The sequence below is a fragment of the Prionailurus bengalensis genome, chromosome B1, assembly GCF_016509475.1.
Source record: "Prionailurus bengalensis isolate Pbe53 chromosome B1, Fcat_Pben_1.1_paternal_pri, whole genome shotgun sequence".
Lineage (NCBI taxonomy): Eukaryota > Metazoa > Chordata > Mammalia > Carnivora > Felidae > Prionailurus > Prionailurus bengalensis.
In genome coordinates, this window is record NC_057344.1 from 175,397,180 (window position 1) to 175,469,268 (window position 72,089).

The 72,089-nt window shown below is 39.4% G+C and overlaps 1 long non-coding RNA gene across 1 annotated transcript; it reads left to right on the plus strand.

The window, feature by feature from the left end:
• The first annotated feature begins 3,310 nt into the window (after positions 1-3,310).
• On the plus strand, positions 3,311-30,427 carry LOC122468389. Its single transcript, XR_006293230.1, has 3 exons — positions 3,311-3,574; positions 9,222-9,286; positions 30,269-30,427. It is a non-coding gene; the product is annotated as an uncharacterized LOC122468389 (long non-coding RNA).
• Positions 30,428-72,089: the final 41,662 nt, after the last annotated feature.

Below are 72,089 nucleotides of genomic sequence, written 5' to 3' on the forward strand. Positions count from 1 at the left end.
CCTCTGGTTCCCACGTACGTATATTCTACCGACAAGGAATATAGCACCAGCACCCATAATGGTCACCAATATCATGTATATGAGATGTCTTGGAGTGTACATAAGGTGGCCTCTTGTCTTTGCAAGGTATCATCTCAAGCCAGTGCCCCAGCAGTGCCTTCAAATGGCCATATCACTGCTAATCGGACCCCTGCTGCTAATTAGCAGCGGTATGTGCTAGGACCAGTGTGTCCCATTATTACGTGCCCACAGCATTGCCTGCTTGACTGTAAAATGGGTTCCTTGGACATATTGTATGGGATTCCATGTCAGCAAATCGAATACTTTGAGAGTCCTTGGCTAGTAATAGTGTTAGCTACGTCCACCTCACTTGAGGGGTTGCCTAAGAATGAAGCCAACACAGAGGAGAACAAAACAGAGAAATGGAGAAACGCTCCTTTAAAAAGTTTTTTTGTTTTGTTTTGTTTTGAGAACGAGAGAAAGTGTGAGTGGGGGAGGAGCAGAAAGAGAGAGGGAAGAGAGAGTATATCCCAAGCAGGCTCTGAACCATCGGCCTGGAGCCCCATAGGGGGCTCAAACTCACAAACTGTGAGATCACGACCTGAGCTGAAGTCAGATGCTTAACCAACTGAGCTACCCAGGCACCCTGAGAAATGGAGAAACACTTTTGATGACACTGTTTGAGCACTTGTCTTTTTTTTTTTTTTTTTTTTTAGCACTGGGAATAAGAGCTCTCCTGAATTTCCGGCTAAATGATGTGATAAATTACCATTATTATTATCATTCTTATTTGAATTGGGCTTCTGTCACTTGTATCCAAAGGAGTTCTGAGGAAGCCACCAATGTGCCTTTCACAGATACTCACACATTCATTCTTTTACAAAATTAATATCTAAATCAGGCCTTATTCTGCCTTGAGGGTCATTTTATAACTTTAGGCTAACTCCGTGATTGGATCCAACGTTGTGATGATTTTAGAGCTGAAATCTCAGAAACAGATATTTTCAAGTTCTCGTGAGTCTCACGATAGTTCCCATGGCTAATATCCAGGATCAGGGCCTGCGAGGCAGGAGGCAGCGACGTGGAGAGCCCAAGAAACACTACCATTTATTGAGCACTTACTCTGTGCCAAACACTGCTGAAACTGCCCTTGTAGTTGGCTAAGTTCATTCTCATTGCAACCTGTGAGACTGGGATTAGTTTTCTCATTTTGACATTGAGGAAACAGGATGAGAGAAGTTAGGAAGTTTACTTTAGGTCAGTCAGCGAATAAGTAGAAAAATCACAGACTCAAAACATGTTGCGCTGACTATATTGGCAGGAGGGGTCCAGGGATGTGCGAAATCAGTGCAGGCGGCAGGGATCAGAGAAGCTTCCTGGAGAACTGTGAACAAACCTCTTTTCTCCTTTTCACTATTTCACAGCCTGTAGAGAAACTGTGATCTGGTGTCCGGAAGGCATCCATCCTTCAAATTACTTGAACAATTATAGACATGTGTGGAAATTTATTTTTGATCTGTTTCTCAACCATGCTCATACAGGTACATGATTTTTATGTGAAAGGGATTATTTCAGACTTGCTTTTAAAATATTCTCCTGACTCACATTCCTGTAATAGTCATTAAAATCATGATAACACAGCTACACCTGCCTCAGACCCTTTCAGCCTGGTCTCTCTCCGTCTCTGACTGGCGGGGAGAGGAGGGTCTCGCTTGGCTCAGAGTCTCTGCCCTCGAGCTCACGTGAGCCCTGCTGTGGACAGTCATGTCGGACCCCTTGTGTGGGTTTTGAGAGTCTGAGGTATTTTCTTCAAAGCACCTCCCTTCAAGTAGTCCCTGAAAATCACAGACAATTTCATCTTATATTTAATTCCCCACATGCCAGTTTCTAATTGTATGTGCAAGGTTATTTTTAAAAATTTTTCTGAGCCCTTGATTGAAAGTATTTAGAGAACTTTCTAGGGACCATGTAAGCTCAGGGCAAAATAAACCCATGGAGCCTTGCATTCTAAGCTCTGCATTCATATCTAGTCTAGGTCAAGAATGAGTGACAGCAACAACTTTAGTACCCCTGGGGAGAGGGACTAATTCCATTTCTGGACCTAGTCAATTTGATTTTGTCTTTTGAGACTTTCAGGAAGAAGTCTCAGAGAGCCATTAAGCTTTGCTTGGGAGGTGCCATGGCCTTGTGGAATGAGACCATGTTTTAGAGTCAGAGTCATTTCGGGTTTTGTCCTGGCTCTGACTCATGCCATGTGACCTGAGAGAGAGAATGGCTTCACCTCAAGAGGACTTGATTTCCTCATCTATCAAATTGGTGTAATAGTATAAACCCTGCAGGGATTGCTGTGAGGAACTGTACACACACACACACACACACACACACACACACACCATTCCCAACGTGCCAAGCACATTGTAATGTTTGCACTTTGCAAATGTTACCTACTTTAATACTCGTTATAACTTATGGAGGGGGAAATATTACTACTATCCCCGTTTTACATATAGGAAAACAGGCTCAGGGTAGTTGAGTAATTTAGCCAATGTCACGCAGCTAATAAGTGGTAGACCTGAGTTACAAGTTTAAGCAGTCTGGTTTTGGAGTCTGTGTTCTTTGCTGTTAGTATGCTGCCTCAAATGGTAACAATTTTTCAATCTACTTTTAAAATGTTTAATACAATGACTATAAATTGCCAGATGTGTGTGTACATGTTTCTTCTGTAGGAAGTTATATTACTTGCAAATAGGAAATCAACTGAGCTTTCCTTATTAGGCCTTTAATGAAAATAAAATAGAGCTACCACATTTAAAATAGGCTACTTAGTATTATTTGAAAAGTTCTACATTTCTTCAGACTGCTGCCTAAATTCAATATATTTGTCTTTGAAATTGAGAATGGCTGAATACGTTGAGGAGTAAATTGAGGAAGCTCTTCTCCACTTAGTACCCTGCACTTATACTGACATTCTGAAAGACACAGCACCTCAGTACAAAGTTTTTTCCTGAAATTCACTAGAACTATCCCCCCTCCACCCAAACAGACATCACAGTAATAAGTAATCATTGAGTTTCTACAATGAGTTAATAATCTCCAAAAGCAGTGATTCTAAGTGTGGGAAATCCTAGATCAGAGTTAAGTATTTATTTTTAAACTTGAGGACTTGGCTGAGCCTTTAACACAGTAATGTGCTTGTGAGTCTTTCCGAGAGATAGGGCATGTTGTGGTTTTCAACGGTTGGCTATGGGATATATGGTAGCTTTGTAATGTGTCAGCTTGGCTAGGCTGAACTACATTTCCCAGAATTCCCTTCTCTCTGTGTTTCCAGTTAGGGTAGGCGCAAGTTACAAGGCGGAAATGGAGGAAATGGAGCACAGCGGTTTGTAGCTCTCACGTGGTTGCTTATCTGCTGACCCACCTTAATGATGTGGAGCCGCCTTACAGCTGCCCCGGCAACTTCTCTACCTTTCCAAGAATCCTCTCTCAGCTTCTCCAACCCTGAAGCCAGGCGTATGTTTAACTCCCACGTGCAGAGCACCAGCTTCCCCTACAGGAGGATGCCCATGCCAGTGTGGTAAGAGGCAGTGAGACCTGGGTGCTAGCTGTGCCGTTGGATTTTAGCGTACCTTTATCCCCCCCCCCCCCCCCCCCACTTTACATTCATCTTTCTTTCTTCATTGGACTTCAAGCTCCAACAACAGACAGAAAGACAACGGCTTTACTGAGATTTCTTTAAAAGTTCCCAAATTATATAATATAAAATTTGTGTATTTATATGATATTTTTAAATTAAAAAAAATTTTTTTAATGTTTATTTATTTTTGAGAAAGACAGAGACAGAATGCGAGTGGGTTAGGGGCAGAGACAGAGGGAGACACAGAATCTGAAGCAGGCTCCAGGCTCTGAGCTGACACGGGGCTGGAACTCACAAGCTGTGAGGGCATGACCTGAGCCCAAGTCGGTCGCTCAACGGACAGAGCCACCCAGGCGCCCCATATGATATGTGATACTTTTAAAAGCAGAAACAAATGGAGACTAATATTGAAAATTCCCTGAGCAGACAAAACCAGTTTATTCATACAAACAAAGCTTAATTTAGCTTATTTTGCAAGTCTAACTCAACCAGGGTCATTTCTTGTTTATGCCTCTGGAAATCATGAGGAAAACTTGAACTATTTCCCAAAGTTGATATGAAATAACCACTGACTGATTCCCTATCATTTAAGAAAATTTACTATTATAACCGATCACTGGGAAGAAAAAACAGTCACTACTTTCTCACTATAGTAGCTGCTCTGTAACAATGTACCCTTGAGCCTCACTCCATGTTTTGGTTTGAATGCTCCCAGTTTGCAAAGTGCCTTTTTGGTGTGTGCACAATAAACTGTTACTAATTGCACTTTACTTTAGCCATCTCTTAATTTTTGACAATATATATATGATATTATATATGCTATATATCATAGATACTTTGCCTATGATACATAACATATAATATCTATCATTTTTTGGTTTTGCTTCTGATTGGGGCCCTAATAGATACATAACCCTTGAGTTCTGGCACAGTTAATTACATCTTCAGATATGGTATTCTGCAAAACATTAATTAGGAAATTCTTTTTTTTTTTTAACGTTTATTTATTTTTGAGACAGAGAGAGACAGAGCATGAACAGGGGAGGGTCAGAGAGAGGGAGACACAGAATTTGAAACAGGCTCCAGGCTCTGAGCTGTCAGCACAGAGCCTGACGTGGGGCTCAAACTCTCGGACCGCGAGATCATGACCTGAGCCGAAGTCGGCCGCTTAACCGACTGAGCCACCCAGGCGCCCCCACTAATTAGGAAATTCTAATGTAGTTGGGTAATTTTTTGGATGTGATTTTCCCAATAGTTGAGTAAAAACATGTATAGAGCAAGTTATCACATAGCATCTAATTTGCCACTTCACTGAAGGCTGTGGTAAGAAATATCAAGATTCTGTTGTAGGTTGAATTATGTTCCCCCAAAGTTATAGTCTAGTCTGAACTCCTGGTACCTGTGAATGTGACCTTGGATATAGGGCTTTGCACGTGTAATTAAGATGCAAATTAAGCTGAGGTCATAATCGATTAGGATTGACCCTAAATCCAATCACTAGTATAGGGAGACACAGGCCAACACAGAGAGGGAAGGCACATGTAACAGGGAGGCTGAGATGGGAGTTATGTGGCCGCTACCATGAAACCCTAAAAATTGCCAGCAACGATAAAAAGCTCAAAGAGGCAAGGAAGCATTCTTCCTGGAGCCTCTAGAGCGTGGCCCTGCCGGCACCTTGGTTTCAGATTTCTACCCTCTGGAATGGTGAGATAGTAGATTTCATACCAGTTCTTACTGTTGTTTTAAGCCACCCAGTTTGTGGTAATTTGTTAGAGCAGCCCTAGGAAACTAACACAGGTTCCAAATGAACTTTCCGGATGCCCGTCCTGGTGGCCATAGGTCGGAACTCCCACTTTTCATAAAATCTGTTGCAGGAAATCACTAAAGGGGACCGTGGCGGCCCTTCAGACAGTCTCAGTAATCATGTTCCTGTTCATCGTGTCTTGAGTTCAACCCAGGAGGGACCATGTTGGATTGTTTCATACCACTCTCAGGCCACAAGCATCCATGTCTCTCATACAAGATCTCTGGGTTGTAGAAGTCCAGGGTTCTCATGGTGGGCAGAAGCTAGGGCAGCATCTCCAGTGCCCTGACCAGTTATCTCCAGAGGGATGCTCCCTGGGCAGGAGGTAGACTCCGGGCAATTAGTCCTCCTTGGATGGGAGGAAGCATGACAACTTAGAACTAAGTCTGTCTTGACGTAACTCCCAGGTGCTCTCAAAGGAAGGTCTTTCCTCACCCTCCCGGTCTAAATCTTAGTCCTACTGACCTTGAGATTATTCTGTGTCTTCCTCTCTGATCTGAGAGCTACTCCTTCTTTTCCCCTTCTTTCTCAGTCAGGGTCATCTAGCTAATACCTGCTAGCATAAAAACTCACTCTGTAGATGTGTGCCTGAGTTCTGACTCAAGCTGATTTTGTTTTTGCTTCAGTTTCTATAGTGGGTTACAAGTTCAAGGCAGAAGTGGGGGTGGAGGGATGGTGGAGGAAGTGAAAAGAGGCCTTTGGAGAGAACTATAATTAAGATTCAGAAGTATTATCCCATTATATGGATCAAGTTCCTTCCTTCCTTCCTTCCTTCCTTCCTTCCTTCCTTCCTTCCTTCCTTCTACCTCCCTCTCTCTATCCCTTCCTTCCTTACTATACCTATCATCCACATATTGATGACATAATGTGAGTTACTTAGCTAACCACTAGACCATAATGATGTTCCATGATTCCTGGTTTCTGGAGGCTCCCAATCTATCAGGGGTGCTGATACACAGAACTCACAATGTGTCAATTACTTACTACAAGGGCCTCTACTTCCAGGGGTTCAGTGATGGTGGGGAGCAGAGGATGCCAAACAGAAGAAATAGCATGGGCAAAACCCCTAAGGTAGAAGAGCATGTCTTCACCAAAGTAGATTTAGGGAACTGTGTGTAGTTGAGACATCTTATAGGAATCTTGAGAGATGAGACTAGAAAGGAGGGTGAGATCCTTGAAAGGACTTGAATGGCATACCAAGGAATTTGCAACTTAGTATCTTTACCAATAGGGTGGCGTAGGAATTTCCAAAGTTCCTGAACAAGGAAATAAATGATCATTACACTCTAGAGATGCCTTTCTACAGACCCTGTATGTAACATGTACTCCAGCCGGACTGTAATGCCACACAGTCGGGGAACATGAGGCTAGTACAGTGCTTGCTGCAGATACAGTGTTGTGTATCTCCCCAGTTGTGTGTTGAGTGAATGAATGAGGCTCAGAGAAGTAATCATCTGTGGCCAAAGCCTGACGTTTGAATCATGATTCTGGGAGATTTACAAAGGATAATAGAAGACAAATCAAAGGAACTGTCAGCTTTGTTGTTGCCATCATCTTTCTCACGTTTACTCTAAATCTCTCCTGCTGTGATTCGGCCCAGAGCTCCTTGTCTTTTGTGGCAATGGGAGGTAACCAAGTAGCACCTTTCCTTGGAGCATAAACATTGGTGTGCTTACGACCCACACTGAATTGTCCTCAATATCTCCAGAAGAAACAATTTCTATTTTTTAAAATCAATTTTTTCACGAATCCTTTTTCCAACTATTTGATCATCTTTGCAGCTGACCTGGATTTTCTGTCCCTTCCCCTCTGTTGGCTGCCAATATCTTGCCTGGAAGAGACACAGCTTGAGCTACATGGTCTCTAAGGGAGCAAAGTCTGGCCAAATCCTTTGGGCTGATAAGGAAGGGCTAGGAAATGGTCCATATCTAATATTCGGATAATGTTTGGGTTCCAGTCAATAAACTAATGAGAAATTACGGAAGTTCTATCTTGCTGACTTAAAAGGAATTAGAATTCAATAAAATATGCAAAGCTAAAATGATAATAAACCGTGTTTTGAGGTTGTTGAGAAACCAAGGTGCATTGGCTATGAAGTGGGAGGGAAAACAATAGATGTTGAGGGCTTGCTTTGTATGAGAACTTTGCATACTTTCTTTTAATTCTTTAAAGAACTAAGAAGCAGACCTCTTTTCCTGTGTAGGGAGTGAGAAGATGAACATTGGAGAGTTTAATTAACTTGCCCAGGGTCTCCCAGGGACTGACCAGGCCTGGACGTAGTCCACTTCTGTCCAATTAAAAGACCAAGGCTCTTTGCCCATTGTCCTGAAATTGGACACAAAATCGAAGGACCATCCCAGAGTGGCTATTTATAGAAATCACCACCACCATTTATTGAGGACCTCTTAGACATCAGGTCTTTAGACTAGATAAATCTTACATAAAGTATCGGGTAAAATTTAACCTACTCTTTGTTGCAAAGCTGTTTCCCGAGAGTTATTATTCCCATTTCACAGATGACAAAACAGGTCCAGAGAATTTAAGGAACTCTTCTGTTTTTACAGTTAGTAAGGGACACAGCTGGGAGTGGAGGCCAATGGACGCCTCTCCTACTTCATCTGAGTGCCATCAGTTATGGCAGTCAGGAAAGGCTGCTCCAGGCTCAAGAGCAGGGGTACCAGAGGGTGCCGACTGTGGGGAGCAGCCCCAACTTTTATTAGAGCAAGAGCCCTGAGGCAGATGGTAGCTAGATTTCACTTTACCAATCTGACAGTTTTACTACTGGGAGCATTCATACTCAAAAGATATCAAAAGCTAATGTTCCTCCCTTAGATCATTTTTCCCCCCTGGAAGGTTGGGACAGTTACTTTTATCAATTAAAGTCCTTCTGAATGGCGTAGAGAGTGAGTGTTTCTCCAACTTCAGTGTCCCTAAGAATCGCCCTGGGTACCTGATTAAAATATGGTTCCTAGACCTGACCCCTATGGAGAATTTCTGATTCCATAGGCCTGGAGTGGACCTGAAGAAATTTGTATTTTTAACAAGTACCCTAGATGTTGTTGATGCAGGTGTGAATTCTGCCTGTTGAAACCCTTGTGTAGTGGTTGAGATTCTGAGTCTGGATCCCTGGTACCATCACTGTGAGCTCTGTGGTGGTGAGTGAGTCATTTAACCTCTTAGCCTCAGTTTTACTATCTATGAAGTGGGAATAATGATGATACCTACCTACCTGTCAGTCATGGGAGGATTAAATAAAGCAATGTATGTAAAACAGTTAATGTCTTTCTGGTACAAAGTAAATGTTCAACTAATGTTAGCTATTTTTATACTAATGAGAAGTTAGTCATTTACAGAAAAAAGATTGAGTCATTCTTTCCACTAGAAATTTTTTATGTCTTTGTGCCTATGAAGATGGGGGGCTGGGGAGGAATGTACCTGTTCCTGGAAAGGTGCATAATATAGGAGTTTTTTCTTCTGTAGTACTTATTTCAAATGTTCTTTTTTATTTTTCTTTTCTTATTTCTTTTCTTATTTTTCTTTTGCCAGTATTTAAATAAATAAAATTTATTTATTGGAGTGCCAATGGATTCTTTGTAAAGGAATTCCCTGCACATTGATAATCACTAAATAGATCTCTGGTTGATGAGTCATTCATTTTCCTATGGGTCCTGTCAGGGCTCCTTGGAAAATTTCCTTTCCTCTGGCTTTTTAAGAGAAATGATAATGGAAGAAGCAAAACTCAGAAAGTTTGGAACAACTTCCTTTTTCCCTTCACACTCCCAGGTCAGAGATGCCCACACCTCAGAGAGAGCCCTCCCCTGGACTGGAGGTATAAGGACATGAGCCAGGTAGGTCTCCATTCCAGCCCTCTGACGTCAGGGCTGCAGCCAGACCCCCCAGGCACAGGATCTGTGGAAAAACACCTGTGCATCCTGGCTTCCCTGGAAATAAAGTCCAAGCTCTTCCACGTGTGTATATGACCCTTTAAATGTCCTTGTTCTGGTTCCTGTTTATCTTTACAGGTGCCTCCACAGCCCCCCCCCCCCCCCCCCCACCTCCTTGGTCCTCTTCATACTTACAGTTTGTTTATTGAGCCTTATTTTTTCTCCACTCTGGGCTTTTCTAATGCTATTTCTTTGGTTAAGCATGTTTTCTTCTGTTCTTTCTACCTTCATATTTCCTGTAGATCTTACTTGGATGTTCTTTCCTATGGGAAGTCTTCATTAGGTATTAGTTGCCCTCCTCCATGTTTCTAAAACCTAACAATCATTGCTATTACACATTTAGCAAAATATAACATTATTTGCCTTTGTATTTGTCTCCTCTACTAGATCAAAAGCACCCTGACTCAGGGAGCTTACCTTTCTTACTCACTTTCTACCCACAGGACCCCATCACAGGCACAAGGTAGAGACTCATTAAATAATTACTCAGTGAATAAACATGTTGTCTTTTAACACCTGCCAGAGCACTTCCAATGATGGGAAACTTATTACCCCCTGAGGCTACTGGATCCATTTTTGGAAGGATCTGCCTGTTTGAAAGCTTTTCCCGATGAATGAATAGAAATCAGTGGTCCTATAACTTTCCAGGAGAGCTGGAAAGTTTCCACAGTCTTGGAGGCTGAGATAAAATCTCGAGTCCTGTCATCATCTTACGGTCTTGGAAAGGCTCTCTGGTTAAGCTTCAAGTGCAAAATGAAGGTGGCATTTTTAAGGAAGGGCTACTGGATAGAGATAGAAATGTTGTAAGAGTCAAACTGATCACTCGTCTGAGATGGAGAACATTGTTGTTTTCTTACTACACAAGCAAGAGAGGTGAAAGGAGTAACTCTGGGCAACAGGGATGGAGTGGCCTCCCAGAGACAGGTGCTCTGTGTCTGTGACAATAGACTTAGGAATTTACTAAGAAAGCTTGAATCATTCTAAGATGTTCTGATTCATGCTTGAAGCTCCTTGAGTGAAGGAGGTAGTGCCTTTCCTTTAAAAATGGAAGGAGTACAGAGTGCCTGAGTGGCTCCGTTGGTTAAGCATCTGACTTGATTTCAGTTCCGGCCATGATCTCACAATTTGTGAGATCGAGCCCCATGTCGGGCTCTGCCCTGACAGCATGGAGGCTGGTTGGTATTCTCTCTCTTTCTTTCTCTCTGTCCCTCCCCTGCTCTTTCTCTCTCTTTCTCCCCACTCTTTCTCAAAATAAATACACATTTAAAAAAATGGCAGCAGTACACTGAGGGTGTTAGCATCTGTTCTGTTCCAGGGTGCTAGTTGTAACTTATAGTCCATTGAATTTGCTTTTTTCACCCCAACCTCCAGAGGAAGATTTAATTATCCTCGATTTAGAGGAGAGAAACAAATTTCATGAAGTAATTGACCCAAGGTGACACAGTTAATAATTACTGGGCTGAGACCCTTTTCCCAGTATTTTCCCAACACTTAATGGAGTTTTGTATTTTTACAACATACAAAACATACGGTCACTTCTATAAACACAGTATTTCAAAAGATAAGATTCCACCCTCACCTGCTTTTAAAAATCACATTTTGTCTTCTAAATCGTCCTGACTTGAGAGGTCATGTACAGTGACATCTAAATGCTAAGTTACGTAAAACAAAAGAATCTAAAATAGTGCCATTTTCTTCACTACTTGCTACACATTTTAACATTTTAAAACTGTGATTGAAGCACACACACGATTTCTCACCTTCAGTCAGAAGAGCATTCAAATTGCCTAAATAAGTATGTGCTTGTAATATGTCCTCAGAGACTATTTCCACATCAGAGATAAACGTATAGGTGTAATGAAACAACTAATTGAAAACTGATGGCAAGGGAGGCTCTATTATCAGAAATAGTGATCATTTTCTTCAAAATAACTGAGGTAAATAAAACCCCACTATTTGCTGTTCGTTATTCATCCTTTCTCTTCCAAGCCCTGAGACTCTGAGCCAGCCTCACTGGGCCAGTAATTTGTTAAGGGCACAAGCATGACAACTCTCCTTCCAGTCCAACCCCAACAACATCAATGGCACTTGATGAGTCTGAGGGGCATCAGAAAGCCCTGGCTGGATTGCAGCACTGAGATCTTCCTTGGAATTATGGGATCAGAGTCTGTCTTTGGCATTAAGATCATAAGTTTTAGAGGGGTGCCTGGGTGGCTGAGATGGTTAAGCATCCCATTCGATTTCAGCTCAGGTCATGATCTCATGGTTCGTGAGTTTGAGCCCTGCACGGGGCTCTGTGCTGAGAGCGTGGAGCCTGTTTGGGAATGTCGTTCTCTCAAAATCAATAAATAAACATTAAAAAAGAAAGTTTCTTTTAAAAAAAGATCATAATTTTTACAGAGCAAAACTTAGGTTTCAGAGAGAGAGAGCAAGAGTTGGGCAGAGGGACAAAGGGAGAGAGAGAATTGGATGCAGGGCTCAATCCCAAGACCCTGGGATCATGACCTGAGCCGAAGCCAAGAGTTGGATGCTCAATTGACTGAGCCACCCACGCGCCCCTGCAAACTTTAGTTTTTAAAAGAGAACTCATGAAGATGGATGTTTAGAGCCCATCCTGGGTACACTGTCACATTGGCAGTTCTTTTATTTTGCAGTGTCTTTCCAACTTCCTGAGCCCCTTCTTCTCTGGTAACCTGCCCAACTTCCTGTATCACCAAATGCAGCAGGCCATTCATTTCCCCCAACTTCTCTACCTGGACTTGATTTTATCTGAATCTTTTTTTTTTTTCCCTCCTGCCTCAGCCCCATTCATTCAGGGCCTTTCCAGATGATTGGGCTAATTTCCGATAAATTCATTCAGAAAAGATAATGGCTTAATGTGTCAGACATTTACGAGGACTTGCATTTCAGGGGATTAATCCTAATCGTGGGAGGAATCTTGAGAATTTCAAAAGGACAAAAAAAAATGTTGATATTATATACCAGACTGTACAACAGAAATATAACTTAAGCCATAAATATAACCTGCACATGTAATTCAAAATTTTCTAGCAGTTTCTCGAGAAAGGAAAGAGGAACAAGTGAAGTTAACTTTAAGAATCGTATATTTAACGCAATATATTCAAAATATTATCCTTAAAAATATAATCTGTATGAAATTTATTAATTATTATTATTACTTTATTTTTGTTCTAAGGTTTTGAGATCTGATTTGTATTTTACACTCACATCTCAGTTTGGACTAGCCACCTTTCAAGTGCTCAACAGCCACATGTGGCTTGTGGCTACCATACAGGACAGCATGATTACATTCAGATAAATTAAGAGCACATTTCCTGTGTGTCTGCGTGGAGATGAGGCATGGGAGGGGAGTGGTGTGTGTGTGTGTATGTGTGTGTGTGTGTGTGTGTGTGTGTGTGTGAGAGAGAGAGAGAGAGAGAGACTTTATTGAGAATGTAATGATGTGATAGGACTGGAAACAACAAAAGAGAGAGAAGTGTGTGTGTGCTTAATTTCCAATTGAATTTAAGAGGCAGTGTGATATAATGGGAAGAGTGTGTGTAATTTAGATTACAATTGAAACTCTGCTGTGTGTTATTGGATACATTACATAAGCTCTGTGAACCCCAGATTAACTTGTTTGCAAAAGAGATATAGTAATAACCACTTTAGAGGATTGCTGAATTTAGAATTTAACAATAAATATACAGAAAAGCCTGAGTGGAGAACTCTCAATGAATGCAAATCTGCCTGTCCAATCCCCCACCCCTCCCGCCCTCACCCCCACTAAGGCTCGGAAACCTTTACATTTTTCCTTCTCTTTTCCACACCACCTACCCAACCAACTCCTCCTCAAATGCTAGTTAAATTCTCAACTTCTCTATGAAACTTTAAAGAAAAATACTTCTGCAGTTCTTACTAAACATCCTAAAGAAAAATTGGCAAGATCGTTGAGATTTGATATCAAGACATAGTTCAGCCCCATATTTACCAGATTAATTCCATTTCTATGGCTAACATTTTGTTATCTGTGAAATCCTTTTATCCTCTCTTTATCTATCTAAATTCTATTTTCCGTATTGCCAGGCTCATATTCCAACTTGTGTCTGAAACATTGTTAGATCGCTTGAGTCTGCAATCACCTTGCTCTTGGTACAATCATATCACGTCTTCCCCAGTTTCTATCAAGCTGGATTCTACGAGTGAAATTTGGTTCCTATAGCTAATTAATAGGTTTTCTTGAAAAAAAAAAAGTTCTATGACGGAAAAAAAGTAAGCTGATGAAATTCTGAGTTAAAGAAGTTGAATTATTTTATTTTCCAGTGCTTCACAGGGCAATGTATATTGTGAAACTACAAAGGGGGAGGGGGACAATTATTTGCAGCATTTCCCAAATTTATCAATCAGGGTAAAAAGTTCCTATTTTTTCTTTTAACTACTTCATAAACTAGCATTTCAAAGAACTCATTTTGGGATACACTAATATATATTATAAACCATGGCAATTTAATATGTGCATCCTTAACATCTCAAATACACTTTACTATCATTTGTTTATGCCTAAACTTCCCAATAGCAGCATCATGATGCACATTGGGACTTAAAGCTTAGAAAGTTTTCATGAGTTTTCTTTTCTTTTCATTTCTTTTCATTTCTTTTCTTTTCTTTTCTTTCTTAACCTTTAATTTGATCTTAACAACAATATTCTGAGCCAAAAATATTTGAGAAGACCAATATTCAACCAGTATTGATTGAGGAATATGTAACAGGCCCTGAACTAGCTTCTCAAATACAGAGGTAACCAAGAGAGACTTCATAGCGGCAGACAGACATTTAACGAAACTTTCACAAAATCCTTAGGTATTTTGAAGAAGAGTAGTAATTGCTAATACTTATGCAACCCTAAGTCCAAGCCATTTTCTAAACACTTAAATAATTCTCAAAATGACTTAGAGACAAGGTCCTATTATCTCCATTCTGCAGATAGAAATTGAGACACAGAGACACAGTGACTTGCCCAAGGTCATACAGAGCCAAGATTAAAACTGAGGCAGTTTGGCTCTAGAGCTTGACCTATGTTGTATTACCTCCATCTATAGAAGTAAGGGAGTATAGCAAGATCATGTGGCTGGAGACCTTGCCTAGTGTGCATTTTCATGGAAAGAGCTAATGTTTAAACTGCATATTCCAGGGGCTCCTGGGTGGCTCAGTCGGGTGAGCGTCCGAGTTCGGTTCAGGTTATGATCTCATGGTTTGCGAGTTCGAGCTTCACATCAGGCTCTGTGCTGACAGCTCAGAGCCTGGAGTCTGCTTCAGATTCTGTGTCCCCCCCGCCCCTCCCCCACTCACACTCTGTGTCCCTCTCTCTCAAAAATAAATAAACATTAAAAAAAATAAACTGAATATTCAATAGTGAGTAGGATTTGGCCAGCAACATGGGTGGGAAAAAGCATTTTAAGCAAGGTGAAAAGCATGTGTGAAGGTGTTGAGTAAGGAACAAGTTTGGCACTTACAAGAAACCATATAAAGGCCAAAGTGACTTGACTCTAGTGACCTAGGATGGAGAGCAGTTCATGCTTGTCAACCTTGTTGTGTAGTAAAAATATAATCTTTAGGAGATGGGTAGTGCTGATGGTACTCAATGCCATAGAATTGTACGCTTAAAAATAGTTAAAATGGTAAATTTCATGTTATGTGTCTTTTACCACAATCAAAAACCAACTGAACAAATGAGAAAATAGAGGAAGGAAATATGATAAAATTGCAATTATTAAGGCTAGGTGATGGATATATGGGAATGTATCATAGTATTTTCCCTACCTTGGAGTATATTTGAGTTTTTTTATGATACAGTTAAAATAAATGTAATAAGTATTCTTTTCAACCTAAAAACAATGAATAGTGATTGAAAGACTTTAAGGAGAGCTATACGGTTTTTAAGATGCTATGGAGAATAAAAAGGATAGTTCAGATGGTTAGGTAGAGGAATATTATTTTGTCTATTCAATAACCATGAGCAAAAGTGGATGCATTTAAAAATATTTAGGGCGGAGAATCATCAGACTTGATGATTGGATATTGTGACATTTCTGGCATGAGTTACGGCATAAGAGGAACAAAATCAGGAGGGTATAATGTCTTGGAAGTCAAAGAGAAAGGTAGTCAATGTTTGAATGCCGAGAAGATCGCAAGCGAAATGTCATTGAAATTAGGAACACAGGGGCACCTGGGTGGCTCAGTCGGCTGAGCGTCATGATCTCACTATTCTGTGCTGCTGTCAGCACAGAGCCTGCTTCAGGTCCTCTGTCCCCCTCTCTCTCTGACCCTCCTCCGTTTTCTCTCTCTCTCTCTCTCTCTCTCTCTCAAACATAAATAAACATTAAAAAAAAGAAATTAGGAATATAGGAATTATTGTAACTTTTACCTAGAGGGCTTTTGGTGGAGGGAATAGGAGTCATTTAGTTAGTTGTAGGTTACTATTATAGACTAAATTCTTATGTTCTCCCCCAAATACCTATGTTGAAATCCTAACCCCAATGCGATGGCATCAGAAGGTGGGGCCTTTTGGAAGACATAAGGTTTAGATGAGGCCATGAGTGTGCAGATGGATTTGTTGGTATGAGGTTGGGAAGTTAAGGGAATTTCTATCCAGTGGCTTCATCTTTCCTGTGAAAATATAATTAGAATCATAGGAAAACTTTTACTGATGGTTTATTGACAGCCGATACTGTGTAAAACATTTACATGTACTGACTCACTTACTACTTACAATAACCTTAGGAGGGAGGAACTATTACTATCTCTATTTTACTACTACAAATCTGAGGCCCAGAACTGTTAGGACATATATGCCTAAAGTTACATTAATTTTTAACATTTATTTATTTATTTATTTATTTGCTCAAGTGTAATTAACATATAAAATTAAGCTATTGAGACTACCCTAAGATGAAAAGCTTTTTGCACAGCAAAGGAAACCATCAGCAAAACAAGAAGACAGCCTACTGAATGGGAGAAGCTATTTGCAAATGATGCATCAGATAAGGAGTTAATATCTAAAGTTGCATTTAGATAAATTGCTGGAAGCTGAATAAAAGCCTGGACAGTTCGCTTTTAGACAGCTGGCCGAACAAGCCATGTTTTGTTAAGGCCATCCAGAGATGGTGAAGGGGATACGGGAGGGGTTGGTCATCTGAGGAGTGTGAAGGGCAAAAAGAATCTGCAGAAACTGATTGGAATAATGTGATAAGATCATAAGGGTTGTTGAGAGATACTGTTGAGACTGGGAATTACAAATTGAAAGTGCCATCAATCAACCTGGTGATGTGATTTGTTCCAGAACATTTCAGCTATTTGAATGCAGGTACTGGGAAGACAGACAGTCGGGTTTACCTAAGGTTAGGACTTAACTGGGTGTGGCAGAGTGACAAAAAGACAATGGAGAGTGAGGGTGGCTGCAATATTCTATAAGGAAAGAGGCTTTGGGGAATACATCCCTCTCATTCAAAAGTCTTTCTACTGTGGTAGTATTTTTCCTCTCACTGGTCTTTTCTGGCAAAGACTTTGGTGAATAGATCATAGCCTTGCAATTCAGTGAAATTCAACACACTGTTACAGCAACTTCAGTATCTGTTAGCCTCTCTGATGTGTGCTAGGTATTTTAAACTAGGACTTTGCTGTTTATATACTATTAATGCCGTTGGTGCCAGAGATTTTGTCTAAAAGCAGTGCATAAGATACTTAAATGCCTTTGCTCTAGCCTACCCATTTATTCCATTTTGGTCACAAGGGCACATCATTGATTACTTTCAGATTTCTTTTACGTCACTTATGTCACTCCATACTAAAAAATGTTAATGTTATACTCACATGAATGGACCCTAAATTTACACCTTAAATTTTATTGTATAATTTAAGAAGTTAAGATTCACATCTGAGAAAAAAAATCAAGAGTCCAATTAAAAAAAAAATTCTGTATACATCATAATGACCCATTTCAACAAACCTTTCATAATTAAGACTTGGGTTATTGGAGAGCGCTGAATAATCTTCATGGTTGGTTGGACATAAGCTGGTCATCAGTACACTGTGAAAAACTTACTTTTAGGATGATTCTGATGCCCTGAAATAGTGGAATGGATTCTGAATCACAAAAATCTGGCATAGATTAAGCAATAATGAGATGGATCATTAGAAGTGGTTTTATTTTGAACCCATCAGTGCAATTTGTAGGCATTCAAAGTCAATAGAATGCAATAGAATTCGTTGTTAGAGATACAGAATCTTGTGCCCCATTCCAAAGTGACTGAATCAGAATCTGCATTTTGATAAGAACTTCAGGGAATTTGTATGCACACCGCAATTTGAGAAAGCACTGGTCTAGGTCAGCATTGTAGTAATTAAGTATTGTGATGGCTTGCGATGCTAACTCACATAAAACACCCATTGGTTTTTATGGTTTTGGTCTAAAGATGAGCTCATCACCTGTAAGCCCTGATGTTTTTTAGGTAAAAGGCTAGTTTGAGAGGAAAACAGGGAGGAAGATGTGGGCTTTATTTTATTCTAGACTTCATATGACTGGTCTGCAAAAGCATCCATTCACAATTCTGATATCCATTTTCTCCAGTCTTTCTCCCCTCTGGCTCTCCTCTTTCCTTTTACACTTGCTCATGCCCCTCAATTTAAAAACCCATGATTTGCAAAAACACTAGTTTCTAGACTCTCAGTAGCCAAATATTTGTTGATAGAAAAGAGTTAACCTAAAGGACATATAAAGATGGCAGGATTCTTATGGTTCAGGAAAAGTTTGAAAATCATCACATGGGGCTTTAACTATTGGAATGGTTGACAGGTTTTTGTTTTTGTTTTTGTTTTTTTTTCCCATGACATGGCAGAATGTTGACTCACAGGAATTAATGTGATTAACCTTCAGCCAAGGCATGTTTGAGGCAAAGAGGTGAATCAGACTCATTAGTTTTTGGTTCTGGAGCAATGAAGGATCATGGCATTTGCCCTGTGTGTGTCCTTCTGAACAGAGATCACCCCAATTCTGTCATTACTGCTTCTGAGCCTTTTTCTCCATTTTCCCCCCCAAAGGCATAAAATGCCAAGCTGAGTAATCAAAAGACAGTGGCTATTCAGTGTATGACGATGACTTCCAAGCTAAGGTTTTCATTTTGTCAGATATTTTCATCGAGAGCATTTTGTTTTTCCCTCTCCATGCTGTCTTCTTGAAAGAGAGATAATAAATGAGAGGTCAGAGCATCAGGGCAGTCAATGGAAGGCCTCCAAACAGGCAAAGGCAGTTTCTATCTCTTTCTGCATGATTTCTCTCTCATCTTTAGGATTTAAGCAGATGCTTTTAGATAGACAATGCCCTATGGAGCAAAAGTGAGAATGCTCTATTGCTCAGTTATTCTAGGTATCAAAGCCCATTGTCAGGATTTTGAATTAACGTTAGATGTTTAAGAGAATGGATTAAAGCTCCGTGCGGTTGTGAATATAAAACTGACACAATGGTTACATCACTGAACTGGCAAGGGCAAATTGTCCACTCTAATGATGATAATATTTCTTGACGATTATTACAGGCATTATCTCATTTAATCCTCCAAGTAACCCATATGAAAGTGGTATTATAGTTCCCCTTATTCAGATGAGGAAATTGAGACAAAGAGGTATTATACAACTTGCTCAGGATCACGTAGCTGGTCGGTGGCATACTTCCTGTCCTTTCTTTACCCCACCTTCTCCCTCCCCGACAGCTAATCTACAGGTTACAAGGGACTGTGAAGGTATTTATCCATGATTTCTCGATCCTCTCCACTAACACCTTCTCATATACCTTGTAAAGCCCTTTGGTACACTAAGAAAAGTTTCAAAGTGATGCTTCTCTTCATGTCCAAATACATTTGGGAATATATTAGCAATTATGAGCAGGAGTCATTTCTCTTTCTGACGGCCACAGACAAGATACTGATTTAGAACACATTATTATCCCTTCAGCTCATAAAGTGAATTTAAATAAACATTGCCTGTGAAGAGAGTCCTAAAAGGAGACTTTTATCTTCCCTTAATATTCAAAATACCACCAAAGTGAGAAAAGCAAACAAACAAGAACTCCTTCAGCAATGCCCTTGCTTCAGTTTCCTAGGGATTTCACTCCGTAGTTTGCGTCAACTCTCTCCACCTATGGAAAGAAAATGACTACATCAGTAAGCTGTTGTTTGTTATGTGGGCTCCATCAGTCATCTTATTTATTTGTCATGCTCCCTTTCTTCCTTCTTGGAGGTCTTGCCCCAACAATTACTCTCTTTGTATCCTGTATCTTTAGTATTCTTCTATTGACATTTAACCCTGATATTAATATTTAAACATACCAGATCTCTCCCTTCTTAAGCAGGAATGGGTAATAATAATAAATCAACCATATATTGTTTTAGCTATGGCTCTGTTCTCTTGCTCTTTGCAGTCAAGCTTTTCAAAAGAATTGTTAAAAAGTTGTTATTTCTTCTCTTCACTCCCCAACCCACTCTGAACTCTCCCCACTGCTTTACCAAACCAGCGTTTCCCAAGTCACCAGTGACTTTCTCATCTCCCAACTTATCTGGAAAAAAAGTTGACTGTCGATCTACTTGAAGTCAAAGCAGCATATGATGTGGTTGACCAGAGGGTTAAACTTTTTTGCTCTTTATGCCTGACCCCTCTGTCTAATCACTAAATTGTATTAATTTTACCTCTTAAGTATCTAATACACAACTTCTCTTCATTTCCATTGCCTTTAGCCTACTCCAGGGTTTCTCAACCTCAACACCATTGTCATCTTGGACCAGATCATTCTTTGTTGTGTTAGATCATCTTGTGCATTGTAGGATGTTTAACAGCATCCCTGTCCTCTACCAACTAGATGCCAATAGCAACTCTTCCTCCTTCCCCCTAGGTCCTGATGATAAGAAATGTCTCCATGCATTATAAAATGTTCACTGGGAAGCAATAATGCTTCCAGTTGAGAACCATGACTTTAGTCCCAGTTAATATCATTTCCCTCCTTATTTAATGCAACAGCCCGAAATGGTGAAAGATGCAAATCTGATTATGTTATCATAACTTCTTAAAAAACTTTATTTTGCTTTTCCATGACTTTAGAATAAAATTCAGAGTTCTTAACAGCATTCTCAAGTGCTTTTTTAACAGCTTTATTGAGGCATAATTTATATACAAAAGACTGCACATATGTAATATATACAATTTGATGAGTATGACAGGCATACCTGTGAAACCATTACCATAATCAAGATAATAAACCTATCTATCAGCTCCAAAAGTTCCTTATGCCTCCCCCTTTTCTCTTCTTTTGTGATAAGAACACTTAACGTGAGATTTACTAAATTTTTTTTAAGAGTGCGCAATATAGGCACTATGTTGTACAGTAGATCTCTAGAACTTCTTCACCTTGCATGACTGGAACTTTACATCCGTTGAACAACAGCTCCCCTGCTAGCCTCTGACGACCACCATTCTAGTCTCTGCTTTTGTTAGTTTGACTATCTTAGGTACCTTATATATGTGGAGTTATGCAGTGGTTATCCTTCAGCAACTGGTATTTTACTTAGCATAATGTCCTTCACGTTTATCCATGTAGTCACATATGATGGGCTTTATTCCTTTTTTTTAAGGTTGAATAATATCACATTTTCTTTATTCATCTGTTGATGGACATTTAGGTTGTTTCCGTATTTTGGCTATTGTGAATAATGCTGCAATGAACATGGGAATACAGATATCACCTAGAGATAGTGATTTTTATTTCCTTTGGATAAATACCCAGAAGTAGGTTAGTGGATCATATGGTAGATCTACTTATAATTTCTCGAGGAAACTCCATACTGTTTTACATCTTGGCTGTACCATTTTCATTCTCATTGATAGTGTACAAGGATTCCCATTTTTCCACAACCTGTTTACTTTTTTTTTTTTTTTTTTGGTTTTGTTTTTTTTTGAGAATAACCTGGTATGAGGTGATATCTCATTGTAGTTCCGATTTTCATTTTCCTCATGATTAGAGATGTTTAGCAGCTTTCCATGTATCTGTTGGCCATTCGTGTCCTTGGAGAAATGTCTGTTCAAGCCCTTTGCCCATTTTTAAGTTGAGTCACATATTTCTTATGGTTGTTGGTTTTTTTAGTTTTTGCTATTGAGTTGTAGGAGTTCCTTATATACTTTGAATATTAACTCCTTGCAAATATTTTCTCCCATTCCATAGGCTGCATTCTCATTCTGGTGATTGTTTTCTTTGCTGTGCAGAAGAGTTTTAGTTTGATAGAGTCTCCCCTGTTTATTTTTGCTTTTGTTGCTTGTTCTTTTGGTGTCATATCTAAGAAATCATTGCAAACATTCCTGTCAAGAAGATTTTATTGGGGCACCTGGGTGGCTCAGTCAGTTAGGAATCCAACTTCAGCTCAGGTCATGATCTCATGGTCTGTGAGTTTGAGCGCTGTGTCGGGCTCTGTGCTGACAGCTTAGAGCCCAAAGCCTGATTTGGATTCTGTGTCTCCCTCTCTCTCTGCCACTCCCCTGCTCATGTTCTGTCTCTCTCTTTCTCAAAAATAAATAAACATACAAAAAAAAAAGATTTTCTCATATGTTTCCTTCTAGAAGTTTTATATTTTCAGGTCTTACCTTTAAGTTTTTAATGTATATTGAATTGATTTTTTGTATAGTATGAGTCCAATTTAAATTCTTTTTTATGTGGATATCCAGTTTTCTCAACACCCGTTATTGAAGAGACCATCCTCTCCCCATTTTATATTCTTGGCACTTTTGTTGAAGATCAATTGAGTGTATACATGTGAATCTATTTCTGGGCTCTCTATTCTGTTCCATTGTTTATATGTCTGTCTTTATGTTAATACCACTTTGTTTTAATTAGCTAAAGAGATACAAAGATTTAATGCTATGCCCATCAAAATACAAAGGCATTTTTTAACATAAAAATTTTATAATCCTAAAATTCATTGGAATTACAAAAGACCTCAAATAGCCCAAACAATCTTGAGAAAGAAGAACAAAGCTAGAGGCATTAAATTTTCTGACTTTAAAATATATTATAAATCTACCCTAATTATAAAAGCATTCCTAAGTTTTAACCTTTACTTACCTCTTCAATTTTGGGGGGCTGTATTGGATTTCTTCATACTGGCATTTCCCAGAATACCAATTATCTATCCTGAGGCTTCACAGAGCTTTTCTTTTGCTTGGAATGTTTTCACTTTTCCCTCTCCATTCACCTAGTCAATTGTCCATAATCCTTTAGGTCTCTTTTGACATGCTACTTCCTCAAAGAGGCCCTGTTTAACCAGTGTCAGTATCCCTCTCTACCCGACTAATGACTGGTAGACTAATGCTGCATAATGACTCATGCTACCCAAACTACATGCTTTCATATCAGATTGTATTTCCCCTCTCACAATATGTTTTTTGGTGGAATTATCTATTCAGTGTTTCATTTTCCTGTCAAACCATACAATCTCTGAAGATAGTTTCCATGTCTATCTCATACTCTGTTGTTTAATTAGAACTTTCTACAATGCTGGGCACATAGTACAAACTCAATATATATTTGTTGATTGAATGCTTTGGAGAATCTGTTGGAAGAAAGCCGTGGTATCTCACAGACTATCTACACAGGAAATACAGAAAGTCTCGCTCACTACCAGAAGTAGAAACTATAAAGTCAAGAACCCAGGTCACATCTTTCATTTGCGGCAGCCAAATGGTCTTCTGTCTGCTTTTGCACACTTGCTTTATGTGTTTTTCTCTGCCCTTTACTCTCTCGTCTTACCTGTGTCAAATAAACCCTAAGTCCACAAGACCTCCATACTGATTGGTCCAATACCAAGTAATAAGTGCTTACTAAATCCTATGTTTTCTGTAGTGAGAAAGAAACATTAGTGGATAAATTGGTGGGCCTGTATTCTGAAATTAGTGAAGAAGAAGAACAGTGAGATGTTTGCCCTTATTTCTATGACTCCTCCTTAGGTTTTTTTCAGAAGCATTTGAAGGACCTGGGACACTCAGATGAAATATCCAAGGTCGTTTTTGTCTTAAGGTCCCTTTGAGGATCACTCCCATCAGCAACATCTTCCTAATAAGAATGTCCTTGAATATCACAGCGATGAAGAGATGAAAATAATTCATGTAGAAAGTGGGAGACAGAGGACTTAGGAAATTTTCCTATCCTAAGCACTTCACAGACTGTCTTTCCCAGAGCATCGGAGTTTTGTTCCAAAAAAATAGAGCAACAACTCTCATAGTCCCTGAATGCTGACAGAACCACCATTGAATGTGGAAGCCAGCCAACATGAACTCTTTCCCTTGATAAATGGACACCATAGGAAATGATCATCAGTGGAAGAGCTAAGTTGATTTGTTTCATGGCCGTCCGTAGACAAAGTTTTATTCGTTTTTTAAACAGAACTAGAAATAGTTTCTTAATTATAATTTTTTTTTAAATTTCACTTTAAAGGTTTGCTCCCAGGCATAGGAAAATTGTATGTCATTGAAGAGCATGTATGGTGGAGCAGATGCATTTATGCCAAGACACATTCGAAGAGGAAAAGTGGGCAAATTATGCAGGGGCATATGGGCTTTGGTGACACACTCAGCCAATTGTCCCTACATCTCAAGAGCGAGACACAGCTTATATTTTGGAACAACTGAAGTCAGACTTCTATTTTGTGGATGTAGATGAACACTCAAATGTGATACATCAGGCAGCAGAGGCTGCCACTTGGAGCAATCCTGATTTATTTTAGGAAAGCTAAGCCAAGGGAAACCCATAGTTTTCTAAGGAAGAGATTTTGCAATCATCTTTAAACTTTCAGATGCTAATTCCTATCTTATTTCTATAACCACCCGCTCTAGAGCATGTTTAATGAAAATAAGAGATGATGGCTGTCATATCTTAAGTGAGCTAAATTTTATCTATGCTGAAAATCACTGTGAAATAATCTCTAATTATAAAGCTGGGAAACAGAACATTTCAGCACATGTGCGTTGAAGTAGGCCCCCAGTTCTTACCACTAGAGCTATCTTGAAAATCTCACATCTGCTAAAAGGGGAAAAGATTGAGCTTCTTCATCAGTATTTTAAATAATCTAAATGTTTTGCAATCACCATGAAGTTTGGCCTAAAGACCCATTTTTCTGTGTTGGCGATTAAAAACATTTTATTTTACATGAAAAATGTCTCTGATCGGTATAATACCAAATGAAGAAATTATGTAGCATACCATACATAATTTTACAAATGCTAAATGGATGCTATGTGCCAGGTGTAGTGCTAAATGCCTCAAATGTTATCTGCCTTATGTTTGTTTTCCTGCCAAGATAATGAAACTCTACATGGGATAACCTCAACCAAGAAATTTCCAAAAGATTCAGCAATCTACTTCCAACCTTTAGACAGCAACGTAACAGTAAAAGGATTGAGAAAAGAACAGAAAAAAAAAAGGTTGTTTTTTTTTTTTTTCAACGTTTATTTATTTTTGGGACAGAGAGAGACAGAGCATGAACGGGGGAGGGGCGGAGAGAGAGGGAGACACAGAATCGGAAACAGGCTCCAGGCTCCGAGCCATCAGCCCAGAGCCTGACGCGGGGCTCGAACTCCCGGACCGCGAGATCGTGACCTGGCTGAAGTCGGACGCTCAACCGACTGCGCCACCCAGGCGCCCCCCCAAAAAAGTTTTTATCTGCTATATAGCTACTTTAAAAAATTTAAAGGGTTAGGTTTTTTTATGGATTGGGAAACGTGGTAGTGTTCATTATTTATCCTTGTATTTAAATAACAAGTCATATTATTCTAACTCAAATCATTAATCTATGTATGCTATATACTGCTGGATGCTGAGCTACCCAAGGGAGGTTTCCACACAGAGCTCAACTCATAAACTTACTCCTTCAACTTTTCTGCCCTTTCAACTCAGTAATCCACTTTCAAAATTGCAATTATGAGGCAATATATAGCAAAAATAAAAGGATCCCCGACAATGTCACAAATAATTGTGCCATGTAACACCTGATGGTCTTTTTTTTTTTTCAGTGAAAAAAAATGATTTCTACAGACATTAAGAGCTATCTTGAAGCTGAATGGACAAATGTTCATCTATACCATGTGGGTAATTCTTTCTAGACTGGTCATGGAATGACCAGCTTTGTGCTGGAATGTGTGTTAAACTTAACATGGTATGCTGATTTCAAAACAACTGTCAGATTTTTCTTTTGTTTAGAGATATACTTCATGGAAATGTTGCCGTTAGCTTGAAATTCTCACTCAGGTCTCTTAAAAAAGCCTGCCCATAAACTTAAAAAATCCTAACCCACCTCAGGTGTCACTAAATAAAAATACATTTGTCACATTTACCTATGTGTGTGTGGGGGGGGAAATTAACCAAATTGACTCTTATGAGGTTCTGTTAAGTCTTTTTGAATTGTTATAACAGGCATTAGTGGAATACTGATTAGTAACTAAAAGCCAAAATCGACTTAGTTGATCAAGGAACGACCAAAAAAAAAAACAACCAACAACAACAACAAAAAACAACAAAAAAGAAACCACCCTGGGAAACGTTGATCTTATTATTTTGCTTTTTTAGGGATATCCTTAAGTCTGGGTCAAATCAATCCATCATCAACAACTCAACTGAATACTTGGTATTCTACCTTGGAACAAGGAAACCCGATCCATCGATTACTCTAATATTATCTGAGATACACTAAATTACTCTCACTTTAAAATCTGTTAAACAGAGAATGTCAAAATCTTTTATGCTAAGAAGGAATATTCTTAGCTGAAATTTCATGACTGAAATTTGATGAACTTTGTGGATTTCTTGGTGAAATGTTGCCTCTCAGTATATTTCAATGTCTTCTGGCTTAAAGAGTCAACTCTATGCTGCAACTTTTGAACCAGGATGTCTATTTTATATTAAAATGATATGTTTACTATTCTGCACCAGCACTGCAAGGCATGGGAAGGAAATGCACACCCTATTCTAATGCAGGCTGCCTTTAAGAAGCCACCTTAACTGACAATCATATTCCAGTGTATATTTTCATGAAGTCGCTTGGTCAGAAATGTGTTTCATCGTTTACCTACCATTTTAACTTGTCTTTTCAGTATGAACCCTAGGTCACTGAACTGTGAACAACATTTAATTATAGGCTCAATTCTTCATTGAAAATGACAGGATCTTATATATATATATTTGTCAAATTGACTATTATGTGAAAATGAAGATTGAATATAAATCTGGAAGCTCTACAATAATTACCTAATAAAAAATGCCCAGCCTTTTCACTTAGAATAGTAAGTCCTTAAAAATCCCAAGATGTGATTCTATGGTATTTTCCAATGTCAGTCAATCAATAATTTCTTAAGTATCCACTGTATGCTTATGTTTTTTTGTATAACACATTTCAATATTTTCATCTAAGATGAGGAGACAAAAGCCCAGAGAACCATTTGTCATAATCACATTTTTTTAATAAGAAAAATAAGGCTATGTCTTCAATCCTCAACTCCCAACTAAACTAATTTAATTTGTATTTATATTGATCTGAGGGTTTTGTTCTAGCTCCTTGATGCTCAAAGCTGGTCTGCAGCCCAGATATACACCTGTCATCTAGAGTTTGTTGGAAATACTTGTAAACCACCTATCTGATGAGAAGTTAATGTACAAAATATATAATGAGCTTATATAACTCAATGGCAAAAACGCAAAATAATCTGATTGAAAAATGGGCAGAGGGCCTGCATAGACATTTTTCCAAAGGAGACATGAAAATCACCAACGGGTACGTGAAAAGGTGCTTGACATCACTAATCATGAGGGAAGTGCAGATCAAAATGAGACATCCCCTCCTACCTGTTTGGATATCTATTATCAAAAAGACAAGAGATAACAAGAACTGGGGGAGAATGTGGAGAATAGGGAGCCCTTGTGCACTATTGATGAGAGTGTAAATTGCTATAGCTACTATGGAAATTAGTATGGAGGTTCCTCAAAAATGTAAAAAGAGGCCCACCACATGATCTAGCAATCGCACATCTGAGAATATACCTGAAGGAAATGAAATCACTATCTTGAAGAGGTGTCTGCAACCCCATAGTCACTGCAGCGTCACTCACAATAGCCAAGACATGGAAACGACCTACGTGTCTATCAATGGGTGAATGGATAAAGAAGTTGTGTTATATGCACATATGAAATAAGTCAGACAGAGAAGGACAAGTACTGTGTGATCTCGCTTTCATGTAGAACCTAAAAATGTCAAATTCATAGAAGGGGAGAGAGAGCGGAACACTGATTGCTGGGGCTGGGGGGTGGGGGTAATGGGGAGATGTTGATCAAAGGGCACAGACTTCCAATTAGAAGATGAATAAGTTCTAGGAATCTAATGTACTGCATGGTGACAACAGTTAAAAATGCTCTTATATACTCAAAAAGTATTGTTAACTAACTTGGATTTAAATTAAAAAAAAAAGAAAACAGAAAAAAATAAGAAAAAAATCATTTGAATAAACTGTGGATGAAAACTTTCCATATTTGATGAAAATTATAGAAGCACAGATCCAAGAATCTCAAAAACCCCAAGCAGAAGAAACAAAGAAAACCACATCAAAGCACATCATAATCAAATTGCTCAAAACTAATGACAAGACAAATACCATCTGATTTCACTCAGATGTGGAATTTAAGAAACGAAACAAATGAGCAAAGGGGAAGAAAAGAGAGGGGGGTGCAAACTAAGAAACAGACTTTTAACTAGAGGGAACAAACTGATGGTTATCAGAGGGGAAGTGGGTGGGGGGATGGGTGAAATCAGTGATGTGGGTTAAGGAGGGCACTTGTGATGAGCACCGGGTGTTGCATGGACGTGCTGAATCACTATATTATCCACCTGAAACTAATATTACACTGTATATTAACCAAAAAAAAAAAAAAGTGTTAAGAGAGTAAATCAATTATTTATTTATTTATTTATTTTATTTAAATTCAAGTTAGTTAACATATATGTAGTATCAGTTTCAGGACTACAACTTAGTGATTCATCACTTACATGTAACACCCAGTGTTCATCCCAACAAATACCCTTCTTGATGGCCATCACCCATCTAGCCCATCCCCCCTGCCGCCTCCCCTCCAGCAACCCTCAGTTTGTTCTCTGTATTTAAGAGTCTTTTATGGGTTGCCTCCCTTGAAAAGAGTAAATCTTATTTTTTTAATGTCTATTTATTTTTTGAGAGAGAGAAAAAGAGAGCACATGTGGAGAAGGGGCAGAGAGAGAGGGGGACCGAGGATTTGAAGCAGGCTCCACACTGACAGCAGGGAGCCCGATGCAGGAGTTCGAACTCATGAACTGCGAGATCATGACCTGAGCTGAAGCTGGAAGCTTAACTGACTGAGCCACCCAGGTGCCCTGGGTGTTCTAACCACCACACACATGCACACACATACACACAATTACACACAAAGGTAATTATGTGAAGTGATGAAGATGTTAACTAACCCTGTCGTGGTAATCATTCCACAGTATATACGTGTATCATATTACATTGTTCACCTTAAAGTTACACAATGTTATATATGAATTATAGCTCAATAAAGCCAGAAAAAAAAAGAGATACCATATCTCAGGCCCCACCCTGACCTGTTGAATCCTAATCTGCATTTTATATGATTACCAGGTGATTGATAAATTTGAGAGTGACTGATACACATTGTACCAGGAAATTAGAAGTTTTAAAATATAATTTTAATATTGGAGGAAAGGGCTATTAAGATATAACTAATAACGTGATTAAACTATTCAGTGGCTGAAGAATGAATTATTCATTGTTATTATTGGTTTATAAATAGATTGAGGTTTTTGCTTTGTTTGCTGATGAGCACTATTTACATGACAATGGAATAACTCCTTAAGGATTAAGAAATTAAGACATTTTTATATAATACTAAATAATTAGTTTGGATGACTTACTGTCTGAATTAAATATTTATTTTGGAGGGATGTATGTGAGCTTAAATGTTATGTCTCAATGCTTTCATGTACAGGCATGGTGGATGCCATTATTTCAATTCTATAGGTGAAGAAAATAAGCCAAAGAATTTAAGCAATCACATAGCAGGTTGGACACATTTACCAGCTTCACATCAGCAGTGGAAAAAGGAACACTTGCCCGTCTTAGCGGCTGGGGCAGAAAATCCTGGAGAGTACTTTCTCTGCCCCATTTTGAGTCACTTTGGCCAGAGGAATAGGATAAACACTTGGACAGGGCTGGGTCATGTGACCACTCCTGTGGCCAAGAGGAGAGGAATAAAGAAATAATAGGATTCAGGGCGTACAAAGTGGGAGGAAGAGGTTGCCCCTGGAAAGAGAGCTTCTGGTTGTAGAAGGCTAAACAAAAATCAGTATAGATGGTAAGTGTGTGAACTGCACCATGATCATACACTGAGGCCTTTTGATTTCTTTTCAATTACCCTTTACTGAAGCATTGAAAGAGTGCTTTTCATTTGGTTGTGGTGATGAGATGCATCCATATTGAAATCTCCTGGAAGAATATGTAAGCACACGCTCACCAGCATAAAGCCCTAGACTGATATAGTAAGAATCTTGGATGAGAGTGGGTGGGACAATATACGTGTAGGATCCCAGGTTTCAAGAGGTGTCTATTTGCACTTAGGTATTTTAATTTATTCAAAATGTTTTCTGAATTGCATTTTAATTGGACAGTGATAAGTGATTAGGTAGTGTAAGGCTTCTTGGTTTTAAAAATGTTGTCTTTTTATTTCAAAGAAAATGAGTATGTGTCATATTTCTTCTTTAGGTAGCCGCACCTGTGGAAAGTCCACCGGTTCATTTTGAGAATTCGTGTTAGTATTCATGCAGCAGCCGGGGCCTTACCTGGGAAGAGATAAATAGCCCCCAAGCATTTGCCTTGTAAAACCTTGCCAACAACCCATCATTAAAACTCAAAGGAAATGTTTGCCACGTTTCTTTAATGCTCCCAGTATGTGTGATGATCAACATCAATGATTAAAATGAGAATTATCAATCTTGAGGTTATTAATTACTAATGTCTTTTAGCCCCATTAATAGGAATAAGTTTGAGAAAAATATCAATCAATGCTATCTTGCTTAAGTAATCTTTTCACTGCATGCATCTGAAGGTTAGGCTGTCGAAAGTCTTCAAGCCCTTACCAAAGTCCTCAACCTCTCAATAAACATGTATTAATGCATTCTTTATCTCTTCCTTGAGTGTCCCTCAATTCTAAGGTATTTTTCACTTTTGGATCTTTATTGTAAAGTGTTTTATTTAAATCTCTCTTTTCTAGTCTTTACAGGTGATAGCTACCAATCATCTCCAAATCAATTGCTCATTTCTTTCAATGTAACATGATTAATGATACCTCCAGTTCTTTGGCAATGACTATATCTGCAATAATAGAATGCTGCTTATTCTTGTTTGAAATTCCCTTGCCCTTTCTAATATCTGCCCTTCTATAACCTTTTCCTTTTTCAACAGGGTGCGTGACGAGATACCAGTCTCTAACCATTTAGTTCATAGAAAAATCCCCTGAAGTCTTTTGAACCGGAGTTCTTTTTAACCCAAACACTGAAAGCCTCTTCTGTGTAGTACAAATCTTTCTTCATCTTCTAAAAGTCACTTCAAAAGGTGTTTCATTTTTCTAGAAAACTAGTAAACCTCATTATACTCAGATGCCATCTTGTTCAAAGCTTTTAATACTTTGTTTAAGGCATGTTACCACTGTGCTAGGGAAAAGCTTACCTCATGTAAAGATATTTACAGCATCTGAGTAGACCGTGTAATCCAATCACCTTGCTCAGTGTAGCCAGAATGTGGAAAAAAAAAAAAAAAAAACACTCAAATTAAGCTGCTCTCTTTCTATTCCTTGACTGTAACTACTTTAACCTCATACCTTTTGAAAACCAAAACCAACTATTAAAATTAAGTCATGTAGAAATAATTCCTTCTTTCCCAAGTTCCTAATAAAAACTGAAATTGAATTTTATTGATGGCCCTCAAATTAAGCTCTCTGTGGTTTCATTCTCAACATTAGCAACAAGACGACTATTAAAAACGAAATCAAAATCCAAGATTCTGCTCTTAATCTTGAGTTGCTAAATTTAAGAAGCTTTATGTGTCATGGACATGAAATATGCCTATGTATTCATGAGATATTTTAAGCCTAAAGGCAAGCCATCTGTCCACCTTTGTGTCTCCCTACTCTTCATGCTACTCTCCTTCCCACCCTTAGTATCTCTTCCTTTTAGTTTTAAAGCAACAGACGGGTTTCAGAAAAAATACACACATGAGCTCATTTGTTGGCAAAAACTATGTGTGTATCGTTTATGTTTATACGATGTCTATTTCTGTTTACATACCCATATATCGATTTGGATACACAGAAAAAGCACTGGAAGAGACTCACCAGGTTATTTACATGAGGAGGAATGGGATGAGTTGGTGTGGAGGACAGGGTATAGAGACAGACTTTCCCGCACGTGTTTCATTTTCCATATTTCAGTAAAAACATACTTACGTTTAACTTGTGTGAACATTTTACAAAGTTAAATGCACTTTCAAACTATTGCTTGATACTGATAAAGAACTGGGGGCATGGGAAAAATCCCAGTTCCTTGGTCATTGACATCCTACCCTGCCAAGCATCGAAGTGAAAATAAGTGATTTTTAATAAGATAGAACAAACAACAGAAAACAGAGAAGGTGAGGAAGTTGAAGAATGGAAAGGAGCCGTGGCTTTGGTAGCAAGAATTCATGGGAGATTTTCAAGAGCATAATTTCAGCAGAGTAGAAAGCAAGAGTAGAAATCAGAAGTTGGAGTAAGCTGGGGGACTGGAGGAAGTGTGCGAAATTTTTCCAGCCAAGTGTGAGCTACCTGTTTTAAGACATTGATACTTTAGGAAATGAGAGAAGCAGAATCAGCCCAAAAGAATAATGGATCAGGAATGATTTTTATCGTATTGGGGTCTGAGGGGGATAAGAATATAGTCAAAGTCTTATGGAAATATAAGAATTTGGGTATTTGATGTAATAAACTCCAGGAGGAGGTCTTGAGATGACACAGGAAAAGTTTTACAACATGACTATATAAAAATATGCAATGATGGCCAATTCTATTGAGAGACTGGCATCTTTACCCAGTAAAAATTTTGGCCAAGTAAACACTGGTCTTTTTTTTTTAAGTTTATTTATTTTGAGAGAGAGGGAGAAAGAGAGTACGAGTGGGGGAGGGACAGAGAGAGAGGGAGAGAATCCTAAACAGGCTTTGCGTTGTCAGCGTGGAGCTCAACGTGGGGCTTGAACTCACAAACTGTGAGATCATGACCTGAGCTGAAAACAAGAGTTGGCCCCTCAACCGAATGAGCCACCCAGGACCCCAACGCTGGCCTTTTTTTTTTTTAAACAAAGAAAAGAACTATAGCCAGATGTTTTGGTCTCAAAGAACTCCATTAAGAGAAAAGGGCCACAATAATGACGTTTTACTTAAGCACTTCATTTGTGTCTACCTCAGCAATAACATAGCAATGATCAGACCCTCCAACAAATCCTTGCAACCTAGTTAGCTTTTCTGTTCCTCCTGGCATGTGATGCTGAAACCTCATGGGGAGAACTGTGCTACTTTTTAATAAAAACTATCTGGACAGCATTTAACTGGAGCATTAACCTGTTTTGGAGAACAACAGATCTGCTGACACTTGCATGTCTCTGGCAATTAAATGACCAGAAGAAAAATACAAGTGACACTTCTAAATTTAGAGAGTGAAGATAGATTAATTAAGGCCCAAGTAGATACACTCATGTAAAATCATATATATGTGTAATGAACTTGTAGGGTATCTACAAGATGCAAGGCGCTATGTTGAGTATCAGGGTAAATAAAAGCAGCTTATGTATTTGAGGAAGATGAACATCTTTTTAATATATTTAGGGTTATATATTTAAATTTGTAAAAATGTCTCTTAGAACTATAAAAGTACATTATAATCCTCCTATAAAAGTTTTTACATGACCATTAAGCCTTGGAAAATACAGCAATGTATCAAATGGAGAATTAAAATCACTTTTAATCCCTCTACCACTCAGAAATGGTGCTATTCATACTTTGGTGTATTTACTTAGTCTCTTTTCCCCATCCATTGCCTTCTACCTGGCCAATAGCCTAGTATCTCCACTGGTTGGAGCCCTCAGAGTAGAATTACTGGATCAAAGGGTACAGAGGTTTAAGACTCTTGAGATGTATTACTTAGCTGATTTCAAGAAAGGTTGATTCAGCTCATGTGCACTTGCCTGCATTAAGTGTATATATCTCTTAAAAATCTTCAGCATCTAGCGTGGACAAAACGTGCAATTTCATTGTTTTAATTTTCGTTTTATTTATTTGAATAACCAACATTCATTGAAAAATTACCACGTGCTGAGTGCCAATCTGAGTGCCCCTCTTTAGACATACATGTGAATATGACAGTCTCTGTCCTCAAGAAGCCCAATACGGAGGACAGCGCTCACATAGGAGGTGGCTCGAAAAATAAATGCTTTGATGAGGCATTGTGTACACCCCATGTAGTGGGAGCAAAAACGAAGGGGTATTTAACTTTCCGTGGAGCGATGGGCTGAGTCGATTTTTATTTTTCTCATGGAGGATGAAAAGTGAACTGAAGTTGTAAACACCCTTTAATTTGAATACAAGTCTATGAAAGAAGGTTATCATTTCCATTTTACAGATGAAGAGACAAAGTTAAAGAGGTAATTATTTACTTTGGGTGACAGATTCAGCAAACAACAGAGAGAAAATTAGAATGTATGTCTGTCTTACATCAGAACCCCAGCATTTTATATCCTTCCTACATTGCTTCTCTGCATCTCCCAAGAAGATATTTGTTATATACCCCTTTTTTGTTAAGGCATTTAAGATCTCTATCTCTATCATCTATCTATCTATCTATCTATCATCTATCTATCTATCTATCATCATCATCATTTATCTATCTTTCTATCTATCATCTATCCATCCATCCATCCATCCATACACATCTTTTGTTTGTTTGTTTAACCTGGGAATTCTGGCCTACTTCAGAGATCAATTTGACTTTCTAGTCCTGTTCCTGCTCAGATGCTCAAAGCACTGAGGGAGCTCGAAGCTCAGGCTGAATGGTACACAGAGGCCACCAAGAGCCACCTGCTCTTGTTTCAGCTGAGGAGGCTGAGGCTCAGAGAAGGGGGCACCATAGTCACTTGTGGTGGAGAGAACACAAACACTGACATTTCTGACATTTCGGATTTCTGCTCCACTGGCCTGCCTCCATACCACACTGTCCTTGGTGTTTACAGTTTGGTTCAACAAAATATGAGGTTTGGACCCAAATCAAGCGCGATTTAAAATTTGTGGGTCAGGATCCATTTTTGTTCAACTTCTTGCTCTTTGTTGGCTGAACCGTACAGAGGTATTTAGACAGTCTGCTCTGCTCCCTCCCGTGATGAGGAAGGGGAAATACTGAACATTTAAGTACCTCCTCACTATATGCCAGACACTTATGTACTTTACAACATGCAGTCCTCACAACTCCTTCATGTATCTATTATAAGCTCCAAGTCACAGATGGGAGCATAGGGGGAAATGTACAGGGAGTTTAAGGAACCTAAATTGCTCAGCGTAGAAGTAGACGTGGGAGAATTGGGACTTGGTCTGTTCGACACCAAAGACTATGCCCTTTTCACTGAATCCCACAGCTTCCGAACCCTTATCCAAAACTGATGAAATCTTGCATATTGGGCATATACATTATGATCTGGTGGTAAATACTAAGTTCTACTTCATTTTCTGCCGCTCCTAAATCTAAACGCCTGCCCCTGTCACCTTAGCTCCAAGCATATGGAACTTCTTTCAGTTCCTGGAATGAGTCACTGGATCTCTTGCTTGGGACTGAGCAAGAGACAGTGCAGGATTCTAAGGGAATTGTAGGAATTCTAGGGCCAGACTTTTTGGATGCAAGTCTATTTTCAACTACTTACTACCAACATTGTTTCGGGCAAGATCTATAAACTCAATGTTCCTTAGTTTTTCTGTCTGGAAAATGCGATTGATAATACCTCACTGGGTTGTTTTGATGATGAAATGAAATCATGTATGTAAAGCACTTCAGCGTAAGACCTCGCATATTGCAAACGTACAGTAAATGGCAGTGATTTTCACTGTTGCCTCTGCAGTATCCACGTTCTGTTGATCTGGAGCATGCTTCGTTCTTAAATCCATTTGTCTAGCTAATTTCTATACATTCTTCAGGTCTCAGTTTCAGAGCCAATTCTCCAGAGAAGCGTTCCCTGACCGTCTAACACTGTTTCTTCCATATATTCCTAAAGGAGCCTGTATTTCTCTATCAATGAACATAAATACACTGCATTAAAATGAACTCTTGCTATACGCCTCACCAAACTCCAAGTTCTCTGAGGTGAGGACTGAATCTTTCTTGCTCACCATTTTCCCTCCTTCACCAAGTTCAAGGTCAGACCCAGAGTAGGTAGGCATGTTCCTGGGTAAGTAATGGAATTGCACGCTTGCTTGTATTTTACCAGTGGACTTGGGGAAATGTTCCCTCTCAGGGGAGATGAACGGGCATGAAGAGTGACAGAAAAGATGTTTTGGTTTTCTCGCCTTCCTGAAGGCACAGCTGTTAGGCTGGGCCAAGCTGCCTGGTTGTGAATCACACAGAATTTCGGGGCTACAGGATTAATTTATAATTGTGTACAATTGTGCAGTTGTGAGGTTCAGTAGTGAGCAATTCAAGGAGTGAAAACATAAAGGAAACAAATGGCTCCAGAGGCATACACTGAGATAAAACAGTGAAGAAAAAAAGAAGACATCACCTGGAAAGTGATCAACAGTAGTTGAAGCTGTCGTAATGGCTTTCACCGCTGGCTGGGAAATCCTTGCAGATTCAGTCAGTCGCTTGGAACACTCAGATGCCTCCCTTTTCTCTCGGCATGTGGAACCACTGTCACTATATTGATAGGTAGTGAATTGCTTTCTATTGCTGCTGTAACAAATCACTGCATACTTGGTGGCTTAAACAATGCACACACACTCTCTCATAGTTCTATAGGTCAAAAGTCCAACGTGCGTCTTCTAGGCTAAAATTCGGGGCTGAATCCTGTCTAGAGGCTCTAGATGGAAATCCATTTCTTTGGCTTTTCCACCTTCTAGAAGCCTGCCCACGTTCCTTGGCTCATGGCCCCCTTCTTCCATCCTCAATGTCAGCAAGAACAGATGGAGTGCTTCTCATATTGTTATATCCCTGCATATGTGCAGCCTGTGAAGTTTCTCTGCTCTTAAGAATTCATATGGATGCATTGGATATACCTGCATAATTCAAGAAAACCACTTCATCTCAAGGTCCTTAACTGTAATCCTGTGTGCACAGTTTCTTTTGCCATGTAAAGCAACACAGTCCCAAGTTCTGAGGATGGGGGGTGGACATCTTTGGGGTCCGTCATTCTGCCACTACAGTTAGTTCCATGCCTTTTTTAAAACCTCATTGAGGCTGTCCCCATATACGTCATTGGAAACACCCTCTTGTGCTTGGCACAGTTTAGGGGGTGATAGGCAGGTACGTGCTGCCTATATTCTCTTTCCATGACGGGGAACCCATCCCTCCAGCTCCTGGGAATGATCATGGTGACTTCATGCAGCTTGGTCTTTTTTGGGAATTGTCATCTGTTGAAGATCATCATCACACGAAAAGTCACTGTGCCTTCTGAGGGACAGCCTGCGTCTAGTGACTTGCCATTGGGGGTGTTACGAAAGCCCAGCTCCTCAGCCTTAATGTGGGGGCAACTCTGAGGTCATTCGAGCTTCAGCCCCACCCCTGCCGTGATTCACTGTGACTTCATTTCAGTTCAGTGTCCCCTTGTACCCAAATCCACTGCCTTCATTTCCCTACAGGGGTTGATCCCAGGAACACTTCCCAGTAAACCGGCTGCAAATCACCCGTTCAGAGTTGGTTTCCTGGGAACCATCAGCAATATACCCTGATAGAAGATGTGTGGATTCCTGCAAGCATTTTGAGCTTTCCTAAATCTGAATACAAATAGGAATGAAAAGAGCTTTCAACAGTGCACTCTCATCAATGAATTGAAGATTGCCTCCCGGGTTTGCACCCACTAACATCTTAATACCCATGCATCTTAAATGCGGTCAATCGTCATTATTTGCAGAAACGCTGCTTGCACACTTGTCATCTCCCTGAAATTTGTTTGTAACCTCCAAGCCAGGGCTCCCAGCACTTTCAGGCTTTCCAGATATGTGCAGAGTGATGAAAACTTTGAGTTGCCTGACATAGACATTCCCAGCTGAGGTTGAACAAGGTGACATTCTGCCTTCGTGTTCCAGCTCTCGCACTGAAAACAAATGTCCTTTTCATGGTGTATTTAGTTTAGTTGTTTTTTGTTTTTGTTTTTTTGCACATTTTGTCTTTTCTTTTTGTTGGTGATTTTGCTGTTTAAAGTGGCCCCCAAGCACTGTGCTGAAATACTGTCTAGTGTTCCTATGCTACGGAGAAGCCTGTGATGTGCCTCTTGGAGAAAATACTTGTGTTAGATGAGCTTCCCTCAGGCAGAGTTATAGTGCTATTGGCTGTGATTATTGAAGTAACAACATATATTGAATAATGTCTTTAAACAGAAACATACATAAAGCAAGTTTATGTGTTAATCGACTGATGAAAGTGTTATGACCAGAGGCATATAGGAACTAGGCCTGTATTTCCCCAAGAAGTAATGGTTCAGTATTTGCTAATTCAGTGTTCACGGTGACTTTATAGAACATAATCACCATGAATAATAAGAATCAGGGGCGCCTGGGTGGCTCAGTCGGTTAAGCGGCCGACTTCGGCTCAGGTCATGATCTCATGGTCCGTGAGTTCGAGCCCCGCGTCGGGCTCTGTGCTGACAGCTCAGAGCCTGGAGCCTGTTTCAGATTCTGTGTCTCCCTCTCTCCGACCCTCCCCCGTTCATGCTGTCTCTCTCTGTCTCAAAAATAAATAAATGTTAAAAAAAAATTTAAAAAAAAAGAATCAACTACACGTATAAATGCATTTTTCCCCCCACCAAACTAGCAGGTACCTTGAATTGCTTGTCTTGTTGTCCTGTACTTTCTGGAGGTCGTAGGTGTCCTGAATGAATGTTGTAAGCTTGCATGCCTAGAATTATGGGAAAAAGAAATCCTCTTACATGCCACATTCTATTCTGTTCCATACTCCTCCTCTAACCCCATTTGTGACCCAAAGGAATGAGATGATTATGGAACCTTTCTTTGCAGACACCTATTACACCTTGGGAAAGAGAACCCAAGTTCATAGGTGATGCCCTGAGCAGTTTATGGTTGGCGGTCTCTGTGGATTACTTCAGTACCCTTGCTGTCTCACCCGTCACGTCTCCAGGGGTTCAGGGCCTTTAGCAGTCAAGGCCATGCCCTTATCGCTCTTGACTACACGAGGAAAACTTCTGTGTCTTCCTGTGCCACAGTGGAAAGCAGGAGGACTCTATCAGACTGCTTTAGGTGTCTCTGCCCAACTGTGTTTTGTGGCCATTTTCATTGGCCTGTTCCCCAGTGATGGGGAGCAAAGGTGTCTTTTCTTTACCTGCAAGGCCAGGTACAGATTCCAAACCTTTGCTTTCAATTCTCCAAAGCTGCATCCTCATAAGAATGAGGATTTAATGAATCTGAGACTCCCAGTGCATATTATGTGTAATTGGAATTACAGACCTGTGATTTGCATAAATTTTTGAGAGGCTCACTTGCTTCTGGACCTCAGGTGAGAGGTAAGACACAAGATCCTTAACAGGGACACATTGAAGTAGCTTTCCTCTTTCCCCTGGCAACTCCTCCCCCACTAGTTTATAGAATTCAGAGGACAAGGTTACCCTGGCCTTTATTCTCCCAAATGCATTTTTTTTATGACATAAACTTTATGTCTTGAATCCTTCAGGGCTTCACTTTGATTCTCAAAACATCTTTTCTTTCAAACTAGTGCCTCTGCCGTAAATTTCAAGAGACTGTAGATTATTCAAAAATCACAGAAATGACTCCCTTGTGATCTTTGTTCAGCTGGTAGAATCTACCCTGTGGTGAGGGAAATATCAATCTAGTTTGAATGGGGAAGGATCAGGTACCCCAAGACGGTGCCTTAAGAACAGATTGGGGATGTATGGGACACACTTATTCATATCGTAGACTATTATCCAGATACATGTGCTTTGATTACACATGTACCTTATATATAGAAGTTTTTATCATGGAAAGTCTTAGAACATGTTATACTTCCTTCTATGTTTGTATTCTCTCTTTCATATCATATACACAATTCACATTTTCTTACAAGAAATAAATGTTTGATGATGAGTTATTTAAGTAATGGACCAAAGGTTTCTAAATATGCAAATATCCATCGAGGTCACCTGCCTTCTGCTGTTTTGCAGCGTGCTAAATAAATTGAACCATCCATCATTATATGACTCTACTTGGGGAAGATTAAACAAGACAAAACATTCATTTCTTTTATCTTTTTTGCCTGCTTTCTTTCATGTCCCCATCTCTTGATGAAGCAATGAATTCTAGCAGCACATTCTTGTCTCCAAAAACAGAGGCTTTTTATTTTTTTAATTGTGGAAAGGCTTAATGAGAAGTGACAACCTCCTTCCTTATCATGGTTTAATTTTTAAACTATCTGAAGTCTGCTAATTAATTTCTTTCCAATGTGAGTTTCATCCTTCTTAGCATTTTATTGATTCATGGATTAAACAACTGCAACATTCCTATTGAAAGCAAATGTAGCATCAATTAAAATAATTTTTTCTTGTGGGAACTTAGTTTCCAATGCTCTCACCCATAACCGAATTTCCAAGACACAGAACACAAATATTTTAATGGTTTTTTGGGAAGTAACATGTACTTCCCAGAGCATGTGTTCCCAATATGTTCTTTTCCAGCGGCCTTCTTTCATTTTCACTTCCCCCTTCGCCAGTGTAGACTTAACATTTGTCACCATAAAGATGCTCTCGCTCCTTTGCTCCTTTTTCCTTTTGTCACGCTTGATAGCTAAGCCACCACACAGACATACCAAAGCGACACTCAAACAGCTCCTGAAGCAGAGTGCCATAGCCACTGGAAAAGAGAAAAGCAGCCAGTATGAAAACAATGAAACATGAACCATGATCTGGTACATGAAGCAGTGGGTTTAGATTTTAAAGCCCCACTCAACCGCAACTATCGCAGCGAGAGATATTGAGAATTCCCCTCAGTTAGCCTATTGATATTGAAACAGGTAACCAACTGGGCCAGCGTAACCTTGACTGGGGAGCAGATTCAGATGGCTTAGGTCAGGGACAGGAAATTGAGGCGATGAAACAGGAGATGGATATAGAACTAAGTGGAGTCAAGAGTGAACCGTAATGTAAAGTATGGACTTCGGGTGACAATGATGTCAATGTGAGTGCATCAGTTGTCACAAGTGTACCGCTCTGGTGGGGAATGTGGGGAATGGGGAAGCTTTACTTGTGTGGGGGCAGAGGGTGTCTTGGAAATCTCTACCTTCCCCTCCATGTTGCTGTGAACCTAAAACTGCTTTTAAAAATTTATTGACTTTCAATAAAAATTTGAAAAAAGAACCCCCAACTAGATGGACTATTTACTAAATAGTTCTGTCCTGGATCTCCTATATTGTGATGAGTAGGACTCAAACACTAGGATTAGTGTGTTGCATTAATCTCTGGAGTTTGGAGTTTGCCATACATATTTAGTATACATAAATTTAGCAAAGGATATTCAAACTGCTTACACCTTGCTTATCTTCTTCCATTTTAATGAAGTTTCTGGTTATTTGAGTTATTTCAATGACGTACTCCTGAATCAAATGAACCCTGGATAATTTTGGTGAACATCCCTCAGAAGATTGTTTTCCTTCCTTTGACAGTAGCCCTGCAGAGCTGAAAGGAGAAGCATCTTATCTAGGGGTTCCCAGCCTAAACGTCTTCTGGTGCCAGAAGGGAAATAAAGTGAAAAGCTAACATAAGAGAAAAACAAGGGGGAGGTGGTAGGGTCTTGGATGACTGGGTGATGTGTAATCTACCTAAAGACATTCTAATTGCAAAAAGACCCAAAAAACAAAAGACAAAAACAAAAAACCACCACCAACAATAAAAAAGCAATTACATCAAACAAAACCCACTTGTAGACCTTATTTGGCCCACAAAGATCCGGACCATCTTTTTGATATTACAGATGGAGAAATACAGGTCTAGAGAAGTTAAGCTATTTATCAATATGGTGTGGTGTATAAGAACAGACCCTCCAGGGTCCAGTTCTGCCTGCACCACTTACTGGTCATGTGATGACTTGGGCAACTCACTTCATCTTTCTGTGCCTCAGTTGCCTCTTCTGCACTGTGATGATGGCGGTAATTTTCAGTTTGAAGGTGAAATAAACAAAGAGCATTCTTCAAGATGGCTGGCACGTTCCTTTTATTTTTTCATCCCTAATTCAGTCCTGCCACCTAGAATGTAGTTCCTACCATATTGAACCAAAAATCAAGGGCTCCGGCCTAACGATGGTAGAGTTGTGAAGACCAAGGAGTTTGGGTTCCTGAAATTCCATGGAGTGAAGCTGTCTTGCCAGCCCTAAAAACTGGCTTTCAGACTCCATTTATGGGAGAGACAAACTTCGAACTTGGTTGGTCACTATCGTTTTGGCTTTTCTGTCACTCATAGCAGAATCCTATTTAATACGTAAGTCTTCTCTATCCTGTTACTTCCAACCATCTGTGTGGTTGTTTTAGGTGTGTCTTTTCTGCATTATATAACTAGATTTTGTTTTATTTATCCATTCTGTTAGTCTCTGTCTTTTAATTGTTATGTTTAATGATTATAATTTGTTTTAATTATACTCCACAGAACATCTTTCCTATCAATGTTTTTCTAGAACAATTTCCTTAACAATGCCTTCTTAAACCATTCCTATTTTGCAATACTATGCCTTCTGGCTGCTGTTTACATATGAAGAAATTATGTTTATATCCAGTCCAATACTAACATTTTCAACAAATTGACGTATGAGAAAACTCTTGTGTTATATTCCAAATGCAATGAATAGAATTTCAGAATTATTTGGGGACATTTTGATAAGTGCACCAATGTCCACAAAGAGGAAATGTGACTCAGAGTTCCTGGCAATGAGGGAGATCATGCCATTGGATATAAAGCAACTGTGTGCTAACAATCATATTAACTGATCATCAGGAAGCAATGTTTTAAGCATTTCATCACCTATCATTATAATTTGTTACTTATACAAATAAGCTTTTTTTACTTTGTCATAGTTTCATTTTAGAAAATTGAAACTGGGTGAGAATTTTTTTTAAACTTTTTTAAATGTTTATTTATTTTTGAGAGAGAGAGAGTGACAGAGCACGAGTCGGGGTGGAGCAGAGGGAGAGGGAGACACAGAATCCGAAACAGGCTCCAGGCTCTGAGCTGTCAGCACAGAGCCCGACGCGGGGCTCAAACCCACAAACAGCGAGATGATGACCTGAGCTGAAGTCCGACGCTTAACCGACTGAGCCACCCAGGCGCCACTGAGAATTTTTAATTGAACTGTACCATTCATATTTTTTTAGCCCTTAAAACAAAGGAGGATAGGCTTCTGGTTAGTGTTTTACATGGAATATCTGCTTTTAAGGACTGATACTGACTTTAGGAGAAAAATGTTTCTATTGGGATATTTTCTACCATCTTCAAATTTTCTGTTGATCATCCCTTCTCTTCTTTTTCATTTCCTTTATTGTTTTCTGTTGCATAATAAATACTTTTATATATTTGTCTTTCCCTTTTATGGTTTGTAAATCATAGATTGCATTTCTATTCTTTTGGTGAATATCTTCCATTTCAAAAACGCATACTAAAAATAATTTTGCATTTTTGTATATCTATGAGGACACTTTAACTGTTCGTTTAACACTTGCTAACATGTGATATTGTTTTCTATTGTTTTTCTTTTTAATACAAAAAGTGAGAACTCAAAAATTAAATTCACTGGCCTATTTTATGAACCCAGTCTTCCCTGGTTCAATTTTGATCCCTGTTCTGGGTCAGATTTATTTTTTTTAATAGATCGTCTCCTTCATTATTTCCTTTTTTTTTTTTTTTAAATTTTTTTTTTCAACGTTTATTTATTTTTGGGACAGAGAGAGACAGAGCATGAACGGGGGAGGGGCAGAGAGAGAGGGAGACACAGAATCGGAAACAGGCTCCAGGCTCTGAGCCATCAGCCCAGAGCCTGACGCGGGGCTCGAACTCACGGACCGTGAGATCGTGACCTGGCTGAAGTCGGACGCTTAACCAACTGCGCCACCCAGGTGCCCCTCATTATTTCCTTTTATAAAGGTACTTGGCAGGTAAATTCTCTTTGCATGTCTGAATATGTCCTTATTTTGCTCTTGCTGTTGAATACTATGAGGTTAGATATAAAATTCAATATTGAAAGTAATTTTCTCTTCATCATGTTGAAGATATTTCTTCTTTGCCTTCCAGGATCTATAGTTGTTCATGAAAAGTCTGTTGTCAATCTGCCTGTCAAATTTTTGTAATTAATCTTGCTTTCCCCTCTGGCACTTTTTAAAATTTCTGTCTTCCCTTCCTCCACCCCTGTTCCCTTGATGTTCTGTAGCTTTGGTAAGAAAAACTCTAAGACTAGGTATATTTTTATTTGTCTTTTTTTTAATTATTATTCCTGCTCTGTAATCCTACTGTACTTTTGATTTGGGGACTCATGTCTCCCTTTAGCTGTGAAAATGTCTTTTGTCTTGTTAAACATTGTGGTTTTTTTTCTACTCTCTACATTCTCTTCTGGATCTGCCATTAGGTTTAGGTTAGAGTTTCTTGCCTATCCTCCTTCACTCCTAACTCCTGTCATATTTTTTGCACGCATTATAGGTGCACCTTTTTGCACCTTTTGCACCTGTCATCTCTTTTTGATGCATTAGAGGTGAAATTCTTATGAACGCCAATTCACCAATTCACTTTTTGTTTCCTGTTTAGAGTTTATCTTATCTAACATATATTTAAATTTTTTTCAATGATGGTTTTTCAATTCCCAAATTTTCTAATTTTCCCATATTTACTTCTTTTTATTTCATCTATCTCCTTTTCTAGTGAATACCTTTTTGTTCAGTGTTAGTGAATATTATTCCTTTATCTCTTTAAGCATCTTAGACATAACTAAGGATAATTCAATTTATAAACTAAATGCATTTTGAAGTGAATATGATCCCACATTAATACATGTGTATATATACACACAGATTGAAGAACACAAATATTTGTAAACCTTATCTAAATTGATCAAGTTTTAAGGGTTGATGGAGAGAGGTGGGTGGGAGATAGGTTAGATGGGTGATGGGTACTAAGGAGGGAACTTTTTATGATGAGCACTGGGTAGAGTTTTTAAGTGATAAATCACTGAATTCTACTCCTGAAGCCAATATTGCACTGTATGTTTACTAACTAGAATTTAAATAAAAATTTGAGAAGAGCAAAAAAATAAATCGATCAAGTTCCTCTCCTAGTTTTATGCAGGGCTAATAGATGTCTGTATGGCCAGCATCCGTAGCTGTTGATTGTTTCAGGCCTGTGCTATGCTAGTTGCCATATGTTTGGAATACCCCTCTGACTTTAGGTATAATAAGAGGATCATAGCATGAATTCGAGTTGCATTTTTTTTAAATAACAGAAAGAACCGTAACAGCTAAGAAGAAAAAAACAAGCTGGAGAGAGAAGCACCATAGAATTGCTAGTCACCCATTAAGGAAAAATTGACCCGAACTCTGGAATTCATGTCTATCTTGTTAATAATGCTCAAAGAGAAAAAGCCTGTGTAGAGCCTTGGCATTTTTCTTCCAGAAGAGGAAATATTGCACAGAACCATACAATATTAGAATGGAGAAGGATCACACAGCCCACCAAAAAAACCCTCACTCTTTAGAAAGAAAGAAATTAAGAAACAGAAGAGTTAACTTGTCAAGATCTTCTGGCTCGAGAGTGTACAGGGTCCAGGATGTGGTCCCTGTTTGTTCCTTGATGCCCAACCCAGTACTCTTTTCCTATTTCATGGTTGCCTTTAATTCCAAGACAACCCTAGCCTCCCCAACATTTTTTTTTAAGATTCTGACATATGCCAGCAAAACTGTTCAAATATCTCAACTTATGCGTATCCTTGCTTTGCCAGATTTTTCGCTAACTTTATCTCACGTGAAAGAACCATGAGAAGTACTTTTTTTTAGCATGTAAACCAGCAAGATCAAGTCCCAAAAAATGGTTGTTTGGTTTCATATGCTTTAAATAGCAGAGTGATTTTTTCAGTATTGTTTTTCACTCAACTCAAAATCGTTTGAAGCATATCGTGCTTGTTTTCTAAAAATATTGAATGCACGTGGTACACACCTTTACACATTTAGTCTCAATATATTCTTATCTAACAAAAGTCCACTTCTAATAAACTGACACCTTAGAAATATAGGGAATGCTTCTTTGCATGGTCTTTTATGCTGCTTTATTAAAATAAAATCTTCCAAGATTAAGTTAGTATTCTGGTACTTAAAATGTAAAGAGTACTTCTGTGTATATTCTATATATTGCATCCATTGCTTTTTAAATATATTTGAGCACACGTTTTACTTTTCGAAAGTTAAGACCTCTCAGAATTCATATGGTATCTATTACAATGATTATTGTTAATAATTACTGAGAATCTACCAAATGTCAAATTCAGTATTTTATGTATTTCACTTGCCTTATTTCTCACAGCAAGACAGTAATGTAGACGTTATTGTTTCCATGCTATATATAGGACATGGGGAACTGAGGAACATAGAATAAGGAAATTTTTCCAAGGAAATTTCTAGCTGATGCAGAGGTGACATGTAACCCATATCTGTCTAATTCTAATCCATTCGTTTTCTATGTCATGCCTTTCCCCAACCTCTGTTGCTCTATTACTGAGTTCTTTTGTATTAAATAGATATTTTCTATTGTGTCATTTTAATTCTTTTGTCATTTCTTTTACTATATTTTAAAAATCATTTTCTTAGCCCTTCCCTGATGATTATAATTGAAACTGTCAGTTTCAATTCTGACCCATCTTTCAGATTTTCAGCAGCTTAATTTAATAGTGTATAAAAACTTTGCTCCTATATAGCTCCAACCTTTCCCCCTCCTTTGTGCTATTACTGGTGTACATATTACATCTTTATACATCAAATGCTTAGCAACACAAATATATAATTATTGCTCTATGCCGTTGTCTTTTAAATTATATGGAGGGAGGAGCACCTGGGTGGCTCAGTCGGTTAAACGGCCAACTCTGAACTTCAGCTCAAGTCATGATCTTGTGGTTGTGAGATCAAGCCCTGTGTTGAGCTCCATGATGAGCGTAGAGCATTTTGGAGCCTGCTTGAGATTCTCTCTCTCTCTCCCTCTGCCTCTCTTCCCTGCTCAAGTACTCTCACTCTCAGTAAACCAACCAACCAACCAACAAATAATAAATCTTATGCAGGGGAAATAAAGAAGAGCTGACAAAAACATACATCTAACCTGTCTCACATTTACTTGTGATTTCCCTTTACCAATGCTCTTTATTTTTTCTTTATTTTATTTTTTCTTTATTCTAGTATCTTTTCAACTCCACTTGAGAGACTTTAATATTTTTACAGGGCTGACCTGCTAGAGAAAAATTATCTCAGTTTTTGTTTATCTAGGAAGGCCTTAATTTCTTCTTCATGAAAAAATTAATTTTGCTGGATACAGAATTATCGATGGAGAATTTGTTTCTTTCAGCATTTTAAATAAGTCATCCTACCAACTTTTGTCTCCATAGTTTCTGATGGCAAATTAGCCGTTAATCTTAGCGAGAATTCCTTGTATAGGATGAGTCTCTTCTCTCTTGCTGCTTGTAAGATTCTTGTCTTTTGAAAGTTTGATTATGATTTGTCTAGGTGTGGATCTCTTTAAGTTTATCCTTCATTGAGTTCATTAAGTTTCTTTAATGTATGTATTAATATTTAAAAAAAAATCAAATTTGAGTGGGTTGACATTATCAAGAGGGTGACATAGGCTGTTCATGACTCAGTCCCCATCACAAGAAGATCAACTAGCAATGATCCAGAGCCAAGACACTATTGTGTTAATCCCAGAATGTGAGAGTGGAACTGAGGCATCCCCTGGACCACAGAGACTAAAAAGGACTGTATTAGAAGGGTAACAACCACTTTGCATTACCCTTGCCACAGAGCAGTAAGAAGCCAAAGTAAGAAGCCCTTCATGGGCCCACAGTTTCTCCAGTTGGTAAAAGAGAACCCAGGGTGGTCATCCAGCATCCCCAGCACTGGGTGATGCTTCCTGGGAGGCTTGTTAAGCTTATTAAGCTCTCACTTTATGGGATCACTGGGGGAAACTTCAGAGCTCCAATGTTGCAGACCAGATAGAGATGGAAAAGGGGAGAAGGGCTTAGAGCAACCAGTGCTGAGATCTTGGTGGACTATGTTCCTATTTATAGCAGTGCCCAAGCAGAGATCTCAGACAGCAGCCATTCTATAGAGCTGAGCTGGTGGCCTTGTCTGGCCAGAGACTCAGTAGTTCTGCCCGATTTGGATCCCCACCCAATGAGCCATGCTGGCTGTGGAGCACATCCTATGGCCTACCCAAGTAGGGAAGCAAACTTATAGTCCAACACAACTGTTCAGCATGGCCTTTAGTTCTGCCCCACTGGAAGGCATGGCCACAGATGCCTAGCAGCTGAGGATCATATCCTATGTCCCACCTGGGAAGAGAGCCAAGTCAACAGTCCCACCCAACTATTCAGCATAGCTTCTGGCCCCAGATAACCAGGATGCTTGACCAGTGACCCTGAGCAGTCTCAGAGACCAGTCAACTACCCTACCCACCAGCAGAGCCCAGCATATAGTCATGCCCAGTTGGTGAACAGAGACTGTAGATATGCCCAGGCAGGGAGCTGAGTCAATGACCAAGCCCAGTCACAGAATATAGCTTGAAGCCCTACCAGACCTGGTATCCCAGACAGTGACCATCCCACCCCAACTCAGAACATAGTCTCTAGCCCCATACAACTGTGGGGTACAGCTGGAGGATCCAATCGACCAGAGAGGCTAACCAGTGATCTTGCTCAATAGTGTTTCATTCACTGTTATAATCCAGCAGTAGAATAATGTGATCAGTTCATGTGGATAGGTTAGTGATAATTGGGATCAATTTTGTCTAACCTTCCTTACTCTTCTAGGTAACTCACGCGCTAAGTACGAATAGCTATGATCATAATATTTTGATAACACTTTAACATTTCAATCAATTCATGTAGATGCTCTCCCTCATTAGTATCAGTAATGACATTCATTCGATTTATAAAATAATTTCATCATTAGTCATGGACAAACATTTTGCCCAGAAAGTTATCTCCAACTCATTTTACTAACAATGGAAGCAGAAACAAATAAAAAGCCCTGATAGTTTCACATAAGGAATTGCTAAAATGTTATCTGCAAATAATTTTTTTTTTCCTAATGGACTTACTATTAAGTTGTACTGCAAAGGGTGTATTAGGAAAAAAACCCAAAACAAACAAACGAACAAAAAACCGAATGCATCATAAGCACCAGGGTACTTGACAATATTCTAGTTCAATGTGAATTAAGTAAAAATTCCAAAACAATACCTGAATTCTTAAAAAAAATTTTTTTTAATTTTAATTTTAATTTTTGAGGAGAGCACATGCAAGTTGGAGAGAGGCAAAGGGAGAGGAAGAGAGAGAATCCCAAGCAGGCTCCATGCTCAGTGCAGAGACCAATGCAGGGCCCCATCTGATAACCTTGGGATGAAATCAAGAGTCAGACACTTAACTGACTGAGCCACCCAGGCACCCCCAATTTCTGAATTTTAACAAAGGACACTCATGGGACTTAAAAACAGAGACCAGACTATTGAAAAGAAAATGAAGCCCTTAAGAAGGTTAGGCAGACAAAGAAGAAATAGTGGAATGAAATGCTTATTAGTCTAATTCACTACCCTCAGGCCTAGAGTGATATATTTAATTACCTGGCATTCTCCCTCCAGTTGTATATGGAGGTTATAGATCAGCACATTTCTGAATCCTTAGCTGTTGGTTCAACACCTCCCTGAGTTTTGCTATATTTGCGCACCTATAACTACCCCTGTAATGATTTTTCTCATGGTGAATATACCACACTGTTACTTGCTTAGGATTTTGCTTTTACAACGTTCTTGATTTTATTTAGAACGGAAATTTTGTACGATAGCTGGGAAACGGAGAACACATAACCCTTGCCATAGACATAAGATAATATAATTAAAACTGTATACTGTTCTTCTGGATACTATTGTGTGTGGAAGGCTCTGAGCCTGAGACCTATTTTCTATTGGTTGGCAGAGGAAGACAGCAAGGGTGCGTGTTAAAGGCATGCCAGCACTAGAACGAGGCACAATCACAAGGACCGAGAGAAGGTTGAAAGAGAATGCTAATCTCACCAGACGATTCCGTGGTGTTTAATGCCGTACCTGTGAGCGAGTAAAGCCTGAAATACGTCATATTCTTCTGGCCTACAAATTTGGGAAATAAATCAACACGAGTTCATGTCCTTGCTCCGACAGTCTCAAGTTAATAAACTTTTTCTATTAAAGTTTTTTCACTTGTAAACTGAAATGTACCTCATTTGAATGGTGAATATTCGCGTGATAGCAAACAGAAAGCTTTTAACCAGCATGAGTAAATCTTCGGGAAAAATTAACTGTTACCATTATGTTTTCTGCACTCTATTGCCGCCGGACTTTCCTGAGCTTAGAAATGTAATTATAAAGTTGTTACCCCCACTCTTGAGGTCATTGAAATGCTTACTATAAGTCATAGACTACTTGTCACATAAACAGTTAAAAGACATCAGCGAGGAGGCACATCGCATCTAGAAATATTTACTGAGCAGGAGGACTGACAGGTAGGGTGATGCACTTTTTGGTTTGCACAAAGGTGCCTGGGACGGTGAGAGCAGGTGGGAGCTGAAACTCCAACTTTCGCTCTGCAAACTAATCCATGGGCCCTGGCGTGGGGCTGCATCAGCCTCGGTGAGTGCTTTCCCGGGATTTGCCCAAAAGCACCTTATCAGTGGTAGGCCCTCCTCCTCCTGCCTGCCTGTTGTTACGTATGCACGCGGTCATTGATCTGCGCATTATGAACCATAATAGAAGGATCACATATAAAGAATCCTAAGAGGGGCGCCTGGGTGGCCCATTTGGTTAAGCATCCTCCTGACTTCAGCTCAGGTCATCATCTCACGGTTAGTGAGCTCCGGGCGTGTCGGGCTCTGTGCTGACAGCCTGGAGCCTGGAGCCTGCTTCAGATTCTGTGTCTCTCTCTCTCTGCCCCTCCCCTGCTCGTGCTCTCTGTCTCTCAAAAATAAATAAACATTAAAAAAAAAATTAAAAAAAGAAGAAAAGAATCCTAAGTGAAGGAACTCAAATAAGGCAGCATGCCAGTGGCCTGGCCAAGAAGGACCAAGTCAGAGCTGGTCCCAGAGCCCTGCACAGCCCTGTCTCCATCCAGGGTCGTCCTGCCCTTCTGTGTCTGCAGGGGCTCGCACAGGCTCTTTTTGTCCTTCCAAGCAATGGCAAAGTTCAGTTAATTACTCGTGGAGTTTTGAAGGTGGAGCTGAAGGATGGATGGGGACTGGGTAAACAAGAGAGAGAGGCAGGATAGAGAACGAAATCCAAATTTAGCTGTGGCATAGTTGGGTTATTTTTATTTTGGCTAATAAGCAAAATGCAGAAAGGGATCTTTCTCCTTTTGTTAACTTTTAAAGAAAGAGACCGCTGCCTGTGTCACTTACAGTAGTTTCAGGGGCCATCCTTCTTCTTCTCAGGGGAGGGAGAAGAGGAGACGATCCAAGGGCTGGGTTTCTTTGATCTGGCTCTGCCTCCTTATCCTCATTTATTTGCACCCTCCCTGCCTGTGACCCAGCATCACTGAAGGCCCGCGTCTCACCGGGAGGCTAGACATCTTGCTCCCGGGGCCTCCTCTCTTTGTCCACCTGGGTAATTGTCGTGGGATCTTGGGCGGCCCCTCCCCTGTCTTCCTCAATGGCTTTGGTGGAATTTCCACCATGTGCTGGACACCGTGGCCAGGGGTAGCCTTTCATACGCTCTTCAGGACAATCCTAAAAAACGATTAGCTTTTAAACTATTTAGCTTATTATTCCCATTTTTACAGAAGACGGTGAAACGCCCAGAGTCTAAGAGACCCCCAAAAACGAACCACCAGAGTCCAGAGTCAAAGCTAAGCAGCAAGGGTCATTTATTGCAGGTTCGAACCTGGACCTCTACGCCCCCGTTGCCGGTGACGCCAAGAGGCCCTGAGAGAGGTTTTTACACCCCGTTTATAGACAGGTACAAACAAGTCATGGGGAAATCAGGAATTTTCCACAGTTACAGATCTGTGATTGTTTGGTGTGTAAAGTTGGACACTTATCAGTATTCGATTGGTTCCTGCCTTTAGGTCAGACCACAACTGGGGGTACGGGTATCACAATGATTGATCAGGAATACACGGATGTGCCAAGCAACAATGATTGATCAGGAGTACACGGATGTGCCAAGTAACAATGGTTGATCAAGAATATACGGATGTGCCAGGCAATAATGATTGATCAGGAATACATGGGCGCGCCAAGCAATTGTACAGAAGCGGAACAAGCTGGTTAAGCTTGGTTAGGTTTCAGTTTCCCGTAACTTAAGCTTTTAAGTTTCAATTTTCTCAGGCCTCTCAAGGGCAGTGAGGTAACTTGCTCAAAGAAATGGAGTGATTAAGTTTCAGAGCTTCATCTGAAAAGTGGGCCTTGACCATTTCCAGGAAAGAGGCCTGTGTTCCCAGGGCTCTCTTGGTACTTCAGACCTTTCGTTCTACAAGGTCTAAGCTAACAAATCAAGTGACTTACTATTAACCAGTGTAAAAATGCTTTATCTTGAGGGGGTTTAAATAAAGTATGTAAATATGGCACTTGTTCAACCTTATATTTTGTGAGACATTCTGTGTATACAGTGTGGCCAACTAGAGCACTCCCAGATGCGGGTGGCATTGTCAGCTCCAAGGTTGCCCTTCTGTTGTAAGTGCCTTGGGGGCAATGGGGGCTTTGGGAAAGCCCAGTTGAGGGTCTCAGGGAATTCATCCAGTGGGAAAAGGACTGGCTCAATCTCTTGACTTCCAGGAAGGTAAAAAAAAAAAAAAAATTGGCATCATGGTCAGTAAAGGACAGACTTTCTGCCTGTGAATGCCTTGTCAGAAGTTGGAGGAAAAGAAATAGAGTACACTTACCAGCAAGGCACCTCTGAATTGCACCCTGCTGTCTCTGTAATGTTTTGTCTGCCATAAATGAAGATAAATTTGCAGATGGGACCCTAGAATGCTAGCCTGGAAACTCTAAGATAGTCTTGGGTAGGTGTGTGTGAGCTTCTGTAGTCTGGAGCACAACACGAATCATTATTCATAGCCAATTTAAACGATGCTGTCTCCCCAGTTGCAAAAGGCAATTGCAAAAATAGTTTTCCTTCCCTCAGCGAAGTCTTTGCTCCTTTGGTAACTCCGTGAACCTTAGTGATTCTCAATCTAAGGTGACATTTTTGGTTCCTATCATCAGGGAGAAACAACACTGGAGAGTCTGTCCGCTGTTGTGTTTGCAGATTCATTGGTGACCCTGCAGTCTGGTGCCACCCTGTCTGCTGGGGGCCAAAGACACCAGGCTAGGAAGCGTTATCAATTGCAAGAATTTCTGCTCCTTCGGTATTAGAATTAATTTGTCTTATTACCATCCAGGGATACCAGGAACGAAATTCTCTCAGAGTTTCTCCCGAACGGGGCCTCCCTCCAACTCTGTTCATCTTCTTCCCTATGCTTAAGGCGTTTGCTGATGTTAACCTATCATACCAGGATTTCTGGGTCAGTAGGTCTGTAAATATCCACAATGTTCAGTGCTTGGAGCTGGTCTTTACCAAAGACTTCGGTCATTGTCTCAGGCCACTCAGCTGCTATAACAAAATACCTCAGACTTGGTGGCTTAAACAACAGAAATTTCTTTCTCCTAGTTCTTGAGGCTGGGAAATCCAAGATCAAGGTGCTGGTAGATTCGGTGTCTGGTGAGAGCTCTCTTACTGGTTTGGAGATAGCATTTTGCTGTGTTCTCACATGGTGGAGTACTGGTCTCTTCCTTTTCTTATAAGAATACTAATCCCATTGTGGGGGATCCAGCCCCATGACCTCATCTAAACTTAATTGCCCTCCAAAGGCCCTACATCCAAATACCACCCCATTGGGGTGTAGGGCTTCAATATATGAATTTGAGGGGGACACACACATTCAGTCCATAGCATGCATGACCCCTGTTTTCCTTGTTTACACCTGGTGGAGTGGGTATAAATACAATGGGATCTCTGTAAATTGTGGCTACAGCATCCTCTACATTTGCTCCTACATAGGAAGCTGGTCCAGGGTTCCTTGTGCACATGAAACCGGGGTCATCTACCTTCACCACTGTAATTCCTCGAAGTCGGTTCCATGCCTCTGGTGCAGAGGTCATTAGTTAAATGTTATTTTGTCCTCTAGTCTCATAGCTCATCTATTTCTTGTTCCTGTTGAATGGCCATTGGACTAATCAAGATATGTCTCCAACTGTTTGGCTGATCATTCTTCCCATTGGTCACTTGATTACATGTGGTTAATCTAGTTACAATGTTTTTTGTTTTTTGTTTTTTGTTTTTTTTTGCTTGGCGATTGGTTTACAATAAAGGACTTGCCTTCCAGTTGGAACCCTGGATCCTGCTCTGGATCTCTGCCTTAGAGATTAGTCTCATGAGGCACTTGTCTGGGGCAGGGTGCTTGATGGCTACCTCCATCTCTCTCACAGCAGGTCATCTAAACGGACTAGACAATAGCAACCTTAGATAAAAGAGGAGAAAGGAGAGAGAAGTCCACGCAGAATTGAGTGCCTGGTCACTCTGGGGTGTTAGATGTATACAAGACAATAGGAAAACCATTTGAAGATGTTGGGAAGAGGAAATTTCAGATGATTGTTGATAATATGGCTTAGCTCTAATGAGTTTAGTCCTGGACCTGATTATCTGGTTTAAGCAAATTGCTTAGTCTTTTTTAGGCTCCAACTTCTGCCCCAATAAAAGAGGCTATCTTTGCGGTACGGACTAAATAAGATAACATAAACAACACCCAGTGCCTGGCCCTCTCGTTGTTCTCAGTGCCACGTTTTGAGCCTATTGGTGGGTTGCTAATGGAGACATGGATCTTCTTTGATAATCCTAAACTTTGAGCAACAACATTTGACATGACACTTACATTTTATCACAGATCCTGTCTCCAAAAATGTTCGATTTTTTTAATGAACGTCATTGTAAGCGAATCAGAAAGCCTGAGACTGACTTCTCATTGACCATCTTCGGAAACAAAAATGAAAGGCTATACTTTAAACGAGAGGGCTAAAACAAATTTAGAAGAACAAATCACATAAATATTGCCCAGATAGCGATTCTTATTTCCATCTACATCTTCCAGTTTTAAGGCTCAGCCTTACCCGAACTGGGTCGGCAGTCCTGAGCCCTGCTCAGGTGTTTGAGGCAGGGCACTTGAAGACCTTTACCATCTCCCCATGCTTGCTGCCCTTGTAATACTTTGTGGATTGAGAGGGGCAAGCAGCCAGCCACGGGAGGGAGAGAAGTGAATGGAGGTGAGTCAGAGGGCAGAGAAGGGGTTGCCAGGGGAAGAGGATGGCAGAGGAAGATGTACTCACTGAATGGTAACTAGGAAAACTCCCAGGCCCCATTCCTCCCTCTCCTCTCCACGCAGGGGGAAGAATCTCTATGCTAATGTGCTCAATCTAGCATCTGTTAACGCTTAACATTTCTCCGTAGCCCCCGTGCATTCTGGCACAGTCTCTGCCTCAGGCATGCAAATTTGCATTTTCCCTTGACACTGGTACAAGTAGCTTTCTAAATTTGCCTGAAATATAGCATTTGCAAGGTATTTTGGGAGACTTATGAAGAACTGGGCTGGAGTTAAGCTTCATTATTATTTTATAGACTTTCTCTTTTTTTTTCCCTTCATCTAATTTAATTTCTAAGGAAATTGTGAAGCTACCCATAATTTGAGAAATTTAAAGTTATAAGACAAAAAGAATTATAGCCCCAGAGACCACCTTTTACTGGCCGAAAGATGGAGGAGATGATTAAAGTTTGCTTTGAAATTAATTAAAAACATTTGTAACTGCTGAAAGTACTGTGCTCAGACTCCAAAGTAAAGATGTCCATTGTGTAAATAGATGTAACACCTCGAAGTCCTCTCCACTTCATAGGGATGGAGAGGAATTGGCTCTCTGGGATGTGAAGTCTAACTGTTTATCCTGATTAGGTTAATAGCTTCACAAATTTTACGTTAGCCCCTTGCATTCCCTAATTACTAATCAGTTTTACACTTTCAGAGGAGCCATCACACAATTTATAGAATTGAGTTAACAACACTTTAGGAAATCATTCAGGCTTTATTCTCAGATCCTCAACATAATGAAGCGAAATCGCTTTTAGTTGGTTTGGCAATGAGACCAAATGTTTTAACTAGGGAGGGGGCTGGAGGAGGAGGGTCCAGTTGGTGGGCCCCTTCTGAACCACTGCCTTGTCTGTTCCCTGGCCTTGCTAACTGCTCCGCAGACTGAGGAAGGGATGGGGTGGAAGCTGAAATCAGAATCTACCTCCTCCCAATTGAGGTGATTACAGCTCCGCCCATAGTCATTATGAGCCTCCATCTCCTGCTTCCTTAGCCCCTCACTCTGGTAGCCAGTAAGTTTGCTTCCTTCTTTCCCTATTGGTATGTTTCATGAAAACAGTGATGCTGCTCAGAATGTTTATTTGCTTATTTTTTAAATATAATTCATTGTCAAGTTAGCTAACATACAGTGTATACAGTGTGCTCTTGGTTTTGGGGGAAGATCCCGGTGATTCATCGCTTAAGGACAACACCTAGTGCTCATCCCAAGTACCCTCCTTAACGCTCATCACTCATTTCCCCCTCTCCCCTGCTCCCCTGCCCATCAACCCTTGGTTTGTTCTCTGTATTCAAGAGTCTCTTATGGTTTTGCCTCCCTTTCTGTTTGAAACTATTTTTTCCCCTTCCCTGCCCCCATGGTCTTCTTCTGTTAAGTTTCTCAGAATGTTTATTTTAACCAAACATGGTTTAGTTCTTCAGAGCGTAGACCTGAGAATAAAGACAAATTCTGAGATGCATTTCCATTTTTATCTTTTATCACTTCCTAGTTTTGTGATTTTTTTAATGTATTTTTTTTTTTTTTATTTTAGAGAGAGAGAGAGAGCATGGGGGAAGGGCAGGGAGAAAGTGGGAGACAGGATCTGAAGTGGGCTCCCCACTGACAGCAATGAGCCTCACACAGGGCTCAAACTCACAAACCATGAGGTCATGACCTGAGCCAAAGTCGGACACTTAACCGACTGAGCCACCCAGGTGTCCCCTAGTTTTGTGATTTCTAAGCAAGTTACTGTAACTGGACAAACGCCAATTTCTTCATCTGTAAAATGAGAATAATGCCTACGTGACAGTGTTATTGTAGGGTATTAAAATATCTGAATAGAACTCCAAGTGGGATCCAGAATATTGTTGATTGCGGAGCTGGTAAATTAGTGACTCATGCACACGGGGCTTGATTTTCTTTTAAAGCAGGAAAAAGAAATTTTCAGGGGTGCTTCATAAACAGAGGAAGATGAGTTGGAGGAGGCAGATGGAGAGGGAGTCAGGCCATTTGTCACCCTCTCAGTCCCTTGGTTTGATCTTGGTCACAGTGGACGGAGATGGGAGCCAGACATCTACAAAAATTCGCACTCGGAGTGCTGGTTACAGCGAGACACCATTAGAGAGAAAGGGCGTTCTCCTCCTCCTGCATGGACCACAGAACTACTATCACCCCTTGAGGACTGTCGGCTCTGAGAGAAGCAACGGTGAGTGTTTTCATGGTGAACGGCTGCTGTGGTTGTCGGAGGCACTGTCCCATGGCTCAGTGGATGGCCATCAGATGGAGATGGGGCATGAGGAACAAAAATGCCAGGGAAGCTTGCTGGAAGATGGTTTGAGATTAGGACCAGTTTGTGAGCAAATGGGAGGCACCTTGTGGAAAATACCAGCTTTGGGGGGTGGAGGAGTGTCGGGATTTAAGTTGCTATTGCTGACCTCACCCCATTTCTGTCCAAAACCTCGTAAGGACATTTCAGGCTGCAAAAAATTAAATGAGATAATGCGTATAAAGTGCCTGCTACTGAAACAGATTCACTGCTTCCTGGATGATCGTTATGGTTGTTAATCATTCACAAATACCATAGTATTTTTTGAGAGTCTATTAGGTGCCAAACACTGTTCTAGGCATGGAGGGTACAGTGATGAACAACAATATTGATAAAACCCCGATCTCATGAAGCTGACAATCTAGTGGGAGAGGAGAAAAATAATGTGATTTCAGATAATGATTCACACTGTAGGAAAAAAAAAAAAAGAGACAATTAGATTGGAGAGGTTAGGGCGTTATTTATTTGAGGCAAGTTTTCATGTGTGCGTGAAGCAGAAGGGGGTGTGTGTGGGAGTGTGGGGGGGTCCCCAGTCATGTTGTTTGACTTGAGCAGAACAACTGGGTGATGACAGTGCTAAAGGACACCTCATGTTCCACGTGCACATATTTCAACAGGCATAACCCAGCATTTTTCTCATTGCCCCAGTTTCGTTTTCTTTCCAAAGAAGCCATTACAACCATCTTGGATACATGCAATAGTTTGGTTACAATTCCAGCACCAGTGTCTTAGAAACCTATCAACCACCATGAGATGACACGGAGCCTCTGGATGGGCCTGGAGAAATCGCAGTGTGGCAGTCTCCACTGCTGTGAGTGGTTTTATTTTATCCGGCCCCCATCTTCTGATGTAACAACAGGGGTGGTCTTGCACAGCAAAAACAAAAATTGTCTTCAAGGGTTTGGCGAGTTCTCCTCCAACAGTCGGCCTGGGTAGCCTCCAGTAGCTTCTGTTCCAGCACAACTTTCTCTCGCTACACAGTGTTAACAGGAGAGCAGGGTGCCTGCTGCTGGCTCTCGTTGTTAAAGCCAGATCAGTTGCTTAGACTCAGAACTTACTGAGTTTGTACCCAAAATGCACTTGTTGGTAAATATTTTGAATTGCACTCCTGCTTTTTTTTTGTTAAAGCTTATTTATTTTTGAGAGAGAGAGAGAGAGAGAGAGAGAGAGCATGCACGAGCAGGGGAGGAGCAGAGAGAGAGAGAAAGAGAGAATCCCAAGCAGACTGGTTCCATGAACTGTTGAGATCATGGCCTGAGCTGAAATCAAGAGTCAGAGGCTCAACCGACTGAACCACCCAGACGCCCCTGCCCTCCTGCTTTTAAGCACGTATCAGTGAAGCTAATTTCCAGCACAGTATATGCAAATACATCTCAGACTTACTATGTGTCCACACTCTTGCCCATCTTATTCTACAACATAAGAAAACAAGTCAGCCCATCTCTCCTGGCGTTCGCACTTGAGATGTTGTCTTTCTCCCTGATGCCGCTTTCCTGTGGCTCTCAACAGGTGGTTGGTTTGTTAAGGGAGGGGCCAGCTCTTACTGATCTTTGCTTCACAGAAGCCATTTGAATGGCTTTCATGAAGAGATACCTAATGAACGTGCCGATTAAGAAACAGTGTCCCAACTTATTCCTTTCCCTGTAGAACAGATGAAGTGGAATTTTAGAGTAATTGTTGACAGGTCCTTAACACACTCATCTGATATGTGATTTGGGTTGTTGAGACTGCCTTTTATCTTTAAATTTGAAATGTTTCCCAGCTGGCAAGGGGCCACTTTCGGTAATAGCTTCCCTCCTCTACTTAGCTTTTCACCAAAGCCAGACTCTGAGGTAGTTTTCCTATTCTGCAGTCCCCTTCAGCCATAAATTTATTAAGGAAGGGCACCAGGGCTATAAAATCGGGGATGGCAGGATGACATAGTATTTCCAAAGTCACTTCACGAGGCAGGTTGTAATAACAGCGGATCAACAAATCATTCACATTTTTCCAGTAAGTAGTACATGCATACGTGGTCTCGTAACACCTACATGAAAGTTTATTGAGTGGTACAAATGAATACAAAATTAAAATCTGCTGAAGGAACTTGTTTAGATTGCACATACTGTGCAAATATGGGAAACCTTTTTTTATTATGACAGATGATCTTGTCTTGTATATTCTCTTAAGGCAATTTATTCTTAAGCATTAATTGAAGTAGCAATTCACTTTACATTTCTGAACACCTAGAATTCTGCCCAAGTTAGCCACTCCTATAGCTTTAGGGTCAATATAAATACATATGAAAACAGTCTCTAATGGGGGCCCTGCTGATGTCTGTTCTTATTTTTTAATGTTTTCTTTATTTCTGAGAGAGAAAGCGAGAGCATGAGCAGGGGAGGGGCAGAGAGAGGGCGACAGAGGATTCGAAGCTGCTTTTATGCTGACAGACAGCAGAAAGCCTGATTTATGAAAGTTAAAAATGCATAAATATGCATGTATATGTATATATAGATATAAAAATACATTTACGCTTTATATAATTAAAAAAAAAGCAGAATGCTTCTCAAAGATACAGTTAGAATTTTAAAGTATGATTTTCTTAAGAGGTATGTGGCTCACAGTTGACCAAGTGTACATTCCCTTCTTCCTAGGCACACAGCAAGACTACATTTCCCAGTTTCCTTTGCAGTTCGGTGTGGTCATGTGACCTAATTCTCCACATTCAGTGCTGAATATCGAAAACCTATATGGGTGATTGATCTTTTAGGATTTCTTTCTCTTTCAGGATTGAGGCAGACAGCACAGTGCCCTTAGAAATTAGAACTTAAAGACAATAGAGATACATGAGGTAAAGAGCCCAAATTCCTGACTCACTGATTAGAGATAATATCCATTTAAAATTTTAATGTGTAAGAATAAACTTTTATCCTATTGAATCACTGTAAATTTTGGAGTTTATTAGTGTAGCTAACTGTGCTATTTCTTGATTTCCAAACACCCTGCATATATGAATAACAGCTGCCATCTGCTCTCCCTGATTTCCTTCACCATGGGTATACAGAGAGCTTCTGCTTCTTGTCCTGTCTCTCTTACCTCAACGTGTTAGGTGATGGTAACTTGCAAAGTGGTTCTTCTTTACTCATTGTCCTCTCAGAACTCGGAGAGAGAAAGAGAGAGAGTTCAGTCTTCAGAGCAGCTCAGGACTTTTACTATATATATGTTATGAATTAAGTAAATTACACTTAATCAGGCTGGCCTGGATACCAGGGCGAGGCTCTCTTGAATGACAGGTAGTACAAATGAACATCAAGGGGAGTGACATACGAAAATGCAGAATATATTATCCTTCCTTTTCCAGGTCTCAAACCCGAAGGAAAAGTTCTGGGTCATTGCAATTATTTAAATATGATTTCCAAATAATTAAATTTGTTTTCTTTGGCCATCTTTCAGTGGTTACATCTTGCCTATAGTCTCAGCTCAAATGTCCTCTCTTTTTTATTTATTCCTTCTCTCCTGCCATTTGACTTTTCCTTCATGAGCTTTGAAATTGCTGAGAGAGATTGAATGGGGGCAACAGCTTTTTAAGGCTGGGAGAAACTCCAAGCACCTTAGGGCACAAGGATTTTCTAGTACCATGGGCTAGGGATACTCTTCCTACAACACTCACATCAATTACATTCTTAGGGGGCTGGACAAGTATGCAGTTGACCCTCTTTGTTGTCCCCCTAATATACTAAGGTGAGAATCTCTCATTTATTGCCTCAATGCTAGAGGAAGATGTATTATAAATTCAAAACAACTAACTCTACTAGTTTCAGAAAACACAGATAGCATACATGCTAAAAACTGCCTACATTTCAGAAGTAATGGAAGCTAACAGAAAACTGTTACTCCCTAAACATGCCTTCATATTATTCAAATTTAGCCACATCTATGGCCAAAAAATACCTAAAAACCTTAATTGTTAGCTAGAAGACAGCTTTGTGTCACATAAGCTAATCTTAGGTAGTAAAGAAGTACTGAAAGGCTAGGAATAACCAGAGAAGAAAACACTATCCTTTCAGGCATGTGAAAGCTGATATAACACTTATTTAGGATACAATCAATAACGACAATGGTAGTAGTAGTAATACATAACATTTTTCTGAGAACTTACCATGTGCCAGGCATTGTCTCCAACAATCCTATGGATTTGGTATTATTATAAACATATAACCAGAATGTAAGTATCTATCTACCAAATGAAGAAATGGAGATACAGAAGGTTAAGTAGCATGACCAATGTAAAAGGACTACCAGGTCTTAAGGAACTAAGGTGTATTAAATATCATGTTATTTTAGATAACCATGCAAGTTGGAGAGAAGTTACCATAAACACACTCATTGTAGTATTTGATCACATTTATTATTTGATTAGCCAGAGATGCAAAAAAAAAAAAAAAAAAAAAGTACTGGAAATGGGTTGACCACTCAGAGAAGGAAGTGATACACTGTGTCACAGCAAAGCCTTTTTTGACTGGCAAAATCTCTACTGGGGACACAGTATCTGTGAATACTATATGAGTAAGGAGGGAGACATTGGTATATGAGAAATCTTTTTCTTTCTGTGCCCAGACCTTGTATCATCAGGACATACATTACCATTCAGAGAGAACTTAGAACAATCTATACCTCTGACCATCTATATTTACACATATCATCCAAGAACTTTTTGGTCCTTGCTTTCTATACAGATCAACAAGGTTGTGTCCTTGCAGAAAACCTATTTCTCTGTAGCAAATCACCTCACTCTGATTTAATGCCCTTTTATTAGGGAGGTTTCTGACACTGAATCCTGGGACCCCACTCATCAAGCCATTTCACTGTAGATCACACTCAAACTTGGACGGAGAGGTCATGTGGTCATCTCTGCAGCCATCATTGGTCATATATTTATGTTGTTGAAAATTTTTAACATAAAATAACCCATACTTTCTGGCATAGTTTATACTGTTTATTCATTTTGAGCTTCATCATGAATTTATAGTTGTTTTCCACTTCAGTTGGTTCCAATAATTGAACTCTTTCTTAGGTTTTCTCATGGTACTGCCCTGTGTTCTAGTTGTGATAGTATAGCAATGGAAGCCCATTGGATCTAGATTCTTAGTTTAGCCATAGAAAGCTTTGGAAGAATCCATGTTTCTTTGCAATAACAAAATGTGATAGACTAACCTCAAGATTTTCTGCCCTGAATTGAGTCAGCTATTCTGCAAGGAGTCCTGATTTCTTTTAGGGGGGGAATGATAAAAATGTACATTCACATAATGATTTATAATCTACTTCTATCTTTACTAGGTTTAATTTCTTTTGGTCTTGCTTTAATATGAGGCTTTATTAATCTAATAGTCCTTCCTGCTCTCTTCCCATTTCTTTCTTTGATCCAGAATTTCCTTCACACTCCTCATACCCCCCCAAAAACAACATGGGACAGTAGTTTATAACTGTTCTCTGGAGTCAAACTCCCTCTATTTGTTTTTCAGCTTCGTTGTTGGGCAAGTTATCAATCTGTACTTCATTTCCCTCTCTATTAAGTACCTCACAGGATTGTTGCTTAGTGCATATAAACCTCTCAGAGTCATATTTAGTTCTAAGTGCTAAATAAACAGTAATCATTAATTTTGGAACTACATATTTTATATTATGATAGGAAATCATGGCTTCAAACTGAAATATTGCCTCCAAACTTGAAAATATTCATTTCATTTTTTATGCTCAAACCCTTGGCATCCTGAAATTGACTAAAAATGTACTGACCTAGATGATTTCCTTTGTCAGCATCACATTCAAAGAATAGTTGTCTAACAAGAGAAAAGAATCCTAACCTTTTTATAAGAGGGCATCCAAGCTGCACAGTAATAGTACCCCTGGATTCTTACAAAAATGTTAATAAAAAATAGCAATAACAAATATACTCTCTCAGGTCTTTATTAAAATTCTATTTTAATTACTTATTTTCTTGGCCATTTAATTATCAATTTTCTTTTACCACAAAAAGCTTCACTGTTGAACTCAAAATACTTAATAACTTTCAGTGGAACTATAACCATAATTCATTAATTCTATAGTTTTCCAAAAGTTATTTACAAGTATCAAAATACTGCTACAGCAAAATTAATATAAAAAATCACTGGAAAATTTTTAAATTTCGACTTCAAACGTTTATGGGGACCCATTTTAGTAGGTTCATAAAGTTACATCTTGGAGCCACACCTAGGAGCCACAATATCTGACCGAAAAAAAAAAAATCCTAGGGACATCTGGGTGGCTTAGGCAGTTAAGCTTCTGACTCTTGATCTTGGCTTAGATTATGATCATGCATTTAGCGAGTTTGAGCCCTGCGTTGGGCTCTGCACTAATGGTGTGGAACCTGCTTGGGATTCTGTCTCTCCTTCTCTCTGCCCCTTCCCGGCTTGTGTGCACTCTCTCTCTCTCTAAATAAACAAACATTAAAAAAATTTGAAAATCCTAGATATAGAAAAAACTAAAATTTCCTTTATATTATAAAAATTTCCTTCATATTGTTATTTGCTTGTGTTCTAGTGACAAAGCAGCCTTAGACAGGGTCACTTAAAGAGCCATTCTTGTGAATTCGGTTCATCATTTGCTTCTAGTTGGTGCTATACAATCTTTCTGCTATCTTTAAGAACTTGTAATGAACCCCATCCATTTGGTTCCAGCATCTTTCTTAACTTTTATCACCACATCCTCTATGCAAATCACATGCCCTGACAAAACTAGTCTTTTCATTTTTTCCCAACGATGCCTGTGATTTCCTACCTCTGTGTTTGTTCACATAGGTCTTTCAGCCAGATGGCCTCTCCTGAAATCTATGCCCACTTGAAGAGCTGAAAATAACCATTTTCCTTAAAGATGTCCCTGTTCTTCCCAACTGGAAATGATCCTCCTCTATTATTATATGTGCTATGTATTACTTACCATTCACTGTCTATTCCATTTGTTCCCTTTCCAATTAGATTTTATTATTTTTTAACGTTTATTTATTTTTGAGAGAGCGATTGCCCCTGTGTGAGTGGGGGAGGGGCAGAGAGAGAGAGGGAGGAAGAATCCAAAGCAGGCTCCTGGCTCTGAGTTGTCAGCACAGAGCTCAATGGGGGGCTCGAACTCACGAGCTGTGAGATCATGACCTGAGCCAAAGTTGGATGCTTAACCAACTGAGCCAACTAGGCTCCCCTCCAATTAGATATTTAACTGTTTTGCATCTGTGGGCAACAAAAGCTAGTTGGGTATTTTATACCAGGCATGGCATTCTAGGTGTTGAATGGGAATAAACCTAGATTTTATTTCCTAAGAATAGAGACATAAGCAGTGAAAGAGGTTGCATGGAATCAAGGGTCCACTTCCAGTTCTGGCTCTACTCTTTGGAAACGTCACCTTCTCTGATGTCCCTGTTCTCAGCTGTGAAAGGAATGGGATGTACTTGGTAAACTCTCAAGACTCTTCTTCCTCTAAAATTGCTTTGCTTGGTAATAACTTCCGATTACTCTTTACAAATGAAAATGCACTTTGATTGTTCATCCATAACAGTTTTAAATTTGAAAAATATTTTGCATGTATCATTTTTCATTTGACAAGAAATTATTGTTAGCAACTGAAAACAACTATACTAGGAAGATATATTTAAAAATATTTGGATTCCTGGGGCACCTGGGTGACTCAGTTGGTTAAGCATCGTGACTTCAGCTCAGGTTATGATCTCATGATTCATGGGTTCGAGCCCCGCATTGGGCTGTGCTGACAGCTTGGAGTCTGGAGCCTGCTTTGATTCTCTGCCTCCCTCTCTCTCTGCCTCTCCCTAGTACTCTCTCTTTCTCTCTCTCTCTCTCTCTCAAAAATAAAAATATAATAAACATTAAAAAATTAAAAATATTTGGATTCCTTATAAAATGATTGAATTATCAGAAGTATCAGGACAATTTCATTTTATTGTCATCTGTTCCAAAGACCTCAAAGATGCTGGTTTAGAAAAGAATCATCCAAACACTTAAAATCTATATTAAATGCCTATTGCTTAGGTTTAGTGACTTTGAAATATGACTGAAGAGAGAAGTACTCATCTAGCCCATTAACTTAAAGAAGTATAAAATATTCCTTTGATATTTTCCCAAAGTTTGTCAGCTGTGTCCTTAAAAAGAAGGATTAAATTTAATTTCTGGTAGACTCTCACTAACTTTTTTTTAATCTTTTCCAATTGGAATATATTTTAGTTCATGTGTTCAAAAAATCAAGTGAGGAAATGTAAAATTATGTTGATTTTTAATAACATTTTAAGACTTTGCCATATTTGAATTGCTTACTTTTATACAAATTTAATTCTAAATCAGAGAAGTAACTTTAATTGCAATTAAATAGAATCTTAGCTCTTAATGAATATAACATTGAAGATATGTTACCTAAATTACTTCATTTTCACGGAAATTAACATTTCAATGTGTCGTGCTCTGAAATGAAAATATCTTTGGAGAAAACAATTATTGATGAAATAAAACATCTGGTGGAACTGACTCAGAGATTCTCTGTGGAAACAGACACCTTTATAATCAACAGTTCTGGCGAGCAGTTTTGATGAAACACTGACTAAAATAAAGATTTTCAATAGGCCATAGAGATTTTTTTTTCTTGTTTTTTTTCAGTGTTCTCTCCAAGCTACTATTACTGCAAAATGAATTACAAGAAATTGATAGTATGAATTTTCCTCTTTAATGACTTAAGCCATCTATCTATATCTATATCTATATCTATATCTATATCTATATCTATATCATCTATTTTTCCCCATAAAATACCAGCCTCGCAAGGTTTTGTTTTCTAATGAGCTAAGTTTGTTTCTTTAGCTTACATGACAAAGTCCTTCTCAAAGAGAATGGTTGCTACTGGTATGCTCAGTTCCCTGCCCACCCTGCCACTAGTCTTCCAAAAGATTTTACAGCTCTCTATATTTTAGCTTGCAGGGAAGAAATCTTCTCTCATCTGGCCTGAGGGAGTCTTGGTAATGTCAAACATTCCACTCTGATTTGCTATTGAATGAATTTCAGGTTTATGTTAAAGGTTCTCTCAACCTTGATACCACTGATTATATATATATATATATATATATATATATATATATATATTTGATATCTCTTTGCTATAGGGTCTATTCTCTGTATCTTTGTAAATACTTTAGCAGCATCCCTGGCCCTCTGCCCTCGAGAGGCCAATAGCACACATCCCTTTGCCCCTCACTGTGACAAACAAAAATGTCTCCAGACATTGTTAATGTCCCCTGAAGGGTGGAGGCAAAATTATCCCTCATTGAGAACTACCATTTTTAAAGTATTTACAGTAGTGCTAATTCTGAAGACAGAGTATTCACACACATACGGATTTGAAGTCTCCTCTGTTGGGAAGTGTGATAAAAATGATGTGACCACCGACTGACCAGTGACCTGGACCCAGGCACTTGTTGGCTCCTTGTCCCCTCCCCATCCTTGGAATGTGGGTTCCACTTGCCTTTCCCACACTCAGAGTCTGCTCCAAGGACATAACCTTGAAACAGTGATGTGATCTTGAAAACATCCGCATGGTATATATATGTGACTGGGCCCAGTTAGGGCTTCTACAAGCTTTTAAGATTTGGAGAGCTGCTGTGGGGGTCCATTTGTTTTGCTGCTGCCCAAGACGTGCCTCAAACGTAAATTCCCTTTTCTATTATTAGAACTGCCACTTAAACAATCTGCAGTGGCCTCTTTTATTCCCTTCCTACCCTCTATGTAAGGGTGGGCTGGGGAGGGAGGGTGGTTTCAGATTACAACAGGAAAGTTCCAGAGAGGGCTGTGAATCTACACCTCCCCCTTCCCAAATTTGAAACCCTGCTCCTACACTTACCGACCAGGTTAATTGACTTCTCTGAGCCTCACTGTCTTCATCTGAAAATAAGGATAATAATGACCTACCTCATGAGACCATTATCAAGATTAAATGAAATGATGCACAAGAACCACTTAGAAGAGTGCCTGGAACATAGCAAGCCCTTAACCATCATTGGAGATTATTTTTATTCCAATCCCTAGAGCCTTTGAATAAAACTTTAATTTTTACAGTAATACAAGATACAAAGGTTTTCTCACCAACTCTGAAAGTTACATAATTGGTACTAATTAGTGGATATTTTTTCTTTTTAATCCCAGTTAAAATAATTACATAGGCAATTACTTTCTCTAACTACTTTTCAGAAAGGGACACGTCCCATAAGCCTCCCTCGGATGATATATTGCCCGCCACCCTGAGGATAGTATACAGATTGCATTATAGGAAAGCATTTAATTTTTTCTTTTTAATCACAGGCATCCTCAAGAAGGTCTTGTGGGCCAAACTTTTACTTTAACAGTAATTGATACAAATGCTAATAGCTCAACCCCTCTAGATTTCAAAACACAGCAGTAGATGAGGCTGCATTTAAAATCTCAGCAGGGCTTGCTTTCAGGCTTCCCATAAAACCTGAAGGCTATAATAGAAGAAGGTATGATTAAGATCAGTGCTCGATAACACTGCGGACTGTGGCAACTGAACCCTTTCTTTAAATTGGAGCTCAGAAGAGTCACCCGATATCTTATGAAGATAAACACGGGTTGGGACTAAAAAAAAAAGTAGGATCCTATGTTAAGGACACAGATACTTAAATTATCTCCTTTGATCACATTATAAATTGCATTGAAATATAGATACTTAGCCTCCACTCTCTGACATTTGATTCAGTAATATCTAAGGTACAGCTCTGGAATTAGATTTTTATGAAGCTCTCTAGGTGATTGTCAGATTTTTTTCAAACAGATTCAGAAGACACTGCCTAAAGAAACAGAGGAATGCCTGTAGAACTCAAACTAATTTCTATAAATAAAATAAAATTTTCTGATGACTCTGGTCATCAATTGAGTGATTAATTTATTCACACATTTTACATATATTTATTGAAAGCCTACCGCAGGGCAAAAATTGAGCTAGCCAGAGGCAATTCAGACATGAACAAAATAGGTCTGGTCCCTGCCTTCATGGAGATTATTATCTACCAAGGTGGCTCCAACATGTCCTCAGCCAGACTAAACTTTAGATACATTGCTTTATAACTACAGGCTCCTGACCTTCCTTATTAGAGCATTTATTTCAGAAAATTTGCAGTAGTAAATTTTTTTCTGCCCCTTTGAGATGAAACCTAGTCATGAAATATCTTTCTCAAGTTGCTGGGGGCCATCCCTTTGAAACGTAATCATCAAGAAAGAATTCTCTCTCCCAGTTTCTGTGGGAGGGTAGTGCCTAACTTGGATAAGTGCCAATTAGCAAACACAGATGCCTTGATCACATTAACCAATCTCCTTCTTAATCTTCCATAGTACTTTTTCACGAGCTCACCCCTGCCTTTTGCTTCAGTGGAGCTGAGTTCCTTTTCTATCCCCTAAAATATACTCCTGACCCCTACTACAATAGTCTTGAATAAAGTCTTCCTTGCCTGTTTTCTTCTTTTACGTTATCTGTCACTGATTTCTATCTTTATTGTTCATAAGAATCATCTACCTTTGCTAATCTAGTAGGTTTACTGAACAAAGAATTTGTAGTTGTAAGCACCTAGATGATATGAGCAGGATATAGAGAGACCAGATACTGAAAAACATTGTGCCCATAGTCCTACCATACAAAACATTAAGGAATGTACCATCTCGGGAGCCAGACGCCAGCTTCAAGCATTTGCAAAGGCCAAATCTTAGACATTTGACCACAAAATAACTAAGTATAATAATAAGTTCAGAAATACTGAACAAAATGGAAATCTATGAGTACACACTGATTGTAAATAAGTGAGTAAATAATTAGGGAGGATTAGGAAGGCTCTTGATTACTGAAGAAGGCTGAGTGATGATTGGCCAGTGTGCAAAGAATTGTGGAATTTAAAAATCATCATTTTGCAACCATCACAGTAAAAATTAGAAGAGTCATCAATGAATGATAAATCAAAGGGGAAATTTTGATGCAGAGCAGGATAGATGCATAGTCTTAAAGTGTCTCCTTATAGATTGCTTGTTAATTACAAGAGGAAAAAAAAGTACACAATAGAGAAACTGGACCATATCTTTGCCAGGTGACCGAAGTTAACATCAGGAATGAAGGACAGATGGACATAATGTGCCTTTACATGTAACACCCTGAGAAAGACAGAAAATTACTTGCATAATCTTTATACTAAGAATGTTAATCTAATCACAGAGCACCATTACATAAACCCCAAATGATAATTTATTAAGAAAGGGCAGGGAAAGGATGTATTGTCCAAAGATGTCAATGTCATAAAAGATAAAGAAAGGCCAAGAATCTATTTCAGATTAAAGGAGGCTCACAAAGCGTGAGAATTAAACTCACTATGTGATCCCAGACTAGATCTTATACTGAAGAAAAAAAAAAAAAAAAAGCTACGTAGGCCTTTGTTCTATTTATTGGTAAAGTTGCAATATAGTTGGTAGACCACTAAAAGTTAAAAACTATATAATGATTATGCCAGAGAATGTTCTAATATTTAGAAAATACACATTGAACATTGAGGGGTAAATGGTCATATTGTATGTAACTTATACTCAAGTGGTTCTCAAAAAATGTAGATAGCAAATAATAAAGGTAAAGCAAATGGGGTAAAATACTAACAATGGATGAAGCTGTGAAAAATAGAACAAGTGTTCTTTATACTATTCTTGTAACTTTTCTGCACGTTCACAATTATTTTCAAATGAAAAGTTTAAAATATGTCATTTTTTTATTAAATGCATGTTTATGTAACGGGAAAACCAATAATTCCATAAAGCAAGTTGTCACATGATCTTTACCTGGCTGCAACTAAATATTATACTCTTAGCCCTAACAGAGGATGGATTAAGGAGATGATTTCTGAATATCATTTATTCTGTTTAATTTAAAAAAATGTACGCATGTCCCCAAGACTGTAGAGCAAGGGAAGAGCTTGGTTAGCTTTACTAACGAAAAACCTAATAAATTTGTTAGACTTCCTTTACTTCACCATGAAGAGCCCCGTGGCCCTTTGGTGTTCTTTGCCTTGACAATTTAGAGTCAGCTTTGTTAGACTGCAAAACTTCCCTTCAGCCCAGCTTGGCTGGTAGAAGAGGTAGTACCTTTTTTCAAAGCCCCACCTCCTTTCTTCTTATCTTTTTTTTTATGTTAGGGTTTATACTAATGGGCTTCAACTTTAAAAAAATTTTTTTTTTTTTTTTTTTAGAGAGACAGAGAGCAGGAGTAGGAAGAGGGGCAGAGAGAGAGAGAAAGAGAGAGAGAATGAATCTCAAGCAAGCTCCCTGCCCAGTGCAGAGCCTGATGTAGGGCTCAATTCCATGACCCTGGGATCATGACCTGAGCTGAAATCAAGAGTCAGATGCTCAACTGACTGAGCCACCCAGACGCCCCTGGGATTCAACTTTTTGAGTGACATTTTGGCAGTTAAATGGTAAACTGCATCAAAATGTTGAAATAACCACATTATAAATATACAAATGGAAACACTATGCTGAAATTAAAAAAAAAAGCACTAATTAGGCCTGTCCTCTGGAGGTTAAAGGCAACTTTCAGATTTGACTCAAATGCTGTAATCTGAGGAGGTTTCTGAGGGATATACCTCAAATAGCTGTGTCCTTCCCTACTCCCCCCTACTATGGTCATCCTCTCTCATTTTATCCTGCTTTATTTAATGGCTTGGAATTTGTCACCAACTTTTTACATTTATTTTTGTGTATTGTCTGTCTTCCTCTGAAACATAAATTCTATGTTCATAAATTCAGCAAGAATTTTGCCTGTCTTCTGCTTACTGCTAAATGTTTTGCAAATATGTGAATGGGAGGGAGACATATATAGAGGGAGACAGAGAGAGACAGAAACAGAGACAGAAAAAAAGTTGTATGTTGCCATAAATTCATTCTTGTCTTTTTATTTAAGAACCAAAGTAAAATTTCCCATTGTATCACAATTTTTACCTCTGTAACAAGATATAAATATTTAATGGACTTATGCACACATATGTGTATACACACATATTTGTCTATGCGTATTTCAGTCTTTGCTGATTTACATTGCAGGTATTGCCTATCTCCTCATCCTTACCCTCGAGTGCGTGGAGATTGAAGAACTGTGTCTGTACGTGTGTGTTATTATTGTACTTATCTATTTATTTTCTAGAAAAGCTCCCCACCCAGGTCTCATCCCTCTGATTCTAATGATTTGTTTAAAGTGTGTTTTGTTGTTGATGTTTTGTTTTGTTTTGTTTGTTTTGTGGCTGGTGAAACAGGACCATAGA